The sequence below is a fragment of the Globicephala melas genome, chromosome 13 (assembly GCF_963455315.2).
Source record: "Globicephala melas chromosome 13, mGloMel1.2, whole genome shotgun sequence".
Classification (NCBI taxonomy): Eukaryota; Metazoa; Chordata; class Mammalia; order Artiodactyla; family Delphinidae; genus Globicephala; species Globicephala melas.
The window spans coordinates 24,032,878-24,104,966 of NC_083326.1; positions in this window are offsets into that span (position 1 = coordinate 24,032,878).

A 72,089-nucleotide genomic window follows, 5' to 3' on the forward strand; every position below is an offset into this window, starting at 1 on the left:
TTTTTGCTTCGTTTTGGCAGAAGAAATTCAGCCTTTGTATCACGCTCACAGTTTCTAGGACCACTTACAGAAATGGTTTGGCAAGATTATGCTCACACCGCCACCCTGTCTTCTCCCTGATATAGTTGTATAAACCACAATAAATGGACAGCCTTAGGAAGTACATCTTTCCCATGGAAAGACTGTCTCAATTTCACTTTAACCTTGTTTTCTGTCAACAGAGTTAACTCCTGGAGAGAGGCCAGTCCCCCAGTCACGACAGAAGAGCCACTTTATAACGTGACCCTAGGAACACAGCTCCATCTCTTGTAGTGGAGCATGTTAATACATTCGTTTTTGTGGTAATTTTTGCAGTAATTTTTTCAGCCATGAATAAAAATAACAAGAACAATACACATGGGCACTGCAAGGAAAAGCACACAGGTAGTATTATAGTGTCTGAAAATAGATGTTAACTATCATCATTATTACCACCACCATCATAGTCACAACAGGTAGAAGAACAATCGCTAATGCTGTTTTCTATAAAAAATTGTTTCTAGGGCTTCCCTGGTGGCGCAGTGGTTGGGAGTCCGCCTGCCGGTGCAGGGGACGCGGGTTCGTGCCCCGGTCTGGGAGGATCCCACGTGCCGCGGGGCGGCTGGGCCCGTGGGCCGTGGCCGCTGGGCCTGCGCGTCAGGAGCCTGTGCTCCGCAGTGGGAGAGGCCACAGCGGTGAGAGGCCCGCATACCGCAAAAAAAAAAAAGAAAGAAAAAAAAAAAAGTTTCTCCTTTCTTTTTCTTTCTTTTTTTTTTTGGTAAGCATTTTCCCAGTAAAACACTGATATTAAAGAGAGTGTAATACTACTAGTATTCTACTTTCACTTTATCAAGAATAAACTGTCTTCGGAGATCTGTTCACTAACCCGTTTTTGAACTTGTCTGTGGAACTGTCCTCAGAGGTCTACGATTTCCTCACTTAACCAGTTTGGGGCATAAGCAAGTTGTACATTGGAGTTGTCCGTATCCCTGTGAGAAAGGTAAACACCATAGTTACTTTCTTCATTTTAGAGTAAATGATTGTCATATACAAGGTTATCACTTTTTTTAATCCGTATAGCTTATGCATTATTTTGAGATAACGCTTTGAATTTTCTGCCCCAGAGAAAACACTTTAATACTTGATATCAGTATATGGAAGGGAAATATTTACCAAGCTATGCATTTTTGTTTTATATATCCCTCAGCACAAAGGAAGACTTCTATGAAGTTTTTCCATTAATGTGTTTAAGGAAAGTTGGAGTTCAGCAACCATTTTTCTTGCCTCTTTGATGCATAGATTCTCTAAGGCCCTTGCTTCTTAATGCAAAGTGTATTGATATACTGATTTAATATACTAACAGCGCTATTGAGATATACCTCTCCAATGCCATCAGGAGCAATGAACCAGATAAAAAACTTGCGATATTAAAATCAATTAAAATATTAAAAAATGTTAAATTGCATTGTTAGGATGCAATCAGTTTCTAGAGTTGGTTCCTGAGCAATTAAGGGAGAAAATTAGGCTGGGATTTCTCGTTTCTCTTGCTCTTTTAGCCAAAGGTGTGGTTTTGATAATATAAGTACTACCAATGTCTTCTATTGAAGGCATCTGTAAAATTTTCTGTAAAAATGATGGCTTTAACTTCCACATCTGGTTTAATCCTACTTAAGATTCTCAGGTTTTAACTTGTCTAAATCAGTCCCTATTGCTAATTCAGGATCTTAAAAAGGCACATTGACATTTCAGGGCACTGGATACAGTGTCACGTATTCGTACAAGAAGAAAAGAGAAATGCTATCTTCTAAATTATTGATAAATATTTTACAGGTGAAAGAGCTGTGGCATAGTGGGAACAGTTCCCTTTCACTTCTCTGTGCCTTGAAAAATATTTTAAAATATTAAGATTTCTCTGTATTATCTTTAAGATATTACTTATTAGTATAATAGCATTCTGCAAATCATATAATGGAGTAATAAATAAATCCTTTAGGGGTGCTTAACATTAGGTGGGCAGTGAAGGGAGATGAAATATGAAAAAAAATCCTACTTAAGGACAAACTCCATAAAAATGTTTACGAAACCGAAGAGGACCTGAAATTATGTACAAGTATGAAAATGTATGAAGGCATAAGAACTATAAAAGGGCAATTGTGTGTTTCTGTGGTCTGGAGCTGTTAGAAAAGGCTTCATAAGGAGTTTAGACCTCACTCAGGATTTCAGGGCTGTGTATGATCTAAAAGCGAGGAGGACATGTATGCAGAACATTACGTGTTGCCATTATTAACAGCAATGAATATATTACAAATAACTAGTTCAAGTTGCGTGCAGGGTGTGCCACCTATAGGAACAGTTCCTGGATAGTAAATTCCAGACATGGTGGTGAGGATCCTTGGCCATGGCCATCAGAGTTGATGCCTTTACATTCTCACTGTTGAAGTGATCAGCTGAAGTTGAGTTCCTCCTCTTGAGGGAAGGGCCAAAAGTCTAGATGGCTTTTGACCTTAAAATCCTCAGGCCACTCCCTATAAAAACACATAGAGAAGACATAGAGTGTTATTTAGTCTACATCTTGTACTGAACCAAGAAAGAATCATTAGCGTCGTTGCATATCGAAGATAGGAATTGACACTGCGGTAATTTACCAGCAGTTGATAAAGTCTTGGCTAAAAAGCTAGGGAGGTGGGAATATGGAAAACCTGTAAAATAAGGACCTTTTAGGAAAAAATAGATTCTGTTTAATTATTGACAGATCCATTGAGAGGCGAGAAAAGACTGATAAAGGATTTAGGAATTTCACATATGAGAGGAGGAAGGATACTGTCACTGATGAGCATAGGTAGGGTAGTTGTCAATGGGTATTGTCATGATGTAGAGATTTAGGAGTTTATATTAAGGAGTAAAGGGACTGGTGAGATAAATATTACAGTGTCCTAAAAGGAACTTACAATACGGAAGTATATCTTAAAATAGCATGAAGAAGAGAAAGTAGTATAATCACTACTATAAAGGTTATAGTCAGAAAGTCAGAACTGTCTAATGGATGTTTTATAAATAAATAGGGACATAGTAAGGACTGTTTTTGGAGAATTAAAAAGAATTAGATATTTGGAAAGTGTAGAAATGTTAGAAAAGAATGATTAATATGGATTATTATTGTTCCAAAACAATAGGAAGTGAGGAAGGAATTGTGAGAGGAAGAATTTTCAGAAGGCACATTGTTGGATGCAGGCAATAAATTAGGTCAAAAACACCACTATATTTGAAAACTTACGTCGTGGAAATACTCATTAGTTTATAAAGAAAATGGAAATTGGGTATGCTTTCCAAGATTATAAAAAAATATTTAAATGTCAACTAAGTACTTGAATACTTTAGATGTCAAGAGCACTGGCTCTTTTTTCTGTTTGTCTCCTATTTCTAACTGCCCACAACACACACACACACACACACACACAAACACACACGCATATACCCACACATACATACACATACACACACACAGATACACCCACACATACACACGCATACACCCTCACACACACATACACATGCACACACATACACACGCACACACACACATACACGCACATACACACACACACATACACACATACACACACACAATATACCTCTAAATAGATACAATTCAAAGGCTCAGGAAAACAATGAACTACTATCAGATTATGTAAAAACAGAATTAAAATTTAATGTGTACAGATTTACAGTGGCATTCAAAAATTGACCTATTTTATAGGGATGTAGATTAAGACATTAATATCTTTCACTTTTTCACAGATAAGCTATTCTAACTCTTCATCTTTAGGCTAATTATTTTTAATGTAATTTTCTTACAGTTTTCTTCATATGCCTTTCCAGAATTATTTCAGCCTGTCCCTTTGCAAAGTAAATTCACTTATATAGAAAGAGGTAAATTATAATGGGGCCTTGTATTTTTAAATAATCTCAGATAATGGAAGCACTTTTCTTGTTTTCATTTTGAATTTATTTCAGTCTTGTACTCATACCCTGTCTTGTATCAACTCTGACGTGCTTTTCATATATTCTAGGATTTTCCAAGGGCAACAAAACTGATTTAAAATATTTGAAGCATTACAGACAATAAATAAAATTTTTAAGTACTTTTGTTGAGCCAATTCTTGGAAAATTAAATGATATTTCTCCAGAAAGTCTTAAATTAGAAATGTTTTCAGTTATTAATCATCCTTATACTAGTCTAATAAATTTTAAGATGTATCTCTATAACAATAAAATGAAAGCAATATTGAAATCACTTTGCATGAAGAAAACTAATTGAGTCAATATTAAAAAATGTTTGTTTCCATATGGGAAGCAAATTTACCAACCTGAGGAAAAAAATCCACCCTTTCTTTCTAATCTCATAAAAAAATTTGCTCTTTAATTGCCTTCTATAAAATTCTCTATCTTCATCTACAGATGCATCTCTCTCTCTCAGTCTACATATATGTATGGTTATGAATATATATATATAATATACACATGTCTATACATGTGATATATATGTGTATATATGTGTACATATATACCTTTATTTCTCAAAAATTAGATGAATTTATTAAATAATTTTACTTTAGAAAACTAGTAAATAGAGACAAATATGTTAATTTCTGTTTCTTTTTTAAAACATGAAGAGACATGTCTGTAATTCAACATTCTGTAAAAGGCATTCTTATGGAAATATAAAAATATAGAAAATGTTAATTATAAAAGGAAAAGCAGTCTATGATATGGGCTGAAACAATATTGTCCATATAATATGGGAGATTCTAATTCATTTAGTGACTTACGATGTTTAATAATGATCAGGTAAAAAATTTAAAAAATGAATACTTTGCTATATTTCACAGCAAACAGAGGTCAAAATAGGTATATTATAGAAAACCTAATGCATTCTATATAAAGAACTATATTTTGTACTTATAGTGATGTCTAACACACAGATAGAAAGGTTTCCTGAACTCTCTTTCATAAGGTAGTCTCACAACAAAACAACAAGAATAAAAAACAGTAAACAGCTTTCTCTTATACCTTAAGATAACTTTTATTGTGTAATATTCTATTTTATTTTTATTTTTAAGTTTCTTTGATTTGGTGTCTACTTTTGAAGTAAATACAGACTTCTCAATTTATCACATTATAATTTATTTTAAAATCTCATGTCATGTTTTAAATGATATTGTAAGTTATTTGCAAATTATGTTCAAATGTTAAAATATAATTTATTTTCAAATATTTTTTCTTTGTTCTCTGTACAATTTTTTTAATATATTCTTAACAATTATCAATTGTTCACTTTTCAGGTTAAATTTAAAGCCGTTGTATTGAAATTTAGGTCAGGATTGAAAGATCTTTATAAATTGTTTTGGAGAGAATTTGTTTCTTTAAATACTGAGTCTTTCAGTGCATAAACTTCATTAAGAGCTTCTGTTTTTTAGTTTTATTCCTTTTTTTCTATTCCTCAGTAAATTTTTAGAGATTACTTCACTAATACTTGTGTATCTGTTACAAAGATGTAAGTAGTTACACTTTACTATTCAGATATGCAAAGAAAACATAGCTTATTTATTTTCTAGTGACAGTTTTATCCTTGCTCATAAGCTCCTACACCCTAACCTGACAGAGGTCTTAAGTTGTCCATTGTATTTTCTCTTTAAAATTGTCACTTTTGATGATGAATATATAATATTGTCACATATGCTTCATTTATATGAAATATCTATATGTATCCATATCTACTTTACATGCTTTAGGATAACTCCATCTTTCTAGTGTAAAAAATTTAGTCTTTTATATTATTTCTTTCTCCTCCTTTTTTGATCTGCTGTGGCTTCAGATTATGGGTGTCGTAGGACACCAATGGGACAATGATGTAGCCCGGAGTGAGAGACACAGTTCTGCTTGGTGTCTTCTGGGCTCTGGTTTCCACTATGTGGGTTTTGATCTAGTTTTTGGACTCTCATTGTGGGTCCACTGTTTCCTTTAGGCCTTTTCAGCCACCATGTATTGAATACTTCTTGAACCCATGGACAGTCGTTGCCTCCAATTACAAATACCTGCTACTGGCGCTCTTAAGCAGACCCTAGAATCTGTCCTGCCCATCAGGCCTTTCAGCAGCTCTGAGTCCTCTCACAGGACTCAGAGATTCCCGCATTTGATCAAATACGTTGACCTATGTACCTAAGTAACTCAACCAACTCCAAGTAGAATAAAGATTCACATCTAGATACCTCAAAGTAAAAATGTTCCCAGCCAGAGACAAAGAGAAACTATCGAAAGCAACGAAAGAAAAAATTACATGCCATGTAAAAGGGAACCTTCACTTTCGAAGGCAAAATAAAGACGTTCCAGGATAAATGAAACTGAGAAAAATCATTGCTGGCAGACCCTCCTTATGAAAAATAGTAAAAGAAGATCTTCAGGCTGAAAGCAAGGGAACCAGACAGTAATTTGCCTACATGTGAAAAAGCAAAGATCATCAGTAAAGGTAATTGTGTCCACATCACTAGGGTGGGAAAGGCCACACCATATTTTCATTTATCTTTATCCACATGCTCTCTATATTAATCTGTAAGACCTATTTGTGCAGGTGCAATGTCTTATTCATCTTTCTCATGTTCCCCCATTAGAGATATGACGTAGTATGAATATTTAAATTCTTCTTTAAGGGACAGAGGAGGAGAGGGAAGGGAAGGTGTAGAAAAGTGGCTGAGATATGCATACCCCAGCTTCTTCATTATCCTGCCCTGGTTCTTGAAAGTAAAGTAGCATCTATCTTGCATAAATTTCATTACTTACAACCTTGTGGCTTAACGTAAAAGTCAATTTACTCCCCTTATTTATCATTTATATTTCATACTGTGCAATTATTCTAAAACTCTTTAGCGAAGCCCATTTATATAAAACTATAAATAAATAAATAAATAAAACTGACTAAATCCCCTCGTTGACAGCATATTGCTCATTGATGCCAAAAAATATCTGTTACTTAGTCATTGAAATTGTCAGGAAACAATGACTAATTTTCTTCTCACTTAAAGTAAATACACTCTCATACAATATTGCTATGTTTATGAAAATGAAAATAGCAAGTAACTGCTCAAAAACTAAGGTTTTGTAACAAGTGATCAGCAGATTTAATTTTTTTGTAAAGCAGTAAACGATCTATTACAAAATCACTAATTTATATCTAGTTTATATATATGTATAGTTTATGAAATAAAACTTTCATAATCACTAATTTATATATGAAATAACACTTTCAAAATCACTAATTTATATATAATTTATACATATAGTTTACATAGTAAAGTTTTCAAAATGCCTATGACAATAGTTTATTAAGAAAATTTAGAGTTTAATTTAAACCTTCATAATTCCTTAGGCTTTTCATTAATTATTTAACCATTATACTCTAGTGGCTTAATAAAATTAACGCAGTTTCCAAATGTCTAACTTACTCTAGGATTTTTAGCACTTTTCTGATAAATATTGACTTCAAAATTACTGTATGTGGAGATATTTGCAAAGAACTTTACATTTTAAATCAATTTAAGGAGACTTCTATTGTAAGGTGGCAATGTTAAGCTAGGTCCCAGATTTTTCGCCCCTCACATTTAATGATGTAACCAGATAAAATGGTATCAAAAATATAGTATATCAATTCATCAAATGAAGACAAAGCACAATGCCACACTCAAAACTTTAAGATATAATGTGGAATCAACAGGAGAAATCAGTAGAGTTTAGTTTGGGGAATTATCAAATATTATTGGTGAAACGAGTGAGGTATACTGAAAAAGAAGAAGTTAAGCTCACAATGGGTTCTCATTCCCATACCAATGGAAGACCAAGGCTCAGAAGCCTACTTAAGGCAAGATGTTGATTCTATAATTAAGTCACAACACAGGGAAATTACACAAAATTCAATATTTTGTTCTTGTTTTATTTTTCCCAGCTGGAAGGAAAGCATGAAAGGGAAGAGCAGATAAACATAATCATCAAGAATTAATTATCTTTAGACTTAGAGATTAACTAGATGGCAGATAGATAATAAATAAGATAAAACACTCTGCAGGAGCTGAGTGTTTAAGAAACACTGTGTTTAAGAAAAAGTTAGGTATTGTCATGAATGCATAAAATATATGTAGATATACATATGACATACCAAGTATGTGTTAATTGGCTGTTTATGTTATTGGTGCGGCTGCTAGTCCACAGTAGGCTCTTGGTAGTTAAGTTTTGGGAGAATCAAAATTTACATGCAGTTTTTTGATTGCATGGGGTAATCAAAAAAACAACAACCTTCGTGTTGTTTAAAGGTCAACTGTAATGTAATGGTAGAAATTTTGCGGGAAACATGTTCATGTTAAATATGTAACCAATGAATAGGAAAAGATGGCGCACCTGTAAAAGTTCAACTACAAATATGAGAGCAAAACGGGTATAATGTACAGAAGATATCTTTCATTACAAAATAAAATAAAATTTCTCATATTGAATGATTTTCTCAATATAATAAATTACTAACAACACAATGTCAGTGAAAGAAGCATCAAAGACCAGGTGATAGACAACATATAATAAGGGGTATAATAAGGGAAACTTCTGATGATAATTCATTTTAAGAATAAAGAAATAAGACTACATATCAAATCAAGATTTTAGAAATATCAAGGAACCTAATAGACCAACTAAAAGATAAACTTTGATATTTATTATCAGATCATAACAAGGGATAGAAATATGAAAATTTAAAAGCTGACCGAAAAATTAATAGTTATTGTATTGTATAATACAATAAATATATGAAATAGAGAATTCCACCAAATTAAAGACAGTAGAATTGTTTTCTGTTGTAAAGTCCTGAATCAGCATATTGACACTGTTACAGAAAAATTTCAAGCAAATGGTTAAAACTTAGACAGTAGTTAACTTTATAGGTAATAAACTACAAAGATAAGGAGAACACAATTTCAAACATTATATGTATCTTAAAGATTCACTTAAAAGATATATTTTATCAGCTGTTTCTCTTATTATATTCCTTATTTCCCTATTTTCAAAAAAGATAAAAGAAGAGGAAAGAGAAAAAAAGCAAAAAGAAAATGACGGCAGTGTGGGAATACCAATCAGTGTGCTAGTCAGTGTGCAAAGAGCAATATTCTGTCTTCAAAGAATGAAGCAATAAATATCAAAATCCTAAGAAAAAGAAAGCATAAGTCCACTTGTAATACTTAGCCTGTTTCCTTTGTAAAACTAGTTCAAGTTTCTCCAAAAAATATTAGCAAATCAAATTCAACAGTATATAAAAAGAATAATGTACTGTAACCAAGTGGGATTTATCCTAGCTATGCAAGACCAGTTCAACATTTGAAAATCAGTTAATGTAATATATCATATCAACAGGGTGAAAAAGAAAAATCACATGATCATACCTTTAGGTGCAGAAAACTCATTTGGTGAAACCCAACACCCATTCACACACAAAAAATAAATAAATTTGACAACATTCCAACCCACATTCAAAATCACACTTCCTTAACTCAGTAAAAAACAACAGCTAATATCATACTTAATTGTGATAAATTCTACTAAGATCAGGAACAAGGCAAGTGTATCCCCTTTCACCCCTGCTTTCAGCATTGTACTAGAAGTCCTAGCTATTGCACTAAGAAAAGAAAAAGCAATAAAAGGCATAAAGATTGAGAAGGAAGAAATAAAATTGTCTCTGATAACATGACTGTCATGATGCTGTAACATGTAAATTTAAAAAAGAATTGGAAAAAAACCTCCAAGGACAAATAAGTGATCATAGCAAGGTCAGGGGATGCTACGTATGGCAGGACAATTACTAACTAGAATGTACCTTCCGTAACATAGATGATCAAGTGCTCTTTGAAAGCACTGAGGTGAAAATAAAGAGCATTAGATCATCTACATTATAGGTGGTACATTCTAATTAGTTCTTGTTCTGCCATAAGCAGATTCTTCTTTCTGGGACTCTGTCATTACCTTTAAAAGGGGAAGTGTGTCCCAGATCTTTTGTCATTAATTGTTGCCCCTCAGAGCCCCATTTTTGTGGTATTTGTTTTATATTGTTGGTTTCTTAAAAAATTAATAATAATAATTTATATTACCTTTATAAATATGATCTGGCCTGTCTGAACATTCCTAAACTAATTTTGTACCCTTTCCCCAAACCCACACAGCATACTCCATCCACTCTGAACTTATTCCCAGGACCACTTCAAACTTGTTTTCACCTTAGAGCACCTGTCCTGGCTTTTCTTTCTAACCAGAAAGAATCTTTCCTCAATGTCAACTTTTTGGTGGAGGCTTTTCCTCATCCTTCCATACTTAAAATTCACTTTCCCCCACATTGCTATATTCTGATATTTGGCATATCATTTCACTGTTATTTTCTACTTGTGTGTTTAATGTCTGTAGCTCTACACTCAAAACCAAACTCCTTGAAAGAGCAAGGAAGCTGTGTCTGCTTCTTTCAGTCACCTCTCTGACCCCAGAACAGAGAATGTGTGCCCTTCATCTGACTCAGCAAAAATTCACTCAGAGAATGGAAAAATGGATGGACACAGGGATGGACGAATAAATAAATGTTATCCCGGGTGACCCTATAATTTAACTTCCAAACAAGGACACTGTAGAGAATGAAACAGAGGCATTATTTAATAATTTCACCATGTCAAGAGATGTGAAAATGGGACTTTTATGGGCTAACCCAAGGGTTCTGGGAAAAGTAGTAAATATGGTCACGCTATTTGTCAGTTCTACAATCCTTGAACTCTGGATACAAAGATCACACGTTTTCATACAGTTTATAAGCCCTTAAATTCAATGTTAGGCATTTGATACAAATGAATACTTTTTAAAGGTCTGGGTCATATATATTCTGAGATAGTTTTTTAGTTTTCCTGATTTAATGCAAAAGCCCATTTCAAGACATCAGGGCTATCAGTTCAGGCATGACACATAGAAATTTCACAAACCAGGTGCCATGTTAGGTGTCCTACAAGCACACTGACTATTTGGGGGTTAAAACTTTGTACTTATTCTGAAGCCTTTCTGTCAGATAATTTCATAGCTCAGACAGTATCACAGAGTTCTAATTCTAATTTCATACTTTTAAAAGGAGTCCAGAGTTAATTTTGCTGCTATCATGACCTGAGTGGAAGATTGGGGACAAGTAATGAACACTCTCTTTGGAAGTTCTTCAACACCAAATTCAATACATAGCCTCAACTGCAATTGAGATTTAGTTAAAAAAAAAAAAGAAAAAGAAATTATAGCAGGCAATTTATCTACAGGGTAACTCAGACATCAAAAAGAAAAAGAGGGGGAAAAAAAGAAGAAAAGTAAAGTGACCTACAGACATTTGTATCTATAGAAGCTGGATTGACAGCATGTCCTTTGGGTAGTTGCTCATCACTGACAGACACACAGGCCAAAATTGGAAACACAATTGATATTGATAGATACTGGTCGTTGAAGGGAATCATGCTGTTTGCAATAAATGATGAAGAAATTAAGGGCACAGCCCTAAAAGTATTACCGCATCACCCTCTCTATTGCCATATCACATTTTACGGAGGAGTTATTCTCTAACTTCACATAGATCAGGACCTTTCACATGGGACTGAATGGAAATAGCAGATGATATTTTCCATTTAAAAGTCTCATAATGTGTGTAAATTTCAGAGGAGAAATATCACTCTGCAGATAGGGTGTTTATAAGCTAAAATGAAATTATAATGATGATAATAAGAAAATGCAGCCGGGGCTTCCCTGATGGCGCAGTGGTTGAGAGTCCGCCTGCCGATGCAGGGGACGCGGGTTCGTGCCCCGGTCCGGGAAGATCCCACATGCCACGGAGCGGCTGGGCCCGTGAGCCATGGCCGCTGAGCCTGCGCATCTGGAGCCTGTGCTCCGCAACGGGAGAGGCCACTACAGTGAGAGGCCCGTGTACCACACAGACACACACAAAAATAATAATGCAGCCATACTGAGTGATATGGGAGTTGATTTCAAGATATCCATACTTGGCCAGAGAGATGAACTTGCTCACAACGGCAGAGCAAAGGCAAGTTTCAGAGTCCATTCTCAAAAACAAGCAGTCTCTCCCCAGAGTCTGAGCTAGAGACCCTGAGAAGTTTACTAAAAATCAAGAGCCAGAAGCTGTTTGAGCCATGAGAAGAGATAAAATGATGAACAAACAAAACACACAAACAGAAATACAAAATTCCTGTACTCAAATAGAGGAAGGAGAAAATAAGCAACTCATTAAAATAGAGTGTGGCCTGTATTGTAAGTGCCGTGGAGGGAAAATAAAACAAAGACTGTGAACAAGATGGGAATAAGGTGTTATGTTCAGGGGACAAATGTAGGGTGAAGTGGTAGATATTTTAAAAAGAGTGATCAAGAATAATTGCGCTAAAAAGAGACTATGAGGGACTTCCCTGGTGGCACAGTGGTTAAGAATCCGCCTGCCAATGCAGGGGAAACGGGTTCAATCCCTGGTCCAGGAAGATCCCACATGCTGCGGAGCAACTAAGCCCGTGTGCCACAACTACTTAGCCTGCACTGTATAGTCCGTGAACCACAACTACTGAGCCCGCATGCTGCAACAACTGAAGCCCATGCACCTAGAGCCCGTGCTCTGCAACAAGAGAAGCCACTGCAATGAGAAGCCTGCGCACTGCAATGAAGAGTAGCCCCTGCTCGCGTCAACTAGAGGAAGCCCATGCGCAGCAATGAAGACCCAATGCAGCCCAAAATAAATAAATAGATAAATAAATAAATATATTAAAAAAAAAGACTATGAAACCAAAATCCTCACTTAAGGAAGTATAGAAATCAGCCAGACAGAGAGGGAGGGGAGAGCTTTCCAGGCATAGGAAACAAGTGGAAAAATCCATGTGGTAGGTAGGATGTGATGGGTATGAGCAACATGTTTTTCCACAACCGGAGAGGAAGGAAAGAATCCTCAGTTAAGCTTCCTACCAGAATTGACGTGTATTTTTCTTCAAATTTCATGGGCCAAAGAAAATTGCATGACCTTAGCTGATACTGGGAAGCTAAGAAGTGCAATTTCTGATTGAAGAGGAGTAAATGGGTAAAAACACCACATATAAAATATGTGAAAAGGATACAATGTCTAATAGACTTTACAAACTTGATATGCTTTTTAAAAAATATTTATTGAGATCTAATTGACAGCCAACAAAATGCACATATTTACATTGTACCGCTTGATAAGCTCTGAAACATGTACAAAACCAGTAAAGCCATCAGCACAGTCAAGGGCGAACACATCCATCATCCCCCAGATATTCCTAGTCCCTCTTATAAAGTCATCCGTGCCTCCACCCACCGTCCCTCCTGCTACAACCCAGGAACCAGTGGTCTGCTTTTATTTTATTTTATATTTTGTATTTTCTAGAGTTTTATATAAACAGAATGGTACAGTGTACACTCTTTCTTGTGAGGTTTTGACCTCTTCATTTTACACAATACAATTATTTGGGAGTTCACTCATATTATTATTTATCAGTTATTGATTCTTATCGCAGAGGCATATTACGTTGTATGGATACATCACGAATTGATTAGCCATTCATCTGCATGGACATATGGGTTGTTTCGAGTTTTTTGGCCATTACAAATAAATCTGCAGTAAACATTTACGTCTAAGTCTTTATATAGACATATGGTATCTTTTCTCTTTGATAAATATCTAGAAGGTGAATGGCTGGATGACATGTGAGATGTTCGCTTAACTTTTTACACAATTGCAAACTGTTTTCCAAAGTGGATGAGAAATCTTACTTTCTGTGAGCAGAGTAATAGAGTTTCGGTATCTTTATTTCTTTACCAATACTTCATATGATCAGTATTTTTACTTTTAGCCATTTCAGTAAGTTTGTATTCGCATTATATTGTTTTAATTTGATTTCTCTTATGACTAATGAGGTGAAACCCCAACTCATGTTCTTATCTGCCACATGACTGCTTATCTTCTTCATTAAAGCATCTATCTGAATCTTTTGTCTATATTTAATTGGATTTTTCTCTTCTGTGTTGATTTTTGAGGGATATACATTTTCCTCCAAGGTACAACATCTCTTTATATCTTTTTATACTCATAGAGTCTTTCAAGGAAGAGAAATTTTCAATTTTGGTAGAACTCAATGTATCATTTTGTTATTTATCATCATATCAATCTCTACCAAAGAAAAAGCTTACTGGATTTTTAATGCATTGAGAGTATAGATCAATGTGGTAAACATTTTATATTTTTATGGTGGTGAGTCTTCCAAAACTTATTAGTTCTTCAGTTTCTCTCAGCAGTCACAAAGTTTTCTTGAATAATTTGTGAGACTTATCTCTATTTTCATATTTTTGATGCTATGGTGAATGATAATTTTATTTCAACGTTTGGTTGATTGTTGCTAATGTACAGAAATACAAACTGTCCTATATTCACTGCAATCTTAATAGACTCACTTACTAGTTACAGTAGTTTTATTGAAAATTCCATCATATTTTTGATCTATATGAACAGGTTGTCAGTGAACAAAAATTTTCTTGTTAATCTAGATGTCTCTTTATTCTTATTTCTTTGCTTTTTGTTTGGCAATACGATGTAGAATAGCAGTGACAATTGTGGACATCCCAGTCTTAGTTTTAAGTGAACAACATTCTGTCTTTAACCATTAGGTATTATTTACCTGTAGGATTGTTGAAGATGCCCTTTCTCAGTTTGAGGAAGAGTCCTTCTATTCCTAATTTTCTTAAAGTTTTTAATAAGAATTCATATTAAATTCATTCCATTTATCGCAACTATTTTGACATTGAAATGGCATGCATGCCTATTTTAAACCACTGAGATTTTGGAATTGTCAATTATATTAGACTCATCCAGTCTATTTTGACTAATATATCAAGTGTTTTTTATATTTATGTTTCAGAAATATTGCTCATAAATATTTTGCTATAACAAGTCCAGTAAATATTCCCTTTCTGGGCCTATGGATTAAAAATCAGTTAATACAGGTCTGTGTATGACGTTAATTTAGAGTCTCTTTGACCAAATTGTTTCCGTTTTTGTATGGTTCTTCTGCTATGCCTGTCCATTATAATTACTCGTGAAGCCATTCTGTTAACAGAGGCTGTTTGTTCTCCTTGACTTTCCTAAACTGGCAACTTCAGTTTTGTGGAAGCTGCGGAAAAATATGAAAATAATAATAATAATGTTAGTACTGTAATAATTATAATAACAGCCATTATAACTAACCTGAAATGTGCTCACATAAAATGTCTGGTCTGTCTACTTGGGTTAAATCTGCTAATAAATAATTTCTACAGGATATTCATAAACAGAGTTAAGTTTTTCTCTGCAAGTAAGAAGTATTAATCATTAAAATATCATTCTATGGACTTTAAAACTATAAAAGTCAAATTTAAATGCACAAAAGTTATCAAATCTATCGATGACATAAGGTAGTAAAAATGAATTGTATTGATCCTACCAGTTTTCAAGGTTATGGATTATGCATCTTTAGAAAGAAAGAAGCACCAACTTTTTAAAAGGTACTCGTGATTCTATTAAAAAAGAAACAGCATTTTTGTGATGCTTTATTGGTGCCAGCTTATCATTCCCTAAGGCTCCTGGTTCTCCGGGGGAAAAAAATGATATGAAAAGATTGTTAGTTTGAGACCTTCTGAAAATTGCAGGTAAGGGTTAAAGAGTTCACTCTGCTATCAAATCAGATCCATCTTATATATGTGCAGATCAGGTGGCCAGACAGTGTGCTTTTCCCCTATTTCTTGCCTTTTATCACAAGCAAACAGACCTGAAGAAAGGCACCTACCACCTATTAGATATCTGTGAACAACCAGTCACATCTTGTTAACATAATGTAAAATATTTGGCCTTTTATTCAGAAGTGACACTATTTTAATAGCATCAAAATTTGCTCCAGACATGCTGCTCTTGCTGTAATAAGACGCTGTAAAAGACAACACTGTGAGTTAACTCTCTGTCTTTGGGAAATTGAGTGAAAAGCAGTTCACAGCTGCACTTCTCTACATAAAAAGAGCTCACATATAACCTCATTAAATAAGACAGCAAGTCTATGTGGCATCCAAAGCTATTAAGCAAACTAGATTGGTCCATAATAATAAGAAACATATTTCATATCTGTTGCACAGTACAGGGCTTTTAACAAGTAAGAGGCATAGCATGCTGGAAAAGGGTTGCTATTCCCCATCAGTATATCATTATCAATGCTAGTGCTGTCTCAGAAGAAGCACTTATCTCATACACTTTATTGCTTGATAGCTTGCTGATTGCTTTTACAAAACAATAAATTGATGGCCTGATTCAGTACTGACATTAGGTTATGTTCATTTTCAGTGATTGATGTCTTGAATTAGAACTCTTGTATTCGTCTCTGTTTAGGAATATGAAATTCTAAACAGGCTTGTCTGATGTCACAAATAAAGCAGTATAACTGATGCCAAATGAGCTATATTTATTCATTTAAATAACTAAATGGCTTTTCCCTTTAATAAAATTTTCATAATTTATATCTAAATGTCTCCATTTCCAATTAAATTGTCTAGCCAGATTAAAAATAAAACTTGTAAAAAAAGGTGTTAAATATTTAAAATTTGCAATTTCAAAGCAGATTAAGGAAAGACTACAAAATCAGAATAAATTTTTAATAATTAGATAAATATAATTTTACTAATTTTAAAATTTATAAGGCAGAATATATTTATTATTTTCCATTAACTGGGGTTATTGTTTGATTTTGTAATTTTAAAATAATACTGAAACTAGAAAGGTAAAAATGAATAAAACAATAGGAGGGCAGAGCTATTGTTTTTGTTTCCACTCTTTTTCAGAAAATTTACTTTGGCAGACTTGATAAAAATAACATTAGTATTAACCACATTCCCATAGAAGGCAGCAAGTTCAGTGCTAAGATTTTTAGTAGTTTAAGAAAATCAAATAACGAACGTGTTCTCAGGCCAGTATATCAAATGAGGAGCAATCTAATGTATAATTAAATAATCTCTCTAGACCAGTGGTTCTCAACTGGGCATGATTTTACCCCCAGGGAGCATTTAGAAAATGGAGACATATCTGATTGTAACAAATGGGGCATTGACATTTAGTGGGTGGCAGCTGGGGATGATGCGAAACATCTTAAGAGTGCAGAGGACATCCCCATACAGCAAAGAATTCTCAGACCCAGTATGCCCCGTGTGCTGGGGCTGAGAAAACTTGCTATAGGTGCTTCAAGGGAGCAAGGCCAGATTGTGGGCCTCCCTGCTTACCAGTCCCCTTGTCCTGTTAAATTCAAACAACTTAGCATTTCTCTAATGATTAGTGATGTTGAGCATCCTTACATGTGTTTGTTGGCAATCTGTATATCTTCTTTGGAGAAATGTCTATTTAGGTCTTCTGCCCATTTTTGGATTGGGTTGTTTGTTTTTTTGATATTGAGCTGCATGAGCTGTTTGTAAACTTTGGGGATTAATCCTTTGTCAGTTGCTTGATTTGCAAATATTTTCTCCCATTCTGAGGGTTGTCTTTTCGTCTTGTTTATGTTTTCTTTTGCTGTGCAAAAGCTTTTAAGTTTCATTAGGTCCCATTTGTTTATTTTTGTTTTTATTTCCATTTCTCTAGGAGGTGGATCAAAAAGAATCTTGCTATGATTTATGTCATAGAGTGTTCTGCCTGTGTTTTCCTCTAAGAGTTTGATAGTGTGTGGCCTTACATTTAGGTCTTTAATCCATTTTGAGTTTATTTTTGTGTATGGTGTTAGGGAGTGTTCTAATTTCATTCTTTTACATGTAGCTGACCATTTTTCCCAGCACCACTTATTGAAGAGTCTGTCTTTTCTCCATTGTATATTCTTGCCTCCTTTATCAAAGATAAGGTGACTATATGTGTGTGGGTTTATCTCTGGGCTTTCTATCCTGTTCCATTGATTTATGTTTCTGTTTTTGTGCCAGTACCATACTGTCTTGATTACTGTAGCTTTGTAGTACAGTCTGAAGTCCTGGAGCCTGATTCCTCCAGCCCCGTTTTTCTTTCTCAAGATTGCTTTGGCTATTGGGGGTCTTTTGTGTTTCCATACAAATTGTGAAATTTTTTGTCCTAGTTCTGTGAGAAATCCCATTGGTAGTTTGATAGGGATTGCACTGAATCTGTAGATTGCTTTGGGTAGTATAATCATTTTCACAATGTTGATTCTTCCAATCCAAGAACATGGCATATCTCTCCATCTGTTTGTATCATCTTTAATTTCTTTCATCAGTATCATATAGTTTTCTGCATACAGGTCTTTAGTCTCCTTAGGTAAGTTTATTCCTAGGCATTTTATTCTGTTTGTTGCAATGGTAAATGGGAGTGTTTCCTTAATTTCTCTTTCAGATTTTTCATCATTAGTGTATAGGAATGCAAGAGATTTCTGTGCATTAATATCACCTCACACCAGTCAGAATGGTCATCATCAAAAACTCTACAAACAATAAATGCTGGAGAGGGTGTGGAGAAAAGGGAACCCTCTTGTACTGTTGGTAGGAATGTAAATTGATACAGCCACTGTAGAGAACAGTATGGAGGTTCCTTAAAAAACTAAAAATAGAACTACCATATGACCCAGCAGTCCCACTACTGGGCATATATCCTGAGAAAACCATAATTCAAAAAGAGTCATGCACCACAATGTTCATTGCAGCTCTATTTACAATTGCCAGGACATGGAAACAACCTAAGTGTCCATCAACAGATGAATGGATAAAGAAGATGTGGCACATATACACAATGGAATATTACTCAGCCATAAAAGAAACGAAATCGAGTTATTTGTAGTGAGGTAGATGGACCTAGACTCTGTCATACAGAGTGAAGTAAGTCAGAAAGAGAAAAATGAATACCATATGCTAACACATATATATGGAATGTAAAAAAAAAAAAAATGGTCATGAAGAACCTAGGGTCAAGACGGGAATAAAGACGCAGATGTAGAGAATGGACTTGAGGACACGGGGAGGGGGAAGGGTAAGCTGAGACAACATGAGAGAGTGGCATGGACATATATACACTACCAAATGTAAAATAGATAGCTAGTGGGAAGCAGCCACATAGCACAGGCAGATCAGTTCAGTGCTTTGTGACCACCTAGAGGAGTGAGATAGGGAGGGTGGGAGGGAAACTCAAGAGATATGGGGATATATGTATATGTATAGCTGGTTCACTTTGTTATACAGCAGAAACTAACACACCATTGTAAAGCAATTATACTCCAATAAAGATGTCAAAAAAAAAAAAAAAAGCTTAGCAAATAGATACACGCTGTCTGTTTAACTGTGCCCTGTGCCTTTATATCTCATCCCTCTGCCCCCATTTGTGGAATAAGAATGTGGCCCATGACCACGGACATGGAACAGGCAGGAGGAACTGGGACAGGATGGTCTCAGTCACGTTAGGTGTAGCCAACTGAGTATTCTGAGCGGCAAAATGGAATCAGATAAATAAAAAATAGGTGGTTACTGGGAATAAATGAAGAGTTATGTTATGACAGTGCTAATTTGATGATTGGGGTTGGGCTTTGAGAACAAGAGAAAAGAACATGCTTTGAGAAAAGCACTTAAACCCATATTCATTATATGTGTTAACCTGCAACTAACTGGGCGAGCACTAATTTATAGTGACATCTTCCTTTACATTTTTGATTGTGTCATATATTTCTTTACACTAGGATGGGTATACCAATCCTCTGTGTGTGTGTCTGTTAAAGAGACAGAACGAGAGAGAATGGGACCAATCATATAAAGTTCTGTGTGCCATATTTGACTTTTATTATTTATGGAGGTATAAGTGGTAGAATATGAAGGTAGAACAAAACTAAAAATTGAACAATGTTTGTAATACAGCAGAGTAAAATAACATTTTATTTCAAATGAAGACTAAAAGTAGCAACTGTGATGACATGGGATTGAGATGAGGTCTTTATTGTATATACATGGCTGGGGATTTGGATTACATAATAAGACAAACAGTAAAATGGTGAAAAAAGTGCTCACCCAAGGCAAATGTGACAGAGCCAAAGCCACCTTTGAAATACCTAGTATTTTCTATTGGAGGTTCTGCTTATTTGTATGATTCCTAATTTCTAGTTTCATACGTATTTCATGTGCACACGCACACATTGCTGAAGAATAAATTCTGAAGAATAGAATTTCTGAGAAAAAGTAGGGCAATTAAATTGTTGATATAAAGCCACTAAAATACCTTAAAAGTCCACGGCAATATTCATTCTTACTCACAAGGTTGCGGTTACATTTAATACTGACACCAGTTCAGGTTGTTGATGAGTTGATCCATTAATCAAAATTCATTGATTATGCGACTGTTTTCTATTATTTTTTAATTTGCCAATTTATGTAGCTTTGAATATTAAGATGTTCTAGAAGTTTCCCATTTCTGTTCTAAATACTTGGGATTAAAAGATGAAAATACTTGACCAGTCTTCAAACAGCTTGTATTCGTCAGAGTTCTCCAGAGACACAGAACCAATAGGATATGTAGAAATATGTACAAGAGGAGATTTATTATCAGAATTGGTTCATGGTTTTTTTTTTTTTTTTTTTGGTACGCGGGCCTCTCACTGTTGTGGCCTCTCCCGTTGCGGAGCACAGGCTCCGGACGCGCAGGCTCAGCGGCCATGGCTCACGGGCCCAGCCGCTCCGCGGCGTGTGGGATCTTCCCGGACCGGGGCACGAACCCGTGTTCCCTGCATCGGCAGGTGGACTCCCAACCACTGTGCCACCAGGGAAACCCTTAAGTGGATTTTTAAAACTCAGATCAGTAATTTAATTTAAAACATTTCTGACTCCCTAGTGAACCCAGGCAGCTGAGAAAAATCAGTTCCAGTTTCTCTCTGGAGAAATCCATTTTAATTCAAAGAATTCTCACACCTCAAAGAAAAGTGAGAAACTCACTGTTGAAAAACTGACAAAATACACAAGAAGCCACCATTTGTAAATACCAGTAGAAACAACAGAAAACAGAATCATGCTCACAAAGCTTCCTAGATGAGCATTATTGGACACAAGAGAGACACTAACTATGATTGATTTGTTTCCATAAGTAAACTAAGTGAGTAAATACAGTCAAATAATGAGTTATCTAAAAATAAAATATTTAGAGCTAAAGGTAAAATATTTTGAGGTTTTAAAAAAATCAATCATCAAATTTAGAAATTCAGATGCACCTGAAAGTAGAATTGTTAGTTGGAAGATAAAACAAATAATAAGAATAAACACAATGCAGTTCTGAGAGGCAAAGAGTGGCAAAGCATGAATAGTTACAATAAACGCAGAGATTAAGAAAGATACATGTAGTGGATTTGAGAAGTTTTGAGTTCCAGAAAGAAAGAAGACAGAAAATGGGGAAAAGACAATATTTGAAGAATAGATGTCTAAAACGATTTTTAGAACTGACTTTAAAAATCTCAGATTGGGTTCCTGAGATGGAGATCACAAGTCAGTGAGCTGGCTCCTTTTTGGTCCTATTTTGAGTTTAACCCAAGAAAAATGGGGATGCAAGACAGGAAAGCAAAGGGGGCTGGTGCGGTGTGCCTTGAAGGGCGAGCTTACTCTGCAGGTACACTGGCTCCATCCTGCTGGGGACTTTGGGGGGATGGCTGAGATCAGGGCTTGGCAGACTTTTCTGCAGAGTCGGACGGTAAATATGTTCAACTTTGTGAATCACACTGCCTCCCTTGTGTGATCTGTTGTAGTGCAAAAGCAGCCAAAGACTGGATGTAAAGGATGCCCATGGCTTTGTCTTAGTATAATTTGACTTGTAGAACAAGCAGCAGGCTGGATGCTGACTCCCAGTGTAGAGCATCCTTAGCGTCCTCAACAATTTCTTAAAATACTGTTAAACTTCAACTGTCTAATTTATACAACGAAGCAAATATTAGTGCATAAATTAAATGATGGGTGTGAGGGCTTACCTGAGATATGATGTATTAAATAAATTAGCAAAATTTTAGCTATATTGTTAGGTGCTTAGCAAATATGTAAATTTTATGTTCATAAATAGAATTCTGTGGCAAATGCTTCAAGGATATCCTTAGATATCACACCACTTTGGAGAAAATGTTTTAATAAGTGTCTCAAGTATTGTTATAATGTTTGCAAGGCTTCTGAAGATTGAGACAGGGCTTTAAAAATGTTGCACGTTGTATTCAGCAAATTTATATCTGTTTTGCTTTACTTACTGGTCAGAAGGTTCCTCCAACATTTGGAGGAAATTGTTTTGGACCAAGAACTAGTGGAGACTTTTTAGTTCTTGATGATGAAGGTAACAGAAATTTCCCTCTGAGATGCTGCATGCTGTCGTGTTACCTGTGGTGCAGGCGGGACTGATTGGGCACTCCACAGGAGTTGATGGCCATTGAGATTACAGTAGTTTTCAGGAAAGAGTTCTTTAAGCTTTGCTACAAGTAATAAACACTACCAAGTATGACCATGTCAGTGATCCCAGAGGCAGAGGAGTATGAGGACACTGTGAGGGCTTTTATGTTTTTTCTTCTGCCCCTTGGAGTTTGCCTTTATTCTGAATGGACTTGTCAAGGGGAGGGGGCAGCTATCTTGTCAAGGGGAGGGGGCAGCTATCTTGCTTATCTGATTCCTCCAACATCTGGAAAAAAGTGTGTTTTTCATGAAATCTATTGTAGAGAAGAGCCAAGGAAGACGTATCTCAGTATGAATACATTGCGATCACGTGAAATACCTAAACATAAAATGTTTCCTAAAGAAAATAGCAGCAGAAGGGGATTATTAAATGTTTGCCATTTCTAGTTTGTACAGAAAATGTTATTTTCATTTTCTAAGGCAAAGTACATAAATGTTAAGGCTAAAGCCTTGTATAGAGAGAAATGTAAAATTTTGATTGTATGTTTTTTTGAGTCAAGTTTATCTTAAATTAAACTACTACATGGTGATTGATCATAAAACTCATAAATAGGTTTCCTTTGAACCTCGTAATTAAAATTAAATGGATATTTGGCAAAGTGTATTTTAAAATCGGTGCTTAGGTAACTTGTGATCATTAGTAGCAAAATCACTTCATTGACATTGTCTGTTATATGCACAGTAAAACAGATGCAATATTAATATAAATTATACAAATAAATGAGAAAAATATAAACTAAGTGGGTATAAAAATAGGGAGTGGAGTTATAGGCATACCAATATTAACAGAGAAGAAAATCAGAGGAAAGCAAGACACAGATGGAAGAGAAGCAGCCTCACAGCCTCCACTCACACCATCTCCCAGGCTAAGATGAGCCTGCCCCACACAGTGGATCAGTACTGCACACAGATCTAAGCATCTTCTCTAAGACAGCATTCCTCCAAGAATGCACAAGACAGGAATGACTGTTCACGTCTCTGAATTCCATTGCTTTCTACCTTCCTTGCGTCACATATCACAGTCTATCCTATAGTTACTTTTGTACATTTTTCTATCATCTCCCCTAGATTGCTGTCTTTAGGAGGGGTAGCCTTTGAATTTTTCATCATTTTATTCCCTTGGTCCTTAGCAAAGCACTTTAACCACAGTGTATTCTTAAGCAGCACTGGTTGAATAAGCGGATGAAAGAATTGAATAGATGGGAGGATTTACACTTGAAATATGTTAAATGTTTGAAGAAGCTGGAAAGCTTCAAGTCTTTGAAATTAAAATGGTTTGAAACGTCTTTCCCATTCTTTATTCCTCACAGAGATCCAATACTTAATTCCATATGTCGTGGAACCTATGAATCAGGTTTCTGAACATTAACAAAAATTAATGTTAATAAACAGGGAAGTAATATGTCTCAACTTGTGTTCAGGGTATATGTTTAAATCCAGTATTTTATAAACAGATAAGACAATACATAGTAAGTTGAAGGAAGTTTAAAATAGACCAGTAGTCTTTGAACCTATCTGTTTAGTGAGATCCATGAGACTATTACCATTATCTTAATGCATTTTTATTTTATTTATTTATTTATTATTTTTTTGCGGTATGTGGGCCTCTCACCGCTGTGGCCCCTCCCGCTGCGGAGCACAGGCTCCGGACACGCAGGCCCAGCAGCCATGGCCCACGGGCCCAGCCGCTCCGCGGCACGTGGGATCTTCCCCGACTGGGGCACGAACCCATGTCCCCTGCATTGGCAGGTGGACTCCCAACCACTGCGCCACCGGGGAAGCCCTCGTAATGCATTTTTTAAAGATTTAATCGCTGTTCTATTTTAATAAATAAGCATAACACACGTGTACATAGGCTTTAAACAAGCATCTCTAACAGTCAAGAAAAAACACTATCACATAATTGCATTGTATTATTATGTATAAAATATGGAGCACACCAGTTCATGGAAGTTTGTGCTACAAGTGTATTGAGAACAGGTACAAACGTTTTGGTCTTAAAAAGCCAGTTTCAAATATGCATGACAGTGAAAAGTTAACCTGCTGGAACTGATTTTAGAAAGAGGGTTGAGTTGTCTCATAAAATACAAAGGTTTGTCCTTTTATGGACCTTTCTATCAGATATCTTTAAATTTTAACCTTATCTTTCTGAGCATATATTTAGAAAACATCACAAGCTGTTCCTTCCAATTACAGTTGTCAAACTATTAGCAAAGAAAATACAATATAAGGCAATGGCCTTCCACTTTTCTCTTAGGGAATGACAATTATTTACTCAATTGGTGAGTAAATAATTAAATTCATCCATTTTGAAATTCATCCATTTGAAAATTCATCCATTTTGAAATTCATGAATGGGTGTTTCATGAAATTAAGATCTGTTTGGAATAGCTCAAAACTAATATGAATAGAAAATTTCATTTTGTCTTACACAATACAGAATGTTGTAATCAGAGAAAGGGCATTTTGTTTGTCTGATGTCACTCCTCCAGTATGTGCAAATATTATGTTAATAGTATGAGCTTTAGTCTTAAAGGTAATTAATAAGTAAAATTTAATATCAAAATTGTCATGAGAATAAATGCAAAAAGGCACAAGATTTTCAACATACAAATTGTTAGAGAGAACATGCTTACCTAAAATGAAAAATAGATAGGATTTAGATGTACCTCTAATGAGGTTCATATTTTAATGTCCTCAATGGAAAAAAAATTTAAAGGAAAGAGAAATCAGAGAAAATGTGACAAAAATAGAGATAACCAAAGAATGTGACCAAAAACATGGAAATCACCATATATTTTATAAGACTGATAGTGTTTCTCACTATGGTACCCCAAATGAGAACATGTTAATATCAATAAGTGCACTAGGAATTCCATAAGCATTTGAACACCTGCAATTTTATTATGTTTAAATGTTTTTCCAATTGTCTGTTAACTTTCTACACACAGTCTTCCCACAACCTCACGTTCAATCTCTTGAGTTTTAACCTGTTAGCACGCATCTGACCATTCAAGTATTCTGTTAAGGTTAAAAGACAAGTTACTTTTGAGTTTACTATTTCATTTTCCATATTCAGGAGCTTTTCCTTCAGGTTAGCTTCCAACTACATGCATCTGAGTTAAGGCTTTCCATGCTCTAATTCATTGTGGAGCAGGGTAGTTGCCAAAGGTGGACATGGCAATTTTGGATTGATGGTTTTTTATTCGGTGAAAACTGCTCTAGATTCATTTAGTCTCTGTATTTTGGATTGTTTAATACAATGAGTGGATGATAATTGAAACATATTTTGAGTACTTTTCTTCCACAGTTAGGAAGAATGCTAAGCTTATTTCACAAGCCCCTTTATCTCCCTTGTCATAACCTGCCTTCTACCCAACACACACACCACATCAGAGGTAAATACATTGTTAACTATCTACCTACGGGACTTCTTTATCTTTTCTCATTTCCCTTTTACTTTTGGGTACTTTGCAAAATGTATCAACAGAAATGAAATAAAAAGTGGTTTGAGGTTATTTATAACATTGCAATTAGAAAAAAAAAAATGAGGTTCAAAAGTCCCAAGCTCATCTAGGGATAAGAAATGATTTCAATAAATTCCCTACAAAGTGAAAAGTTCTCCAGTCAGTATAATGTGTCCCACTTCTCCCAAACCCATTCTTCTCCCTCTGATCAGCATATAAAACAATTAGTTACTCATGTCACATGGAACAGAAATGCCCTGTTTCTATTTCACCATGCTGAAATACCAGACAAAATGAGATTCTGGAGTGAAACAACAGGAACAACTAAGCGAATTCGGTTCAGTTATGCCTCTGCTCTCCATCCCCTAACTAACCACAAGTGACTAAATAAAGCAGCCACCTCTGCCCTCTAAGAATGGATAAGGAAATAATACGCTATCAGTCTCCTTGAAAGCATTACCACTATAAAACCTATGTATCGACCCATTCTCAGCCTTCCCTTTGGCATAACGATCTGTTCATAAAAATCTGCGTAAATATTCCCTTCCATACATATTTTTTAAAATCCTGTCTCCCTTTAGCCCATCTGTATACATACTCACAAACATTAAATGAGCCTGAGTCTCAACAGGCATACAAGAAATGAAAATTTTAATATAACAAGATGCCTTCATGTAAATGTTAAAAGAAAGCAGTTTCTGTTACAAATGTTTTGCATTTCCTCAAAATGCATTTATCAAAATGCATGCATCTGTTAAAAGATGACTGATGAATTGTTTTGCAGTTGCATAGCTCAAAGCATTTTCTTTTATCCAAGTAAGACATTACCCAAAGGGCACTAGGTTTAGCTATATAAAAAACAGTGCTTTGAGTCTCTTGCCAGGTAGCGGCAAATACTGCCTTCCTAACTTATGAGCTTTAGTGCACCAGCTATGGTAACTGTCATTCACCCATAGATTCTTTCTTCAACCCCTGCCTCCACACATTTACCTCAAGGCTTATGATGAAAGGCTGCACTAAGTAAACCTGAAAAATCCCCCCTAAGCTGGCAAGAAACTCAAAGCAACTAAAAGATGATTCATTACTCAGAGTATCATTTTTATTTGCAAGAGACTGGAGAGTCATGGCTGAAACTAAAGGCTGTGGGAGTGAAAGTAAAAGAAGAAAGGAAGAGGAGGAAGAAGCAGGTTATTTGAGTTAGTGACTTAATTATTTTTTTCTTTCTTTTACAGTCTTCTTAAGGGTAAATTGTTTATTGTGTCTCAGTGTGGTAAAAGTTCTCACTTTATTGTTTGCAGTTTGATGCATGAAAGATTTTTAAGCCTCACGCCTCCCTCTTCCTTTGTGCCCTACGTCTGGACAGGCACAAGAGATCCTGAATGCTGGGTCCTCTGACTTCAGTGACAGATTCAAACTGCAAACCTCTTTCCCTGGGAGGGACCTCTTATCCCAGCCCCATCCTCTCATCACAGTAAAAATCCCAAACTTGTTCTCCTCCTCTTCTCTTCCAAGCTATTTTCAGACAAGCTTGGGGGACCTGCCCTGTTTTCCCCAGAAGCCTCACTATGTGAGTAACGAAAGTTTTTATACTCTTGGTCTATGTGTGGCTTCATCAATCTGGGCATCTTAACCAAATTTTGAGTGGGAGCCCTGCTTCCTCAGGTTGTCCGTAAGATTTAGTCAGATCATTTAAAATTCACGATATTACTTTTATCTAAATTGTATAGAATACAAATTTAAGGATGACATTCGAATTCTAAATCAATAAATTCTTTTCTGGTACATTCTCTGGAGTCTAAAAACTAATTACAAAATGTTGCAGAGAATGCTATATTAATTTTGTACATAAACTGAAGCCACACTATTCCAAGAGAATAGATGTGGCCTTATCAGCTGGAAGCTACTCACCATTACATACGAGCAGTGATTTTGAACTAGGAAGTCAGAAATAGACCAGACTTAACAAAGTTTGCAAAGCAGCCTTAAATCACCCCAGTCCATGATTGGATTAAGGTGATCCATAACTAGCCTAATCCCTGACAGAAACAAACAAAAAATCTGGTTTGCAGGAGAACATTTTTCATAGCCTAAACTATGCCTATATTCTTTCATACAATCAAAGAAAACTACCAGTAACATTGTATGACAAGATGAGATGACTAAAGATTAAATTATTTTAAAAAAGCAGTCCATAGACACAGTCACTGGAGATTCCAGCTACTAGTTATTAGATATAGATTTAAAATAAAACATGGTAAATATGTTCAGGAAACTAGAGAATGGTGTCTAATATTTCAGGTAGATTTAGGAATAAAAGTCCAATGGAAGTGCTCAAACTGAAAAATACAGTACGTGAAATTAAAAACTCTATAAATAGGTTTAACAGAATCTTAGACATAGCTGAAGAGAAGGTTAGTGGACTTGAAAACATATCTATAGAAATTTTCCAGAAAAAAGACAAGAGAGGGAGTGAGAAATATAGAACATGCAGCAAGAATCAACGTGTAACAAATACATAGTTATACTCTTAGAAGAATAAGACAGAATGGAGAAGAAACAGTATTTGAAGGGTTAGTTCCTGGAATTTTCTTGAGCAAATGAAAGACTTTAATCCATGGATTCAAAAGTGTTATAGGCTTCCTCAGGATAAATATAAATAAAAATTACACATAGGCACTTTCTAGTAAATCTTCTCAAAATTATTGACCAAGAAAAAACTGTAAAGAACCAGGGGAAAAAGAAACACATTATCTTCAAATGAGAGACAGTAAGGATGAAAGATAAAGCTATACCTAGAACTGTAGAAGCTATCATACAGCGTGATGACATTTTCAAGATGTTGAAAGTAAATCAGTGTCAAACTAAAATTCAGCAAATCTATCTTTCAAAAATGAAAGCATAATAAGTTAATATTCAGAGAAACAAACATAAAGTGTATTTCTCACAAACAAGCCATAGTAAGAGGAATGTAAAATGGGCTTGTTAAGGCACAATGAAAATCATCTGTATGACTGTAAGGAAATGCATATAGTAAAGAGACACATCAAAAAGGATAAAAATATTAGGAACTCTAAATAAATGTCATGTGTAAATAATAAGAAGAATGCACTGAAAAACTTTGCATAGCAATAGGATGAAAATAAATAAAAACAGTAGAAAAAAATTGGAGGGTGACAAATAGCATTGACATGCCTTAAGATCCCTGCCTTGTTGATGAAGTAGTAAAAAAATACTAAGTTGTAACAATTTTTAATATGTTAAAATAGCATTCATGCCTTAAGATCCCTGCCTTGTTGATGAAGTAGTAAAAAAATACTAAGTTGTAACAATTTTTAATATGTTAAAATAGCATTCATTATGGGCATGCCTTAAGATCCCTGCCTTGTTGATGAAGTAGTAAAAAAATACTAAGTTGTAACAATTTTTAATATGTTAAAATAGCATTCATTATGGGCAAAGTGGAGCAAACTTACTTCATTCTATTCTCTTCTGTGAATTACACCTCAAAACCCAAGACAAAACACATAAGACATCTATCAAAAGATTCTGAAAGGTAAAAGAAAAATGCCAGACCAGTTAAAACCCTCAGTATTCGAGATGTAAACCAGTGGTGAATTGCCTGTTTTGTTTTACCTCTTATATGATATATTCCCTCCTGAGTATAGAGCTTTCCACAGCTCTTTTGAAATCACAATATCCATTCAGTCTTAAAATGGTCTAGACAACTAGGTATTTTAGTCATTTAGAGCCCGACTGCTTTGCATACTCCACAAGACCTCACCCGGCATCCACCGGCCACGGATAAGACAGAGCCTTGGGGGTGTAAGACCATAAGCTGCTATGGCCCCCTAAACACAGACACCCACCATGCTACTGAGCAACATCTCCCTGACATGTAAGCCCCCTCTTTGACCCCCTCTTCTCCAAGGAGATCCCTTGCTCCCCTCCACTTCTGGAGGTGGCCCCTGGGCCATTTTGTCTCATACTGAAGAGACTCAGACTGTGAGAGCTTCTTCTCTTGTGCAACAATAGCCAGGTGCAGCCCAGTAAAACCCTTTGTGTGTTGCTGCCTCTTGTGGTCATAACTTTTTCACTGATCAGCTCCAGAATTCCTTGAACCCTGCACAAGTGGTTGTACTGCTTTGAATGTTCACTGTAGCCATAAGTTCTAGAAGCTTCACATTCATTCAGAATCCTTGCTCTTGTCTTTTCTTTTGATTTTGGGCTCTTCTAAATGATCTGTTGAACAACTGTTGATGGGGAGGTAAGGTGTGGAACTATGGGATCATTCTATAATTTCCTAAATAGCCTTTTAGGAGGCCTGCATCTTAGGAGTGTGACCTTTACCTGCATTTCTCTGTCATGTAGTGTTTTATCTCTGGCCCTGTTTCCCTCTCTGTCTGTTGCATTCCCAACCTACAGCCACTCGAATTTCTTACCCTTGTTGATGATCCCCCCCCCACTTAGGTGAAAAAGGAAAATTAAAGGGCGCTGGAGTCATACTCTGGTAATGCCTTTTCCTTGTGAAATAGGCTTTTTTTGTGGAGGAGGCTCTGTGCGTATTTCACAGTGATGATTCCTCCACTCTGCCTGTCATGGCGTGAGGGGTCTTTCTTGGATCTTGACTGAGAATGTGTTGGAGCTGCTGAAGGCCAAGCCCGTGAACGTGCGAGGGCCCCTCCAGACTGTGGTCTCAGGAGTTCCTCCCTCTCACGCCAGTCCACACAGCCTCTAGCAGTTCATCAGAATCGCCACCAGAGAGTCCCTTCCATTTGTCTCCGGCAGCTTCTGCTCCAGGGAGCACATTTTGGCTGTGACTCTCCAGATGTGGGCAGTTTGCCCTACAAACTCAGTTCTCCTGATGGGTCCAAGAAAAGTCATTGATTTTCAGTGCATCTGGCTTTTTCTTACGGTGATTACAGGAATGATGACTCTGAACCTTTTTACGCGTGGAGCTCCGGGAATCTGACTTTTAAAGCTGCTTTTCAGCTTAAAACCAACGTTGTAATCTCTGTTTTCCCCGCATTCTTTTGTCTTCTCTTTTCTCAGGGGCAGTGATCCTCAAATTTAAGGTTTATGTATAATGGAGTAAAGTATATGTAGATTGATGAATAAAAAGATAATGAAAAATTACAAAAAGATACCATATGATACATTGAAATAATTTAATTCTGCTGTCTAATGGTGTCACTCTCAGGAACTATCTGATTAATAGGAGGTATATAGGAATAAATACTGTTGTGCAATACTGTTTGATGAGTACTTTGCTGTTAATGATATGGTGATAGAGGAGCTTCAGGCCTTAGTCTGAAGAGAAGTCAGGAAAGACTGTCTGGAAAAGATAATACTATAATACAGTCTGGGGTTGCCATGGAAAGACAGAAGGAAACGTTTGCAGACAGAGATTGCAAAGTATACCAATGGCCAAAGACTTGAGGTATATAATATAAGCTTAAGGAATATATATATATATATATATATATATATATATATATATATATTCCCTAATATTTAAAAAAGTGTCAGCAGAGGGGTGATCATTTTAAGTCCTGGGTACACATAAAATTATTCCATGGGTATAGAATCCTTTTGTTCAAATAATAGATTTTGGTATAAGAGGATGAGAACACAGCTCATCAATATACACTGTTTAGCAAAGTTGTTCAGTAGAGCTTGCACTCTGTTTTTTGAAACTCTGTTTTTTGAAACTGCCCCAAAATGGGCAGAAGACCTAAATAGACATTCCTCCAAAGAAGATATACAGATGGCCAAGAATCACATGAAAAGCTGCTCAACATCACTAATCATTAGAGAAATGCAAATCAAAACTACAGTGAGGTATCACCTCACGCCAGTTAGAATGGGCATCATTAGAAAATCTACAAACAACAAATGCTGGAGAGGGTGTGGAGAAAACGGAACCCTCTTTCACTCTAGGTGGGAATGTAAATTGATACAGCCACTATGGAGAATAGTATGGAGGTTCCTTAAAAAACTAAAAATAGAATTACCATATGATCCAGCAATCCCACTACTGGGCACATACCCAGAGAAAACCATAATTGAAAAAGACACATGCACCCCAGTGTTCATTGCAGCACTGTTTACAATAGCCAGGTCATGGAAGCAACCTAAATGCCCAGCGACAGACGAATGGATAAAGATGTGGTAATATTACTCAGCCATAAAAAGGAACGAAATTGGGTCATTTGTTGAGACGTGGATGGATCTAGAGACTGTCATACAGAGTGAAGTAAATCAAAAAGAGAAAAACAAATATTGTATATTAAAGCATATGTGTGGAACCTAGAAAAATGGTACAGATGAACCAGTTTGCAGGGCAGAAATTGAGCCGCAGATGTGGAGAACAAATGTATGGACACCAAGGAGGGAAAGCGGTGGGGGTGTGTGGGTAGTGGTGTGATGAATTGGGCAGTTGGGATTGACATGTATACACTGATGTGTATAAAATTGATGAGTAATAATAACCTGCTGTATAAAAAATGAATAAGATAAAATTCAAAAATTCAAAAAAAAATAAAAGGAAAAAAGAGACTGTTTAAACGGTATAAACAGATTCCCTAAATAAATGAAATTGAAATAGATTTCCATGGGGTGATGGATAGAATGGGATGAAGGAAAATAATCCAGTTGTGGAAACTGAGAAAGAAAGAGAGAAAACAAGAACATAGGCATGTGATAAAGGTTAGACAGATGGAAATCTTCTGAGGCAGCATTGGAAAGTATCATTTTATCTCTAGCAACGGTTTTGTCTTAATGTCTATTTAATGTGGTGTTTGCATAGACACTCCAGCTCTTTTCTGGTTGCTGTTTCCATAGTATATCTTTTGTCCCCATCATTTAACTTTCAAACTGTTTTTGTCTTTGAGTTTAAAGATTGTGTTTGTTTGCTGTAGTGATTTGGCTGGAATAATTCAGTGCAGCCTCTGATGTCCTGCTCAGGTTATACCCCAGGACGCCCTGGCTTAGGATGCTTTAGGAGTCAGCTGTGGATTGTGCTTAAGCTCCCTGAAGCAGTGAGGTTTCTACCTGTAACCTTAGATCTGTGTGTGTCCTGGAGGCTACTTTCTCAATTCAGCGAGTTGATGAGTTTACCCCTCACTCATTCAGAGAGGGGAGAACCAGAAGTTCTTTCCTCAGAGGACACAGCATTGGGAAGATGCACAATCGTCATGACCTTCAGGGTGACTGTGATTTTAGCTGCACCCTCTGAATGCCTTTACTCTGGTCTCCCCAATAGTCCTCTGAGTTGTCTGAGTCTATTGGCATCACATACAGCTGTGTTGTTGTTGTCACACATGTGTAATGATATTCTTTTTAGGTAGAGAAAAACTGAGAGAGTATATGACCAACTTATCCATCTCGAGGGAAAAAACACAGCCAAAGTACTCTCAAATATTTATACATAATCTATAAAAGATCAATATAGATAAATACTTTTGGAAATTTTTAAGATATAATAACTAATTTTGAGCAATAGAATGTAAGTGTCAAATGAAATGAATTTGGGTCACAAATTATGGCACATATATAAGACAACATAACATGTATCAATTTCAAATTATTATAAAATAATATTCAGTTGATAATATGCATGATATATTTTTAGGTGTAAAGCACACTTCAAAACTGTGGTGGTTTAAACTAAATATTAGATGTATAGATATGTTCTTTGTCAGACTTAGGTATTTTCTTTATTTTTCACATTGTCTCTAAATACCAGATCTATTAATTTAAAAGAGACTACGCAAAGATATGAATCAACTATACTCTGTTAAATACCTTATATGTGAGGACATTTTCAGAAGAGAAACCGAACAAGCTATTTAATTTTACTTTCAAGTATTTAAAGTGCTTTGTAAGATGAAGATGCTTTCACATTTACATATTTTAGTTCCTATTTATTGCAATTCATCACTTTACCTGCCAGAATACACAGATGTCCTTACATTACATTGTGCTACTTTACATTTTATTTTTTCCAAGTTGTATTGAATCACAAATCAAAAAGTTTGCAACATAGTTTTGATTCGTTTAAGACTTAGTAGAATCTGTTTCCTGTTTTATGTTTGACGATAATTTAGCATAATATAAACTGGTGTGACATTAAACAACATTCCTGAACAGAATTCAATTCCATTAACAAGCTCCATTAGGGAAATATAACTGCCTACAAATCAACGATTTTGTGTCAGTTTCATTAAATACTGCTTGGGCATAATTGGTGTGATACCGTACCTTACCTGACAGTGCTTGAATTGTTTGGCTAGAAAAGGCAGCGCATAATGTTGGATAAAGCATAACCTAAATGTAATTTTAAATTGCTCGTATCAGAGTCTGCCACCCTAAGACGAAAAAAAAGTCATTTGCTTTATGAAATTCATGACTGACATTTTAATTTTCAGTGAATTAGAATTGAAATAGAATTCAATTCAATTAGAATTGAAATAGAATTTCAATCTATTAAATGGATAATTCAAGGAAAATCTGTAATTTCAAAAATACAAAGATTTATTGTTTAATATGTACTATTTGCATTGATGATAGAATGCTTGCTATACTTACCCAATATTATGATTGTGTGGATTAAGTAAACATAATTCATGATATGAGCTCAAGTCACTGGATGTCCTGCGGCATCCACCAATGTTTTTCAAAAGAAGATATTGATCTTTGGAGGAGAGCATAGATTTGCTCTAGAACCCTCGAGATGTGCGCAGGGTTCCTCTATGATGCTCTATGGGCAAATCCTAACATGACAGGAGCAGCAAAGCAGCAGTGTGGTTTAAAGAGCCCCAGCTTGAACATCACAAGGTTTAGGGCTGAGAGACAGCAACTTAATAATTGCCACATATCATGTCATCCATTTGTAAGCTCACACTCATTTCAGATGCATCAAATGTGAAACAAAATAAAGGTATTGATTTACTTATTTACAAATGTGCTTGCTTATTTATTCAAATACTTATTTTAACATTTTAAAGTACAATTAGCATACAATAAACAGCATAAATTTAAAGTGCAAACCTTCAAAAGTTTGACATTTGTATACACCTGCAACACCATCACAAAATCAAAACAATGAGTATATCCATCATTCTCAAAAGTATTTCACCCTCCCTAGACCCCCAATCCCCAGGTCACCATTGTTCAGCTTCTTGTCTGATACAATACACTGTATTTCCTAGTATTTTATAAAAACGGCATCATGCAGTATGGAATCTATTCGCCTGTCTTCTTTCTCTAACTATATTTACTTTCATTCATATTGTAGTCTATATAAATACTTCACTCTTTTCATTGCTATGTAGTATTGGATGTATGGATGCAATACAGCATATGACCCATTCACATACTGATGACTTTTGAGTGGCATTAGGTTTGACTGGTGCATGAATTGCTTTTATCCTTTTGGGAAAATAGCTAGACATGTAACCCCTCAGTGTTACACTTCATTTGCTTTCAGGCAAATATTTTAATAACTTTGCTGTAAACTTCCTCTTTGACCTATGGGTTATTTAAAAGTGTGTAATGTAATTTCCATATATTTGGAACTTTTCCAGTTATCTTACCATTTTTGATTTTAAGTTAAATTCTGTTATGCTCTGAGAACAGAACTTGCATGCTTTCCATTCTTTTAAATTTGTCTCTTTTTTTTCCTAATGGCGAAAGATATGTTCTATCTTGGCGCATGTTCTAAGGGTACTTGAAAAGAATGAGTGTTCCCTGTTGTTGGGTGGCTCCTTACAAGTGACAAACATAGCAAGTTCCCTGATAGTGTTTTCAGGTCCTTACACACTTATACATTTGAGGCCTCATTGCTCTATCAGCTGTTGAGACTAGCATATTGTGACCTGTGACTATAATTGTGGATTTGTCTCTTTTTCCTTTCAGTTCTACTAGTATTTCTTTTATGAGCTTCAAATCTCTGTTGTCAGATGCTTAGTTGGGATTGTTATGTCTTCTTTGAGAATGTCCAGCTCTCTCATTATGAAATATCTGTTTTCATCACTAATAATATTGCTCGTTCTAAAGTCTATTTTGTCAAATATTCATGTGGCTACTCCAGCTTTCTTGTGGTTGGTGTTTGTGTGTTAGTCCTTTATCTCTCCGTTTACTTTCATCTATCTCTATATTTGAAGCATGTTTCTTATAGATATCATTTTTTTTTTTTTTTTGGCTGTGTTGGGTCTTCATTGCTGTGCGGGGGCTTTCTCTAGTTGCGGTGAGAGGGGGCTACTCTTCATTTCAGTGTGTGGGCTTGTCATTGTGGTGGATTCTCTCGTGGAGCACGGTCTCTAGGTGCGCAGGCTTCAGTAGCTGCAGCACGCAGGCTCGGTCGTTGTGGCTCATGGGCTTAGTTGCTCCACGGCATGTGGGATCTTCCTGGACCAGGGACTGAACCTGTGTCCCCTGCATTGGCAGGTGGATTCTTAACTACTGCACCACCAGGGAAGTCCCTGGATATCATATTAAAATCTACCAATTCGATAGTTGTTTTATTCTTTTCCATTTGTTCTCTTTCTGATTTCTCTTGGTTAACTCTACAACTTGTTCTTGTTTGTTGTTAAGAGAATATCTTTCCTGTGTCTCTTGCATTTCTGCCTATTTCCTGAACAAAGACTGACAGCTTTTGTTCCATGCCATTCTTTCAAACGTGTTCTGTATGGCAAATATAGACATGGAAGATAGTTATAAAGGTCCCTCTCTCTAGGACACTATCCAGGAAAATAAAACATATCATCTCCCTCTATTAGCAAGTGTGGACAGTTTTGATGGCAGCCCTCCTCTAACAGATTGGGGTTCCTTATACTCTGGGTTCTTGTCCTTAACACACGTGAGCACGTGTTAAATGACAGTTGACACATTGCTCTGCACATTGCTCTGCGGGAATTGAGGCTTGAAGGATCTGTGCTATGGACCGAATGTTTGTGTCCCCCCGAACTCCACATATTGAAACCTTAATCCTCAGTGTGCTGGTATTTGGAGATGGGGCCTTTGGGAGGTAATTAGGTCCTGAGAGTGGAACACTTATAATAGGATTAATGTCCTTATAAAAAGAGATACCAGAGGGCTAGTGCCCTGCCCTCTCCTCTCCTCCCCTCCCCTTTCCTTCCCTCCCCGTCTCCTTCCTTCCCTCCCTCCCTCTTTCCTTTCTTTCTTTCTTCCTTCCTTCCTTCCTTCTCTTCCTCTTTCTCTCTCCTCCCTGTCTCTCTCTCTCCAACTTTCTCTGTCTCTCTTTGCCGTGTGAAGATTAAGTGTTTGTCTGTGAGCCAGGAAGGTGATCCTCACCAGACACCTGATACGCCAGTGCTTTCCTCTTTTTTTATTATTCCCTCCCTTGCAGCGAACTTTAAATCTTGCTTGGTTGATTATAATCAGGATTAAACTGAACTTTCTGCCTTTGTTGTTTTGCACTTGTACAATTGAACTCCACTGAAAAAATGTGACAACTATGTTGACTAACTGCACTTAATTGTCATGAATCTAAAATATGCCTTAAGGGTAGCATGGATCTCTTAAGGACCAACTTAACTGACCACCTCTAAGACAATCTAGCGAAACACTGAAATGATAAAATTAATGTCTAAAACCAGAAAAAGGTATGCGTAGGAGAATGACAAGTATTTCAAGTGGCAGCACTTCTCACTGTCATGTGTAGCTTTAGGAGATGACATGAGTGAAATTGGAAACTGCGCTGGTTCCTCAGGAGGTGGCTGCAGGGACTCGGGAAGGTGGTTAGGACCCTAGGTGTCCTGAAGGTATGTCCAATCATGGGTCAGATCGAGTCAGAAAATGAACATGGTAAATTCACATATTGCCCAAGGGTTGAATTCTCCTTCCAAACTTACTGTAAAATGTGAACTCTAGACTCCTTTTCTACTTGGAAAATAAAATCCCTCATACACAGACATTCAGTGCTATACAGACGGGTTAATAGTTAGCCAAGCAAAGATTTGAATATCTCAATATTGGTAGCAAGATCATGTTTGGATCATAATCTTTAGGTAAAGAATCAATCACTATTCATTCATTCACTCAATCATTCACCATATAGTTATTGAACCTCTACCACCCTTTTAAATATTAAGGGTGGGGAGAGATTCCTACCTTATTCCTAAACGAGAAAGAAGCCTACAAGCATAAATTCTGTTTCTTATTTAAAACTTTGTGACAATACAGCTGTCTACTTCTTTGTTAAAAGCTAATTTTGCATAAGAGTGACACAAAAATGGGTTTTGGTATACGTGCCATTTATCAACCTATGAACAGCCTTTAACAGCAAATGAAAGCCCTTTATTTGGGTGCACACATCGCCAAAAATCTTACAGACTATTATAAGATTTATGACAGCTTTCACAGCATTCTTTTTTCTGGCATCCACTTCAGTGCATTAACTTTGAAAAGAAACCGTTTGGCTTGAATTGTGAATATGACTTCAAACAATAAAAGCAAAGGGATCCATATTGCAGCTCCTCTCTTATATATGAATACACAAATATTTGCATATTGAACCCTACTTGGTGCTTTTAGGGAGCTGCAGGTACACTTGAAGTTCAAGTAAAACGCAGAGAGGTCTGCCTGGCGAATTTAGGTGTTAGTAAATTGTGAAGTATTGGTTAACACAGTGTCAGAAAATGGAAACAAAGAACCTGCTTTTGTATCTTTATTACCCTAAAAAAACCCCACATGACTTCTAAATCTGGTAAGAACGATTTTGCAGAGTGCAGACTTAATTACGTAGGTAGCCATGACTAGAAGCTCAATGTATAATTTCAAGGAGTTGATTAACACAGATATTCCAAAAATGTTTAAAACATTATATGAATGTGAGTGCAGCATAAAGAAATACCTGTGGAATAGAGCTAAACACCCTGAAATGTAGTTCAGATCCTGTAATAACATTGCACCAGGCATATATTTTAAGCTCTCTGGCTCAAGCATAAGCATCTAAAAATAGAAAATTATCCACTTTTCTTTGACTATTTCACAGTGTTGTTCTATCATTAATTCAAAAATTGTGTAAAGAGGATAAAAGGAAAACGGAATTCTTGGTCTACTACTTGTAATATATGAGTCCTTGTCAGAGCCTGTTTTGAAATTATGAAATTGTTAGCATGTTTAGAATAAATGATTTGTACTAATTACCATTCAATATTATAGTGATCATTTACAACACTAAAATATCACTATTAACCTTTATAATAATTCTGTGAGGTAGGTACTGTTTCTCCTCATTTTACAGATGAGGAAACCAAGTCTAGGGTGAAATAAATTAATCAGGGTCACAATAGCTTATTCATTCTTATAAATTCTGGCATTGGGAATAAAATGCTGATCTGATGTCCAAAACCACGGGTTTAAACACCATGATATGCTGTAACTCCTAAATTAAACTTTTAAGATGATAAACATCTTGAGTTGAATTGGAGAAAAGGAAAGTTTTCACCTTGTTCAGGCTAATCGTTAAGATAGATTGAGGGTATTTTAAATGGAGAGCATGAATCAAGTACTTTGGAGGGTGATTTAAAAGTAGCATAGGCCCTGTTTGCACATTACTAGCATCTAGTTAATCTTATTTAGAAAATTAAGTCACTTAAGCCTGATTCAACAGAATATGCTTCTATCTGAGTTTTTGCCACCATTGAACTTATCATTTGATAGAACAAGTGTAGGCTTGCCTTCTATCATTATAAACTCCATGGAGAGGTTAGCCTCTCACATTATCTCCTTTGTCATGGTCTTGTACTATTTCTGCAACATAGAAATTGTTGTCCAACAATCATTAAAATAAACTAAATTGCTACCATGCCTGAAAAATGTTTCTGTACATAAAGATGTAAACTAATGAAATCATGGTTTACCTCATATTTGGTTGTAATTTTAAGAACATATTATTTCTTTAAGATATAAATCACTGAAATATAGTCATATATAACTATACTCTAGATTTTATCTACCACTGTCACATTAAATGGTTACATGGTTGATAATGAACGTCAATTTTATTTTGAGTTTTCCTATCAAATGTATTTTACTACATTGGAGCTAGTACTTTAGCAAGTAAGAAGTTAAATTGGAATTACGATAATGCTCTGAAATCATATATAAATATTGTATGAAAATTCTGGGATTTTCAGACTAAATTCAGTTAAGAAGGAAAGTCTAGAAAATGACTTTTTATAATCCCAAACCTAACTTTTGTAATTCAATTCAATTCAGTTGTATGAAATTGGGAGTTTTAAATACAAATGGATCACTAACATGAGAAAAAATTGGGGGGGGGGTGCTCTGATTTGACGTTAAACAGTAATTCATCTCCCCAAATCTGTACTAATATAAAGGTATAAGCATGGTGATATAGTCTTTTAACTTTGGTGTTGTCATATTGTCAGCACAAACTTATTTTGACCTGTAGCTCTGGACTGAATACAAGGACATCAGTAATGAAGTTCATCTGTATATCACGTTCCTGCAGGACGGGCATGGAGGTTTTCACACACTGTACACAATACAGAAATCAAATGTACCCATGGAAGATGGAAAACCTAACATTCCTCATGAAATCTATGAAGCATGAGCCATTTCCTTGGAAGTGCCTAAAATCAGTAGATTAAAATCTGAGATTAAAAGAAGCAGAGTATATAATTTCAGTAAATATAATGTATTTTTCTAATGTGCTTTTTCTACTATAATATTCTCCCTGCCTCCTTCCTCATTGCTGAGGCCCACTGAGCAATAACTTTTATGCTGTATTTTGAAATGAAATAATGAGTGGTGTTTTACTAATTAAAAACACTAATCAATTTATAATAACATGATTTAATAAAAGAAACCAGGACCCAGAATCCCTGGAGAAAGAGCCAGTTATACGAGTAGAGTAGCAAATATGCGAGATGAACCTAGAGACTTTTGTAGTGGCGGAATGAAGGGAATGCTCAGAACAGGAAAATGAATCAAATCAAACGTACAAAAACAATGAGGGGATATGTCAAAGGGACACAGGACCTAATTGAAAGGGCTCCCAATGATCAAAGCTAGAACAATTTGCGAAACAAAATAAATAAAATAGTTTTGGATTGTAACTTAAAGTATGACATAAATATACATGAGTGCTGCTGACATAAAAGAATGATCGAATGAATAAATAAATCAGTGGGAGAGAGAGAGAAATCTGTATAGAAGGATCCCAAATAATTTATGCAGATGCTCCACCGTCAAGGAGATGGAGCATAACTCAAAATATCACCCTCTCTAAGTATGAGCCGTGCATGGTGACTTCCTTAAAAAGAGCAGTGTACGTAAAAGGGAGAAAAGAGCAACTTTCGACTTTCGAGTAGAGAACCCTGATGAAGAGCATGCCAGCCAGCTAAAGAAGGGTAATGGCAGTCACGATAATTCATGTTGATAGGACACATTTTGATAAGAAGAGATGAATAATGGCACTTTACCTCTGTGCTCTTTCTCCCCAAATCCTATATCTACCATCAAATAATGAGAAAATCATCAGGCAAATCCCAGTTGAGGGTCATGCCACAGACTACTTCACCAGTTCTCCTCAAAACTGTCAATGAAGTTCATCAAAAACAAGGAAACTTTGTAAAGCTGTTGAAACAAGAGGGGCCTGAGGAGACATGACAACTAAACATAACGTGGTGTCCTGGATGAGATCCTGGAGTAGAAAAAGCATAATAGGGTAAAAAAAAAAGAATTCAGGAAATCTGAATACAGCATGGACCTTAGGTGATAATAATGAATCAATGTCAGTTTATTAGCTGTGACAGATGTACTTCACTACTGTAAAATGTTAATAATAAGGGAAATTGGGTGTGGGGTGTATGGGAACTCTCTGTATTAGCTTTACAGTTTTTCTGTAAATCTAAGAATGTTCTAAAACAAAAGTTTGTTAAAAAACTTAGTCATCCCAGGAAAATTTTTTATAAAGATATATGAGATTATTCTAAAATTTATATGTGTTTGCAAAGTAACTAGAACAGATAAAACAATGTCAAATAAAAAAAGAATTAAGTGGGAGGAATTAGTCTACCTGATTTCAAGATTTATTACATAGCCAGAGTAATCAAAGAATTTCCAGAAGGGATACACACATAGATCAATGTAGCAGAACAGAGAGCTCAGAAATAGAACCACAAAAATATGTCCAGTTGATATTTGACAAAGTTGCAAAAGCAATTTAATAGAAGAAAGATAGCCTTTTCAACAAATGGTACTGGAAAATTGGATATCCAAAGCCAAAATAATAAACTTCAACCTAAGTCGTACAACTTGTACAAAGATGAACACAAATGGATCATGGATTGAAATATAAAATATAAAACTAGAAAACTTTTAGAAAAAAAAGAAAATCTTGGAAACTAGGGCTAGGCAAAAATTTTTAGATTTGACGTGGAACCATGGTTCATAAAAGAAACAATTGATATCTTGGACGTCATTACAATTTTTTAAAAAATTGCTCAACAAGACCTTAAGAAGATGAAAATACAAGCTACAGGAGAAGATGTTTGAATCCACATAGCCAACAAAAAACTAGTGTCTAGAAAATATAAAGAACTCTCAAATTCAACGGTAGAAAAAGCAAACAATCAAATTAAAAAATGAGCAAAAGACATAACACATTTCACCAGATAGAATACACAAATGGCAAATAAACACATGAAAAGATGTTGAGTATCATTAGCCGCTATTCCTGTTTTCTCGCCACATCGATTTGTTGTGAAAGAAGACACACTTAATGCAAGTGATGGAGGTATGTATTTCTAAAATGATGACAAGTGACATCCTGTCATGTACTCATCAAGCTGAAATCTTTAAGATGTTTAATAATGTTAGCAATATTTTAATGTATTGATTTACCTTTTCAGAACAAGGTATATAACAATATCATGTATGAATTAATGTTAATATTCTGATGAGCAGGAAACCAAGAAGATAAATATGTTTCTGAATGAACATATATAATCAGATTGTCCAATGTGATACAAATCTGGGTATTCAGTGTTAAGCTCAATGACATAAGCAATTATAGACTGTCCTTCCAAAGTCCAAAGCCTAAGGCAGAAAATTAATAAAACTATAGGTGTATTTATCTTTACGCCTTAGCTTTATATTGGCATATCTTGTCTCTTCTGTGCATCCTTTCTATTAACTTCCTCTTTATCTGAACGACATAGATTTTCGCTTTTCCTTGCCTTGACTTTTTTATTTAGCATGAGAAACCTATTAAGAACAATGTACTTATTTCTAGGGAATTGGCTCTCAGAACACAGCTTCATTAAGTAGTACTTAAAATTTTTAAAATAAGACTCTAAATATATTCACTTTGTGATATATTGATAATAGACTAGATAATGTTTGTTCATGTCCACCAGAGACTATCTTGAAATTTGTAACTTGGACCTCATTATGTCCCCCTATTCCCTGTGTGTAGCATCATAATTGATTATCTGTGGGTCAGTAACCCACGATGGAGCATTTGTTTCCTGCCTATCTCAATTGTAGTGCTATAGTGGAGATGAAAATAGTTATTCATCTTAGAATTAAAATGCAATTATAGTCCTAATGATGAACATATTTGCTTAACTATGGACATTTTTCTTAGTTCAAGATTGCTAAAAATTTTTACTAAGTACCACAACTCCTATCCCATCAGGTGAAAGAACCAATAAATTGTCTCAGATTGGAGGGTGTGACTTTTAACTAAAACCTTAAAGGTTGCTATGTTTCTTTGGAATGAAGCACTCAGAGATGATAGCAGTTTTATTTTAATGTTTTCTAATTTGCATAACCATAATCTTGACCTGCATTTGTGCAATATACATGAGGTGAAGTTTGCAGTTATAAAAGGGAAAAAAGGAGAAAAGAGAGTAGAGGGAGAGGGTAGAGGAAATGAAAGGTTTTCAGATTGATCATATTTAAAACAAAAATAACTGCTATTAAGTCACTGAGAATCTTGGGAGAAGGACCGATAAAATTACTTAATATCATGAAATCACTCTTGCCTGTGCTAACAAAATGCTGGATTTAAGAGGAGCATCACATTAAAAGGAAGATGTTCCTAAACAAAAAGGCTAGTGATTTGAGTGTGAAAGAGGCATAGGGGAAATCACATACAATGGACATTTATTTGGGTTAGCAGGTGTAAAAGTTACTCCAGGGAACAGAGTGCCAACGTGCAGAAATGTCTCAGACTCTGAGCGCTTGTAATTATGCAGTCTTTCCCTTAGGGCTTACGTGTTTATTTGTCTGTTGGTGGTTGCCTGAACATTTTAAATTAAAAGTTTGATGAAAAGAAAGTTCCTGCCTTAAAACCACACTTTGCAATCCTAAAAAGGACTCCAGAGAACAATGTTAAGGTTTTATAAAGGTATTTTTAAAAATCGGTTTTATTTTTATTGTGCATTTCACTTTGCTCTTTACTGTGCTCTGGTTAGGAGAAAATTAATTTAGAAAATAAAAGTAAGTGGCCCCCAAAGTCTTCCAAATTGTTTTCATTGTACTTTCTACAAATTAAATCTGCTAAGCTTGACTGTGGTGGAGATTTAATGGTGTTTAAAGATTAGTTAGGAGTGGAAGGATGCATTAACTTTTTCCCTCTGTAAAAAAGTAGTGTATCAATTGTTTTAAGAATATTTTCTATTCATTAAGAGATTTTCTTCATATAAATAGTTTTTATGAACAGAGAAAAGCAGGATTAAATAGAATATAAAGTTCTTTGCTAAAAAAAGCTAAAGAGCAAGATGCATTATTCCTTTATTTTGTACACATTTTAATAAATGTGTAAAAATGGTATAGGTGGTATAGAAATGGTATATAATGGTATAGAAAAATATATGGAAAAGAAAAATGCAACTTACATAAAAAAACATGAAAAGAAATTCCATAAAAATGGGGGATACCGATGTTTGTAAAAAAGCATTGGTAATCTGGCATTTTCATTTTCAGCCTTGTCTGACATTTATTCCATCTCTCTGGCTGCAAATACCCAAATATTTCTAAATATCCACTTATTGTTTTTTATGTACATCACTGAATAGATAGCTGTAATTTTAATGTCAGAATAATAGAGATAATTATACATGTTAATTCACCACCTTGAAACAAATGAAAGAAGAAGGAATTTTCCATAATTCCTTTAAGCTCTAGAACAATAAGGATTCAATAAATTGAGAGAGAAAAAATATATATATTATTAAGAATAGAGGATGACATAAAAGGAAGATTACAAATTTAAAGAAATAAAGCAAGTTCAAAAACAACTTTATTACCTTAAAAAATTTTAATAGGAAACGTAAAAAGAGAGGAAGTCTTAAATTAGCCACAGAGAATGCAGAGCAGTAAAACAAAGCAGGGAAAGCAATCTGGGAGAAGTTATCATAATCCAGATAAAACTTACTTGAGATAAGGATAAATATTCCATTTTAAAATGTCAGCAATATAGAGAGGGAACCTCCTCAATCTGATTTTAAAAAATCCAGAGAAGGAAGAACCTGCAGCTAATATTATATTTAATGGTAATAGTTTGAATATTTTCCTCCTAAAAAGAGTAACAAGTTAAAGATATCAGCTCTCATCACTTCTGTCAGCACTATACTGGAAGAAATTAACCATCAAACATGGCAGGGAAATTTAAAAATTAAACAAAAAGCCTACCTATTGAAAAAGAAAAAAATTAAACACCATCCTTGATTGCAAATGACATGTTGGTCTAGGTAGAAAATGGCCAATAATCAATAATGAAGTTGGCTGATACACAAATTTAATAACATTTCAGGATATAACATCCACATAAAAAAATTATATTTCCATGTAGCAGTAATGAACCACTGGCAATTGAAATATACAAAAGAGACTATCATTTACAATTAGATCAAAAACATGAGATACATAGGAATAATTCTTCAAAATATGTCAAATAGATGTACCTTAATTTTTAAAAAGTATAAAGAAGACCTAAATTAATGGAGAGATATACCTCGTACAAGAATTGAAAATTGTTGGTTCCCACCCTCCTAGGGAGCTTCCCCGGGTGAAATCTGAAACCAGCCCTTGAACAGGGAGGACAGGGAAGGATGGAAGAAAGAGGCAGACCACTCCAGATGGCAGGTGGTAGGTTTAACAAGCAAGGGAACTTACAAACCAGAATCTGAAAAGTTTATGCGGAGGCCTTAACTGGGCTCAATCATATACACAGTCTAGATGGTCTCAACACATCACTCTCAGTGCAGCATCCTTGGGGCTGCTTCTGGGACCAGGGGAGACAAGCAGAGCACACATTCCAAGGACGAGGAGGAGGTGGGAAGCCTCTAATTGCCAGAGTCACATCTTCTCGATGACCTCCTCCAAAACTCCACCCCGGTGACAGGCTCTTACAATTTTACACCCCCTCTCCCTTCTACAGTGTGCCCTGAGTGGTCCACGAGGAGTTTCACCAGCATGAAGTGGCTCATTGCGTGGCCCTCTGGCCCTCACTGGGGGCAGATGCCTCAGCAACAGAATAGGCACATGCAAAAGAAAACACACGTCTAGACAATGAGTCTTAAAATTAGTGACCACATTTTCCATCAACAGCCTCATGATCTAAACCATTGATTTATTAAGTCCCCGAGGCTGGGGGCCAGATCACTCAGGGCCTTCACTTGTGGTGATACATTAGCAGACACATCAGGTGGGAACACACAATATTCTGTTTGGATAATGGCACAGGTGCCTCCTTTTGAGGCAGTAATGATGTCCAAGGCTATTCTATTTGGAGGACGGCACTTCTCATTAGAGACATTTTGTGTTCAGTAAGGACAGGCTTTTTTGGTTATCATTCAGGGCTTGCTGGGTGAAGTTAGTACAGGCTGTAGGGTCCTTCAGTCCAAGGGAGGGAACAAAGAAGGCAGACAAAAGATCATACCAGTGGGAAACAAACAGGACATGTCCACCTGGCCTTTGGGAGAGGGAGGTTGGCAGCTTTAGGAGCTTGACCTGGTTGTTCATGCCATACATGTTGGCTGGGGACTGCAGCACCATCAGTTGTGAGGACACAGACTGGGGGTGAGATATGCCAGACCAGAACCCCCTACCTTCTCGCCTCTTTCCAGGTGTGTGTTCCATTCCAGGTATAATGCGTTTTGGCAGGTCCGTCTTGCAGCAGGACAGTGTTACCCCAGTGGAGACTGAGTAGTCCCGTCACCCAGGGGTAGGAACTAGTTCACCCATCCTCGTGGGACATCCCATTACAAATTCCCAAGCATGACGGGGCTTGGTGTTCTCAGCAGCACGGCATCTTGATCCAGGGTAAGGGTGACTTTCCTACCCTCATGGTGTTGGGTGTCTTAGCAGGGGTTCCAGGCTGGCATATGGAAAACAGGCCCTCCTGGTCAGTCATTCAACTGTATTAAAGCCTGAAATAGTACTTTAGTCCACGTGGCCAAGGTGGTTTTACCTGTTAGTAATTTAATTGGCTGTTTAATATTCCATTTTTCCATTCTACCAAACCTGCTGCTTGTGGATTAAAAGGGAGATGGACCCTCCACTCAGTGTCATGGTTTCTTGCCAAGTCTTACACATGATGAGCTTTGAAACGTGACCTCCAATCACTGTCTATCCAAATAGGGTATCTGTACATGGTTCTCAGTCTCTCTAATCCCCTAACGGGAGCAACCTGGTTTGCATGGCAACAGGAGAAAGCTTGGGTTAAGCCAGATACGATGTCCACACAAACCAAGTATATTTAGAACCCTCACTCAGAGGGAGGGGTCCAATATCATGAATTTGCCAATCCCTCATCCTTTGGGAACTTCAGTGGATGGCCTGGACTACTTTGGCAGTTGCCTTGGGCTTTTAGAACACACAGGACATGCTGTTACTGCCTTAACTGAGCCACTGTATTCTGAGGACAATCTGGCATCCTTGGCAATATACCACCCCACCTGGGTTCTGTGGTGGCTGCTCTTTCTGTTCATTCCATCTGCTCTATCTGCTGAAGGGTCAGTTTCTTGGGCTTGTATGCAAGCTAGGGCATCAGTTTCCTGATTGCCAGGGGGTGTTGGTTCCTTAGGAATTGGGACATGGGAACAGTGAGGACTACCTCAGGCTATTGTAGGTGAACCCAAGTGTCCCTCCACACATTCTGACCCCATAAGGGCCCACTCATGACTCATCCACTCCTCAGCATTCCCTTTTCTAAGCCCAGTTGTCAGAGCACAGTGTTGACAGCCCCGGTTCCTGCGTGATCGCCAGCCAAACCTCTCTGTTCTGCCCATTGGCTGTTGCAGATTATCCTTCCTGAGATGCTCCATCTGGAGGAGCACTGTGTATACTGCGGGAGCCGTTGCTCTGTGGGGGTACATCAGGTTCCCTTCTAGCTGGGACCAGCATCCTAGGGACACTGTCCTCTTCTGTTGTCTCTGCCACAGTGTCTGACCCATACATCCCAGAGTCACAGACAAATCTAGCACAAATGGCAGCCCTGCTTGGGACACACCCAGAGCTTTGATCTACTTCCCTGGTATCTTTGCCTTTTCCACAGCACTCCCTTCTCTGATCCCCAGGCCCACATGTTCCTTTTCCTTACCAGGCAAAATGAGGGATAGAAGCTCTGTTCCAAGAGGAGGAAGAAGTCCCCCAAACCCTAAAACCCTACACAGGCTTGCATCTTCTTTACATTGTTAGGAGTTGGTTAGGCTTCCACTTTAGCAAACACAGCTTCTGCGACAAAATGTGTCTTATTCAACCAAGTGACTTCCAGAAGCCTAGGGTCATCTCTGGGCCTTGAATTTTCAGTGGGTTCACTGCCTGTCTTCTCCCTCACAGATGTTCCACCAAGCCTGCAGAGCGTCCTGCAGCAGAGGCAAGTCTTCACTTGTTAGCAATAGATCATCAATGTGATGGGCCCATTTTACTGATGTGGGAAGGAGGGTGTAGATGGGTCTCGGTCGGGCCACCATCCTCATGACATATTGAAGGGCCATGCAGGTGGCCTTGGGGGAGCACTTGGAAGGTCTGTCGTTGCCTCTCTGATGTGAAGGCAAATTGATCTTGTGACTCAGAGGCAGTGGTGGGCTGAGAAAGGCATCTGCTAAGTGCGGTCCAGCATGGCACACTCCTAGGATCGTGGCCAAGGTATCCGGGATGGTGGTGATGCTGGGCACAGTCGTGTGGACGGGGGCACCACCTGGCTCAGTTCTCAGTGGTTCATGGTCATCATCTTCCAGGAGCATCTGGCTTTTTTACCAGCCATACAAGCTGTAGAAAGCACTACTGGCAGGGTGTACAATACCAGCTAAGGATAGTTCTTAGATGGTTACTCCTATTTCCTTATGCTCCCCAGGAAGTTTTTGTTATCTGGTAGTTACCACTCATTTCGAGGGTGACAGGCTTACTGGTTCCCAGATGGCATTCAGTACTGGTTCTTCAGCACTGGTTTGATTACTGTAACCTGGAGGAAGTTAGAGTTTGACCTTGCAGAATATCAATACCCAATATGTTCTCTGGTATTGGAGAGATAAAAGCCTCATCATCTTGGCAGAGATAACAGCCAATCTTCAGTGTTCTCCATGACCTCCCCTAACAAAGACTTAAACTTCTTAAAAGAAAAAAGAAAAAACAAAACCCAAAGTTAGCAGAAGGAAAGAAATCATAAACATCAGAGCAGAGATAAATGAAATAAAACAAAGAAAACAATAGCAAAGATCAAGAAAACTAAAATCTGGTTCTTTGAGAAAATAAACAAAATTGGTAAACCATTAGCCAGACTCATGAAGAAAAAGAGGGAGAGGACACAAATCAATAAAATTAGAAATGAAAGAGGAGAAGTTACAACAGACACAGCAGAAATACAAAGCATCCTAAGAGACTACTACAGCAACTCTATGCCAATAATGGACAACCTGGAGGAAATAGACAAATTCTTAGAAAGGTATAAACTTCGAAGACTGAACCAGGAAGGAATAGAAAATATGAACAGACCAATCACAAGTAATGAAATTGAAACCATGATGAAAACTCTTCCAACAAACAAAAGTCCTGGACCAGATGGCTCCACAGGTGAATTCTATCAAACATTTAGAGAAGGGCTAACACCCATCCTTCTCAAACTCTTGCAAAAAATTGCAGAGGAAGGAACACTCCCAAACTCATTCTATGAAGCCACCATCACACTGATACCAAAACCAAAGATACTACAAAAAAAAAAAATTACAGACCAATATCTCTGATGACTATATATGCAAAAATCCTTAACAAAATACAAACACACAGAATCCAACAATATATTAAAAGGATCATACACCATGATAAAGTGGTATTTATCCCAGGGAGGCAAGGATTCTTCAATATATGCAAATCAATCAATGTGATACACCATATTAACAAATTGAAGTATAAAAACCATATGCTCATCTCAGTAGATGCAGAAAAAGCTTTTGACAAAACTCACTACCCATTTATGATAAAAACTCTCCAGAAAGTGGGCATAGAGGGAACCTACCTCAACATAATAAAGGCCATATATGACAAACCCACAGCAGACATCATTCTCAATGGTGAAAAACTGAAAGCATTTCCTCTAAGATCAGGAACAAGACAAGGATGTCCATTCTCACCACTATTATTTAACATAGTTTTTGAAGTCCTAGCCACGGCAATCAGAGAAGAAAAAGAAATAAAAGGAATACAAATTGGAAAAGAAGAAGTAAAACTGTCACTGTTTGCAGATGACATGATACTATACATAGAGAATCCTAAAAATGCCACCAGAAAACTACTAGAGCTAATCAATGAATCTGGTAAAGTTGCAGGATACAAAATTAATGCACAGAAATCTCTTGCATTCCGATACATTAATGATGAAAAATCTGAAAGAGAAATTAAGAAAACACTCCCATTTACCACTGCAACAAAAAGAATAAAATATCTAGGAATAAACCTACCTAGGGAGACAAAACACCTATATGCAGAAAACTATAAGACACCGATGAAAGAAATTAAAGATGATACCAACAAATAGAGAGATATACCATGCTCTTGGATTGGAAGAATCAACATTGTGAAAGTGACCATACTACCCAAAGGAATCTACAGATTCAATGCAATCCCTATCAAATTACCAATGGCATTTTTTACAGAACTAGAACAAAAAATCTTAAAATTTGTATGGAGACAGAAAAGACCTGAATAACCAAAGCTGTCTTGAGGGAAAAAAACAGAGCTGGAGGAATCAGACTCCCTTACTTCAGACTATACTACAAAGCTACAGTAATCAAGACAATATGGTACTGGCACAAAAAGAGAAACATAGATCAATGGAACAAGATAGAAAGCCCAGAGATAAACCCAAGCACCTGTGGTCAACTAATCTATGACAAAGGAGGCAAGGATATACAATGGAGGAAAGACAGTCTCTTCAATAAGTGGTGCTGGGAAAACTGGACAGCTACATGTAAAAGAATGAAATTAGAACACTCCCTAACACCATACTCAAAAATAAACACAAAATGGATTTGAGACCTAAATGTAAGACCAGATACTATAAAACTCTTAGAGGAAAACATAGGAAGAACACTCTTTGACATAAATCACAGCAAGATCTTTTTGATCCACCTCCTAGAGTAGTGGAAATAAAAACAAAAATAAACAAATGGGACCTAGTGAAACTTCAAAGCTTTGCACAGCAAAGGAAACCATAAACAAGACGAAAAGACAACCCTCAGAATGGGAGAAAATATTTGCAAATGGAACAACGGACAAAGGATTAATCTCCAAAATATATAAACAGCTCATGCAGCTCAATATTAAAGAAACAAACAACTGAATCCAAAAATGGACACAAAACCTAAATAGACATTTCTCCAAAGAAGACATACAGATGGCCAAGAAGCACGTGAAAAGCTGCTCAACACCACTAAGTATTAGAGAAATGCAAATCAAAACTACAATGAGGTATCACCTCACACCAGTTAGAATGGGCATCATCAGAAAATGTACAAACAACAAATACTAGAGAGGGTGTGGAGAAAAGGGAACCCTCTTGCCCTGTTGGTGGGAATGTAAATTGATACAGCTACTATGGAGGACAGTATGGAGGTTCCTTAGAAAACTAAAAGTAGAATTACCATATGATCCAGCAATCCCACTGCAAGGCATATACCCAGAGAAAACCATAATTCAAAAAGACACATGCACCCCAATGTTCATTGCAGCACTATTTACAATATCCAGGTCATGGAAGCAACCTGAATGCCCATCAACAGACGAATGGATAAAGAAGTTGTGGTCCCTATAAACAATGGAATACTACTCAGCCATAAAAAGGAATGAAATTGGGTCATTCGTTGAGACGTGGATGCATCTAGAGACTGTCATACAGAGTAAAGTAAGTCAGAAAGAGAAAAATAAATATCGTATATTAACACATGTATGTGGAACCTAGAAAATGGTACAGATGAACCGGTTTGCAGGGCAGAAATTGAGACACTGATGTAGAGAACAAAAGTATGGACACCAAGGGCTGAAAGCCGCGGGGGGTTGGGTATGGTGGTGTGCTGAATTGGGAGATTGGGATTGACATGTATACCATGATGTGTATAAAATTGATGACTAATAAGAACCTGCTGTATTAAAAAATAAATAAAATTAAATTAAAAAATTAAAAAAAAACATAGGAGAAAATTTTTGAGATCTTAGGTTAGGCAAAGATTTTATAGAACGTTTATAAAAAGCAGAACCCCTAAAAAATGAGTAATTGAATTTAACTCCCTGCTCGTTGAAAGACACTGAAAATAAAATAAAAAGACAAACCACAGACCTGAAAGATAATGTTTGTAAACATGTATCTGATGGGAGAGTGTATCAATAATACAGAAAGAACTGAAACATACTCATTACAATATTTGAACAGATGCATTACCAAAAAGAAATGATTTGCAGAGCAAACACATAGAAAGGTGCTTTCCATCAGTATTCATCAGAAAAATTCACATTAAACTCACCGTGAGATACTACTACACAGCTACTAGGAGAGCTAAAATTAAGCAACAACAACAAGAAAAATTGGCAACACCAAATGCTTGACTGTGCAGAGCTGGATCCCTTCTACATTGTGGATGGGGTGCAATGGCACAGTCTCTTTGAATAGTCTTAGATATTTATCCAACAGAAATGTAAAAACTATGCACACAGAGATTTGAACATGAATGTTTGTAACAGCTTCATTCATTATAGCCACATACTGGAAACAACCCAACTGTCCCCCAGTTTATAAAGAGATATACAAATTGGGACATATTGATCTAAAGAAATACGGGCTGAGCAATAAAATGGAGTGAACTACTGATGAATAACAGGATTAATTTCAGAAGTGTTTTGGTATGTGAAAAAAGCCAGGTCGTTTATAAAAGTTTCTAAAAAGGCAAGACTGTAAATACAGAGATCAGTAGCTGCCAGAGCCTGGGGGTGAGGGATTGACTGTAAGGAAGCAGGAGTTAATTGTTTTTTTAAATTAATTCCTATTGGAGTGCAGTTGATGTACAATGTTGTGTTAGCTTCTTCTGTACAGCAGAGTGCATCAGCTATACATATACATAGATCCACTCTTTTTTGAAGTTAATTTTTGAAGTTATAGAAAGGTTTTCTATCTCAACTGGGGTGGTGATTATCCTTTATAATTGTCACAGCTCAGCAAGCTTCACACTAAAGATGGGCGAATTGTACTGTTTGTGAATCGAATTTCATTAAAACTGACTTAAAATTTCATCATAGCAAAATGTATAACCATACTTTTAGAGACATTCAGGAAATTATCAAATGCATTTTCTTGAGCTAGGAAAAGTGTTTCAAATTGTTTCACTAATTTTCTTCTCTTTATTCTTAGAAATTTTCCATTTCCATTATCCTCTCCTTTTATATAACTTAGGTTTGGGTCTTTTCATTGACCAGAAAATAAAAATAATCTGCTCCGTGTTAGGCTTCTGTGGGTCTCCGTACCTGCAAGAACCCAGCCAGCGCCTTCAGTCTTCTCACCACTGGAGGCCACGTTTGATACCTGTTTCCCACCTCAGCGGGTGTGAGCTGAGGGTCCACAGTGGAGGGCTGCCAAGTCCTAACAGCGACTTTCCGCAAAGGTAGCCTTTGAGGTCTGTAGTTGCCATGGCTACTGGCACGACCAAATTTGAATACACCACTGCTTTAAAACAGTCAAAGAATTTTAAAATAGGGTTGATCTATTAAATTGAGACATGGATTATAAGCCATCTTGACATAAGAGAAGGTGACATTTTCTCCATGATACAAATTTTAGAGATAGAATAAATAAGTTTAAACATACTACAGCTTTTTTTTTTTAGTAGTCTATCATGTACTTGAGGAGAAAATGAGAAAACCTGGACCAGTAATAAAGCACTGACATTGATTGGCTCATGGAAACCCAAAGGGTCAAAATGGTCACCCCATTAAAGTGGGGTCTAAAGGGGTCAGGGGCATCTTGACCCAACTGTGGCTCACAGTGATCATGTCTCCAGTACCCACATGTATATTTGGGGCTGATAGATTTAGCAGTTGCAATAACCTCATTTTGGTTTCCAGTCCTGTGGGTAAGACCCATCAGTGTAAGGAAGCCCTGAAATTGCACCCAAGTCAAGGTAGTAAATGAAAACCAACTATTACATCCTAAGTGAGAGTGGAAAGTAGTGTCCCCGTTAAAATGGTGGGGTGCAGAAGTGGTGGTCGCCATCACCCCTCTGTGTAATTCACCAGTCTGATCTCTGCAAAAACCAGAGGAAGCCCAGAGAATGACTACAGAAGGTTGTACCTTCCAGAAGCCACTGGCCTCACTGAATATTGGATGGACTGTTAAAGGCAAACTTACATGGCACGGCAATACTCTGAATACATGTGGTTCTGCCCTTCAGGGCGCCATATTTGTAATATGTCAAAGATTTCTCTATGGTGATTTTTTTTTTTTTTTTTTTTTGCCGTACGCGGGCCTCTCACTGTTGTGGCCTCTCCCGTTGCGGAGCACAGGCTCCGGACGCGCAGGCTCAGCGGCCATGGCTCACGGGCCCAGACGCTCCGCGGCATGTGGGATCTTCCAGGACTGGGGCACGAACCCGTGTTCCTTGCATCGGCAGGCGGACTCTCAACCACTGCGCCACCAGGGAAGCCCCTCTATGGTGATTTTTGCTCAATAAAAAAAAACATGGGTTTGGGAATCAAGGAGTGGACACATAAGTGGCTTTGCTCTCCATGAATCCCAGTGTCCCACGGAAGGATTTAGCGTTTCCCATCCCCACTTCTCTGGGCTCTAGGAAACTGAAGTTTCCATTGCTCCAAGGAGACACGCTCTTGGTGGAGGACATAGCAAGAGCCCCATTGGTCCACAAGGTAAAGCTACTGCCAGGGAACTTCCGGTTTCGTGAGTGCAGGGGCCATGAGGCAAGGAGGAGTGCCCGCATTGGCGGTAGTTATTGACGCGGGCAGAAGGAGCGATTGGGGCTGCCGTCTCGCCATGCACGCAGGGCGGAACACATCCAGAGATGAGGCGGGCGCCTGGTGTTCCCGTCCCCTAACAGTAACAGGGCACGTGGAGTAATGGGCAGACATAGACTATTGAAAGTGCAGACAGTTAGTTCCGCTAATAGCTGAGGGTAAGGGAAAATTCTATATGAATAGTGGAGGAGGGAGAGGATGAAGACCCGTTGTGGCCTCAAGGTCAACTCCCATGATGGTGACTGTGATGTTTTCCTTGAACCACCCTGTTGTAAGTTCTCCCCCCACGTGGAGCGGCTGCCTGAACCCGTGTGTGGAAACACATCTGCTTGGTGCAGGGCGAGGGGGGCGGAGTGGTGGCCATGACAACGCAGCGCCCAGATCTCCTGCTTTAGGGAGCGTGATTGAGAGAGAACCCCAGGTACTGTGTTTGGAGCCCACCACGAGTTCGCATCACAGCTCTGCTCCCAGCGGGCTCCTCCAGCCAGTGCCTCGGGACAGCTGGGCTTCTCAGGCCTGCTCCCTCCCGCCGTCCAAGGGGCTCCTCTGAGGAGCAAGGTGGGCTCGAACACGCCGCCCTGGGACGGTCAGAACTCTCCTACATCTGCTCTGCTGCAGGTGTGAGAAAGCAGCTGCCCTTCTTCACAGGGCTCAGACGCCCCTGTGGCCTGAGGACTTTCCTTGGTATCTCCATCCTCTTCTCTTTTTCTGCTTTTTCCTCCCACATGTTCACCACAAAAATCTCTCTTGCGCATCTTATCACGTCTTGGTGTCTGCGTCTTGAAGAACCTGAAACAGGGCAATAATTACGAGCTTCAAGCTGGTTTCTGTTATTTTATTGTGTTACTTGTGAATGACCAGTGTTATTCCAATGTGGGAGCATATTTTCAGCCCCTAGTCAATGTAGAAACTGACTGATGCCTCCAAATTTCCTGTCACCAAGGAGCCTAAATGCTCAAGGGAACAAAGGCTCCACGGGCTTTCAGTTAGAGAAAAGTGATTACCAGCTGCAGCGCATGTCTGCTGAACATGTTTTAGGGCACATTTTAATTCATTCCCCAATTTCATATAACCCTTTGCTCAGCGCCCCCGTGGAATTTGGAGAAGAGCAGATCAGCATATTCTCTCAGAAGCAAACTTTCGAGAAAGTCTGTATGAGAATATTTAATATTTCCTGAAGCTCAGAAAATTCTCGATGAGTTAGAATACTGTTTTGGGGACTTCCTTTGGAATTAAAATTTGAAAACTAACACAAACATCTATATTTCATGTTTTCCTTTGGGCCACTATAATTATGTGCCATTATATTTTTGGTAGAGCTTTTGAAAGGCTATATTTAAAGGAGTCAATAATACAAATTAATGATCCTTCAGAAAACAGAGGATTATGTGATATTTCTGGATACTTCGAGTGAGCATAATTTTGTTCATGATGCTTTTTAACTGTATCACTTATATAGGAAATGTCTAGATCCTTTGAAATATTATATTCAAATCATGAGCATCCTCTCTCCTTTTTTCTCTTTTGAACCTCAAGTCATATAAATACACCAGAAAAGAAAAACGAAACCAAATTTGTTGAGATAATAGTCATAACCTTTTATACCTTTTTGCTACAGCTTATCATTTTTGGGGGTGTATTGAGTCGATACAGAAATCAAAATGCATGGGTCTTATTCTCAGGAGCTTTGGTTATACGCATCTAGGATCTTCCTGTCTGCACTTTTATGGCTTTAAGCCACTGACTTTAATGTGATACATAACATTCAGTTTTGTAGGCTGCTGAAGTCACACTCATCTACGAACCCCCGGCAGAGAAGAAACTTTATTATGTGCACAAAGTGATCATTACTGACAGACCAGAGAAGAGACTTATTACGATGTGTGTAACGTGGTTAGCCTGCACAGAAATTTTGCACGTTTGTAGATGAACTTTGGGGTAGAAAATACCCATTAGACCATCACCATCTACCCTATAACATTACTAGTTTTAAGTACTTTTGTTTAGAATTTTAGTCAGTCATTCTAGTTTTAAAGTAAATCTAGCGTAAGTGACAAAAATATATAAGCACAATTTTTAGTAGCTCCTCTTTCCTCAGCCAGCTAGGTTAAATTGCACTTTTCAGCCTTGTCCATTGTCCTGAAAGATATGCTGGGTGATAATTAAAACCACACATACCAAAGGATGGAAGAAAAGACTAGAACAATTTAATAAGGGTAAAGTTGGGGAATTGCATTTCAGCTTAATGATATCACATACTCCACATCTCCTTTAAGGACTGTTTGATGTCCCTAATTAACTGGTCATTAGTGACATCAATCCCCCTGCTGGCTTTAATCAAGGTTCAAACTTAAAGCACAGGGAGCGCTAACTATTCTCCAAGGCACATAAATTAGCTCAGAACATCTCTCTTCAGGTAGAGTCTGTGAAAGCCACTTAACAGTCCATTTTCTTGCTACACCCAAGAGAACAAGTGAAGGAGTGTTCTGGTGTCAAGGTGTGCACTTCAGCACCTAGTAATTACCAAGGGATTTTTATAGCAGCCAAATTAAGTCAATTAAATGTAATATAGACAATTCATTTTTACATATTGAGAAATTAAAGTATATCCTGGAGGGGGAAATAACAGATGAAAAATCACTGATTAGATTTTGAAAGAAAATACTAGTCTACGTTACATTTCAACATCTCTTAATATGTGACAAGGAAAATAATAGTTGTATCATCAATGATTGGGGTGTTCAGGTGGATTAATTAGAACATAGATGGGCTCTATTACATGCTTCCCATCACAGTATCTTACATAGTTTTCACAGTTTTGAGCCTTTTACTGCTTCTTTATATTCTCCACTATAGAGTGTGCATTACAGGAAATGATTGAAATTATGTATCTGCAAATTCCAAAGCACTAACTATGTGTACCTCTAAAATTGTTAAATTTTCACACAGTCTCCAGACATGAGAGCTCCCACTATCCCTGGTTTTCCAGGTTTAACCATTGGCAGATCCCCTGTACTTTTTACTCAACATTTCACTAACTGATCATTCCTGCAAAATTCACTGAAGTGATAGATGCTGTTTTACATCCATTTCTAGCTGTCAAGAACTATGAAGGGTTTCAGATTTTACCTTACTGCATGCTAACAAGTAAGATTGCAGTGGTATTATGGATGTTGGGAAAAGACACAAGACCCCTGGGTTGCAGATCAAAGACTATATACTACTCAAGGCAAAAGCAGTTGTCAAAGGATAGGGTGGCCACATCCATTCCTGCATCCCAATTACCGCTGTGTAGTACAGGTGGCCTAAGATGGAGTCCGGTGTTGGGTTGCATTTTAGGAGAGTACCACCTGAGCCTTATTAGTGGCCTGTAATATATTCAAACATGCCCTTTTCCCGAGAGGAGCGGTCACCTCAGCCCTCAAGTTTGCTCACTGGAAACACAGCTTAGAGAAGTGGTCTAAAAAGAGAGAAGTCACATCCTTGCAGTCTTGGCATCCCAGCAGGACATGGAGGAGTGCAAGGGACCCACAGAAGAATGTGTTCCAACACTAGCTTCCATGACATCCTGGCACCAGCCTTGTCATTACCAAGTTCATCATTTGTTTCCTTTCCTCCAGGACCTCAAGATGCCATGTATCCTGTACAATATAGCCATATTAATTGTCCAAAGGCTTTTATATAATTTTGTCACTCTCTCATTTAATACCCTTCAGTACTACATACTTAGACTGCTGATTGTGGGTGTGTGTGTAAAATTCTAGCATGCAAAACTATTCTCCCCATTAAAACACAATAGCCACAAAATCATGTAAATTCAACAATCCCTTGCAAATTTCATTAATTCAGATGACAATTTAGATTTATTAGGGAGAGGTACATGGTTTTTGAGGCACTAAACACAGGTAATATATATTTACTATGTAACAGAATTACATATACATTTTAATATTTGAAATTTTCAAAATATAAGAGAAGTACCCCAAATCTAAATTTTCTTACTATGTCTGACATAATTCAAGGTATATAATTAAACTACAAATTTATATCTTGCATATTATCCTGAAAAGTGTTTAGAAGTTTAATAGTCCTTACTGGGAAATCTTATTTGAATATCTAATTTGTAGATTTATATCACCAGAACGCAATTTAAAAATTGAAAGGCCCATATCAGTCTCTTTCTAACCCAACATTTCCACTCTAATTTTCTTATGTTTCTTTATTTATCCAAGAATTTAATATATTTTGGGTATTATATCAAAGACCAAAAGCTAAAACTGATTCTGTTCTAGCTAGGCACAGGAATCTGTCTACATTTTCCACGTGGTTGCATACACGTTTTAGTTTTAATAACTTTGTCTTTAAAAAGAAAGGGATATTATGAAGGGTGGTTTTTATTTATTGTCCTGCCTTTAAGTACTGTCCGTATTTCCAAAAACTACTTTGTGAGCATCTGCGGATAGAGTATTAGTGAATCAGGAAGCTTGATATTTATCAAAACGTTCTCTACTCTCTACGCTGCTCAACCTTATTCTCCATTCATTTAATTGCTTCTCTTTGGATACTCCTGGGTGCACATGATATGTTATTTATTCCACCTGAAAGAGTGCCATTTTTTTTTCAAAAATGATGAAGCTATATTAAAATCCCTCTTGACTCTTAATATACCTCAATCTGACATGCGACTGAACTTTTCCATCCTTGATACCTTGCTACGTTCCTAGTTTTAATACTACTACTCTTTGACTTCTAAATTATTTTTGAAGAACATTTTATATAACTTTTCAATTGCATTGTATATTACCTTAAACTTTGGAAGTGTAAATTAACCTCCCTGAGGGGGTAAACCTCACAACTGACCCTGTACCCTTCCCTTGTCTTTGCCCAGCACATCCACCCAAATGGGGAGCTTCCTCTCCAGAGTACTTGGAGAATCAGCCTTTGTGTGGTATAAAAGCCTAGGACTGCCTCCTAAAGAGAATTAGAAAATATGTATCTGTCTTGAGATCACAGAGAGGCATGTGAATTTTTGTTGCTGATTTTATATTAAATAGTTGAACAACACTTTCTCATCTTATTTAGGGTATATCAGCATTTCATTAATGTTGAATCTTTATATTCTGCACCTACAAGCTTAAAAGCAGTATTTTTCTGTAAAAATAAAATATTGCAGGTAACTTATAAAACTATTTATTTAAAGCGTATCTTCTGTATTTGTCAAGCAGTACAGGGAAGTGAAGATTTAGGACTTGATTTAAAGCAGAGTTATAAAGCCTCTGGGCCCCTTGGTAATACGAAAGCTAGTCAGCAGTCAGCCTGTGCAGCACGAATCAGCAACACCTCGGGGGACAGGGCTTGGGCAAGGTCGGGGTGCATACTGATCCAGGTGCCATGAAATGAATTTAACACCCAGGCAATCCTATGAGCTTGACTTTTTGGGGGCGCCATTTCTGCGGCATGCACACTCACATACAACATGCAGTCACACTGGTGGGCATCGTGACACTCAGAGCTAATTGATATTCCAATGTCCATTCTCACCTGTACTGTCCCAGATCTTATAGGACAACACTGATGCCCAGTTAGAGACCACAATTCCTAGCTTCCTTTAAGGTTAGATGTGACCATATCACTAGTTTTGTCCATTGGGATATGAGCAGAAAGCTTGCCTTGGACTTGATCATTCCCACCTTCTGTTGATTGGGGGTGCACAGGACCGGAGCAGACCCCTTGAACCCAGAGAAGGGCATCAAATGGGTTAGTGTCAGAGCCCCCATCAACCTGGAATACGACGTCCTGTGGAATAAAACACAGACCGTTACAGTGGTGGAAAAAAAGCTCTGTTTTGTTTGAGCCGCTGTATTTTGAGCTCATTTTGTTGCAACAACTAATACTATATCATATGAATAGAAGCCAGATACCATATTAGATTTGGTTGATATTGTCATATTTTATTCTTGCCTGCCGAGTGCTGAGCTATCACACACATCTTTGTCGGTACCGGGTGTCACAGTCTGTGTGTGGGAGGAGCTGAGCCAGTCCTATCTATCTATATTGCTTCCAATTTTACAGAAACTTGGTTATATCTACATCCCACCTGCTTTCATTGTAGTTTCCTTTTCCATTTGACCAACTCCCAGATTTTTTCTCCTTGACTTTTGTCCCTCTTGTCCAAAGTTACATCCCAATTGACAAAACCGCCTAGACTCTAAGTGTTCTTCCTTTCACATGTTTTCCTTACTATTGCTGATATCACTCTACATATTCAATTTTATCATGCAATTTTATTATATTTTCAGTAAACATGCTTAATTTGTTACCTTCTTCCCAAAGTGTTTCTACTAACTTGTTTCATTTTTTAAAAATGGCATCCCTCTAATATCATATTGCTCCTTTGGAATCTCTTGAATTAAAAGTGTTACTTTGTCTAGTCATAAAATAATGGTTTGGGATTTTCTCTTCTGAAGGAGAGAATAAATTTAGAGGTGGAGGCAATTGAGAGAACAATCATTTATATTGGATTTGATTTTAGCCACAATTATGCCAATGGTGAAAATGCACGTACTGGGTTATGATGTGCATTAATAGAATAAGCTGGTACAAATTCCTTCTTGATTCAGAATACTTATTACTTACCAGGCCCAACTCTTTTCATTGAAACAAATTTGTAATAAAAATAATATTATATTTAATCAAAATACCTAAACTGACTCAAGCAGACAGATAAGCCATTAGTCTCAAAGCCATTTTGAAACAAATGCAAACTTTTAGAAGACAGACCCATATCTTCGTTATAATCTTGCCCTGGAGCGTGCATCTACCTAGCACACAGAGTTCCACAATTTTTTAGAAAATTTAATGGAATATCCTCTTCTTTCCTGATACGGCCTGGGGCCACCCATCATAGTCTTGAATTAGAACAGCTCATAATCATCTCTCCATTTGTTATCTACCAACATCTATTGTTTTAAATGCTGTGACATATACATATAGATTGTCTAGAAATCAGTAGCAGATGGTAGCATGCCAGAAGCATAAATCAAGCCAAAGAAAGTAGGAGTAAATAAAAGAATAAAGGCTGGGTTTCAGGCAGTAAAGACAGCCATTTACTGGGATCGATGCCATATCCAATGGAGGGTAAAATGAGAGGATTTTCTTAATTATTGACAGAAACACAGAAGTGGTGGAAATTCAGAGAAGAGAGGAATATGATGGAGTTCGAGAAAGTACACAGGTGGCGAAGAGCTTAGCTGATAAGGGTCTTTTCGGACTGCTACAGCTCTCCTGGTTTTGATTACATTGCCTACCTTACTCAATACCTTTCCAATAGTCAATGATGTTAATACATGCCGTTGTCCTAGGGTAACGTGATGTTTGATTCCTTCCTTGTAGCAGCATCTCCTCCAGCATTAAACTTCCCCTTGATTTTCAGGCATCCCCTCTCCCTCTCTTCACCACCCACCACCCCGTGACACTCACACAACACACCACACACTGGCCCCACTATGAGAAGCGAGTGTATTCTACTGGGGTCATTGGAGAACCCTCAGTACGGATGCATCACATGGCCTTTCTCCTTCAGGATTTTAGGAATAAAATTGCACAGGGACCTTGTATTTTTGAGGTCTCTTGTCCTTGCAAAGTTCCTGCCAAACCTCCAATGTCAATTTTCTCACTTAATAAAATTGATATTAGAATGTCCATTTGCTCACACTTTAATATATTTCTCACTGGGTCACAACTTACACGAGGAGGCAACATGATCTTTTTTGGATTAAGATCTAGGATACCTCAAAACTCTCCAGCTTCAAATTTACTTTTATCTTCTAATTTAAGAATCTTTATTCTCATTTGTCTTAAGTCAGTCACAGATAGAGCCCTAGGATTGTCGGTATTTATTTAGCAAATAAATACCGCCAGCATTTGTTCTGAGTGCTTTACATGTATTAACTCACAAAATCATATGATGTTGATTCTACTACTTCCATCCCTGGTTTACAAATGAGGATACCAAGGAGCAGAGATAATCTGTGATTTTCCAAAGATCCCACTGTTCACAAGTAACAAAGCTGGAAATAGAAGCTAGGCAGCCTGTGACAAAGGGTTCAGTACTGCATTAACCACTCTACCAACTCTGGATCCAAGTGTTGCCATATTAACATTTTGCTTTGGAAACTGCAGCTATTTTATTTATCATTTCCTCTTGCTACAGACACAATTATTCTTTTCTGATATCAAGATCTTTAATCCCTTTGCTCAGCTCTGTTCTCTAAGGATATTAGTTCCAATTACAGAAGACCTTCCAAAACAAGACTGGACAGTTCACCTTGTTATTTCCTCATGCCCACGTTTCCAGTTTCTGTCATAAGGGCTACTAAACATAAAATTCCAAGAAGAGGGAAAAGAGGAAAACACCGGTCATGGGAATTCTATTCTGCTTTCTTCTTGGGTGACGTATGTTGCCTGTGTGGAGAAAACACCACACAGAAAGAAGGCATTCTGCAGACAGACACCCTAGGGTCCCTGGGTTTTTGGAAGGCAGAAAGGATGAGATTATTTCACGAGGCAACTCAGCGTTGTAGACATATGGAAGAATGCAAACAAGTTCAAGAGTGGTTCAGCTGAAATCAGACTGTTGTTCCCATATGTGAATTCATGCGTGCTGTATATTTTTCTGAAAATGGTTGGAGATAGAGCACCGATGCATGGGCACCCTTAATCCCCATAGAAGTAAAAGTAACTTTGGAAATATCCGAAGGTAGTTTGTCACCTGTTATAAGTAAGGGTAGCTATATGATTCATTGTGCAAATTGAGACACTGCTGAGAATGAAAGGAGATGGTATTAATATCACACCAGGACAGCAGTACGCCTGGTGCCGACCCAGGCAAACCAGAACAAATGATCCATATTTATAAGATTTGGAATTTTTGTCTATTTCTAAGATTTATTTTTTCCTTTATATTTAATATTTATAAACAGAACTAGGGTCTGAATTAACATTCTCCTTCTGTGGTCATTTTTTTGTGGAACGTGATATAGTTCCAATTAGTGGGTTTAAACCTTATTTTATATCTGGATGGTTTCATTTGACTTTTTTAAGTTCTATGTGTTTGTCCCTTTAATAATATATAAAGACATTATTATATTCAACATTTGTTCATTTTCATTTTAATAAGCTTACTTTCACATTCTCATCTTGTTCCCTGTTTTAAAAAATTGGCCTTTGTGTCTTTCATTTTTAAAAACAAATCTCTTGTATTGGTACAGACATACAGAAAGTGGCATAAATTCTGAATGTTTACCTCAGTGGATTTTCACAGTAAACACACCCATAAAATCACAAGGCAGATCAAGAAATAGACCCTTAACAGCATCTCACAGAGCCCCTGCATGCTTCCTTCTAGGGTTTTCCAGCACAGTTACCATTGTCTATCTTCTATCAATATTGAATGCTCTGTCCATTTGTGAGCTGTACATAAGTAGAATCTTAACACGTTCCCAAGTTTTCTTTCATTCAACATTATGTTTGCATGACTTTTTCATGCTGAATTGTGTGGCCGTAATTGGTTCATTTTCATAGCTGTACTGTATTTCTTAGTATAAAAACAAATCACCATTTATTTTATCACTCTTTTGATGACAATTTATAATGTTTCTACTGTTTTGCCGTACATGTCTTCCATTTTTTCCAAGGATGGATTTGCAGTGTTTCTTAATCTGGTCATTTCAGGAGAAGACAATGTTTAATATTATAAAACAAGAGCATTTACAATCTTTTCACATCTTATTACATTTCTCAGTGGTGCACAGAGTGTACACTTCCATTTGTATAAGGTTCAAAATTAGCAAAACTAATCTTTACTGCATAAAATTAAGATAATGGTTACTTCTGAGGTATAGGGAAAGGGAGGAGAGCTTTTGGGATATTAGCAATTATGTCTTGATATGAGTTTCAGTGGCAGAGGAGTTTACAGTTTGTGAAAATTTATTATGATTTGTGTAATTTTCTACGTGTATACTATACTTAACATAAGATCTAAAAACTAATTATTGAGTGGGTCAGATTATAATCGCTATGTACAAATCATAGGGCAGTTACCTTTTTATTTCACTGGATGTTTTTCTTACTGGATGCATAAAAGTAGATCTTTTCAACACCTCTTTGGAAAATAATTTGGAAGGGAAGTTGGAAATAAGTGTGTCATATCAACTCAAGATTCTATGGAATCTTACACTTAACAGCTGTGAACAAATATTTGGTAATTCTCCAACCCATTCTTAGGTACTCTGATTTGTGGATTTAACTAATATAATTTTTCTTTTTCTCTAGTAAGAACAATGTTAATAATATTTTTAAGCAAATAAAATAATCCTATTAGAAGAAAAAGCAAAGATGAAAACTATTAGAATTGGGTTAGCTCTCAACTGTGATACATGAGTAGATAAGCAACTCTGACTTGTAAGCAGCTTCTGAGCTGCTTGAAAGTAGCAGAGAATTATAGGACTAAAGATAGCTAAGACATTTATCATGTTGCTTATAAACCATCGGCTAGAGCACTATTTGTGTTATCATTTAGAGACGGCAATTTGTATGCATCCATTGTTCATCAACATAAATATTTTATGCATAACATTTTATTAGTTGGTTATGTATTTTAGTCCTTGATTCTCTTGAGGAGTGTAATGTTATATAACTTTGCTCATTAGCGTTTGCTCTGCCTGTGTCCTGAGGCCACTCACAACAGCTGTTTGACTATTACAGCTACAAGTCAGTGCCCTGAGTCCTTTAGCTTGAATGTGTATAAACATATACGGGAATGTATATGTTATGGACTGAATGTTTGTGTCACCCCCAAATTTATGTGTTGAAGACCTAAGCCCCCCAGTGTGATGGTATCAGGAGATGGGGCCTTTGGGAGGTGACTAGGTTGAGATGAGGTCCTGAGGGTGGGGCCCCATGATGGGATTGCCGTCCTCCTAAGAAGAGGAAGAGACCAGAGTTCTCTCTCTCTTTCCACGTGCACACAAAGAAAAGCACCTGTGAGGACAAAGAGATGGCGGCTATCTCTGAGACAGGAGGAGGACCTTCACCAAGAACGTAAACTTTGCACCTTGATCTTGGACTTCCCAACCTCCAAAACTGTTAGAAATAACTGTCTATTGTTTAAGCCATCCGGTCTATGACATCTTATAACAAACTGGCTAAGACAACATCTGAATCTTTCAAAAGCCAAAAAGGAGCACCTTGATCAATGAGACTTTTAACATTTTTATTATTTAAAAAAACTTTTAAAAACTTTTATTGAAGTATAGTTGATTTACAATGTGGTATTAATTTTTGCTGTACAGCAAAGTTACTCTTTTCCATTCTGGTTTATCACAGGATATTGAATATAGTTCCCTGTGCTGTACAGTAGGACCTTGTTGTTTATGCATCCTATATATAATGCATTAGTCACACTGGGTGACTAGTAACCAGCTCTAGAGCATTGTTTTTCACGTAAACTTGAAAGCGTAAACATGTTATAGTCATAGGCTTCTGTTTCTGCAAAGAACATCTCACTGGGTGGTTCCTTTATTGGTTTACTTTTTTCCCTCTTATTTAACTACTAAGAGAGAAAACATTTCTCATAAGGACACAGAATGAATAGTTGGAGGACCCAGCATTTTGGCTCCCTGAATTTTGTCCACCTGTTTTCAACCTGGCCTGCATGTGTTTGTGTTGTTCTGGGAAGTTATAAGAAAGTATTGTCCACTAAACGGTGGAAATTGTAGGGGTATAGATATGTTTTTTATTCTCCACCTGATGCTCATGTTTTATTTCTCATTCCTGCCCCAAATGATTTAAGATTGTGTTTTCCTTATTTGATGAAAACAATGGAAAGGCTTGGCTCCCATGTAGGATTGCTTAATAGATGACATTGAATCGCTAGCCTAACTAAACAAAACTGTGTTTTAAACCTACTCTTCTCTTACTATTTGTAGTCATCTAACTGCACTCACTTTGCTTAGCCCTTTGATAATCTATCTTGAATTGTTTACCGTTTAAACATCATCATTATGTTAGTTAACAGGATTGAAGAAATGTCAGGAAAGTCTTAATATTTTCCAATAAAGTCTGAGTAGACATTTTGGGCTGAGTTAGTTTGGTCCTCATAAATTAGGCCTCTTGAAAGATAATATTTCAGCCAAAAATGTATATTTTTCTGTCAGAGAAATAAGAAAAGAAAAGATGAGTGCCCCTAATGGCAGGTTTATTATGAATGCTCTAATATCTGTCAACTCTGAAGAATGAGGTAGCAGGAGTGTGTTTTAAACCCACAACTCTCTTGAGTCTAAAAGTATTCAATAACTTACTCAGCTTGAACAATTTATTATTTTGCAACCCGCTCTATAAGATGACAAGATTAAATTATTCAGTCAATATTGCAGTGCTGGCTTTTGTCACGAATATATTTAATTTAATAAAACGCACTGAATGACCCATTTATCATATAGTTACTGTTTTACACATTGAGTTTGTTGACTCCATCTCTCTTTCAGTGGCATTAAGAACATTAATTAATTCATGACTATGATATGTCATCCACAGTAAATGCCCCTAGAGTTCTGGCAGGTTAAAAACTGGCCAAATATACATCTCCTAATGACATTTATCTTTGTACTTAAGGGTATTACATGTGATGATATAGGGATTCTCCAATAGAAAGTGTCTATAGAACAATTATGTCATGATTTCTTTTTCAGTGTGGGTTACGAGTTGCTATGGGTTTATACCACATTTCAAGGTCTGTTACATGCACAACACTGAATCCAGGGAAAATTTCCTTCCAAATTTTAACTTACAATATCCAATACAGAAATATATATGTTTAGAATATCAGAATGCATTAGAATTTGGAAATATATTAGATTTAGAGTATTTTTCAGGAGCTCTCTGCATTTTGGAAAAATAAAATTTGACTTTCTGAATATATCTTGTATTATTTAAATTAGTGTGTGATCCCTTCAGATTTTTTTTTCTTGCATTCCAGGTATTGTTTAATCCCAGTGCTCTTAAAACTGATCCCTCTGTAATTTTCCAAATTCTTGTAAGTTTTATATGGAAATAACCATTTAATTTTCAGACAGTAGCTGACTAGCCAAGTATTCAGTTAGGGGCTAGGAAGAAAAAAATATTAATAGTTTGATGTTTTCTAAATCTATGTTCTCTAATATTTTGAGTATAGCTAATTATTTTAACTTTTCTACCAATCACAGCTTCTCACTGCACAAATATCTTGGCAGAAGTATCTTTCAGTTAAGTGCTGATAGCCAGTATTCTAATTAAATTTTGGTAAAAATATAAAATAATTGAAGTCATTTGGCTATTCCAAATTGCTTGTCACAAGATATGTAATTACTCTAAATGAGGTCAAAGTTTTGCATATCTAAGTGAATATTTTTAATATTCCATCTTTCAGAGAAGTTTTTATTTCACTTGTCTGTGAATAGTGAATAAGGCCTTTGTTGCTGTTTTATTAAATATTTCTCAAGCCTGACTTTTTAGCGTAAGAGGCTCAAGGCCCACACCCCAGTGGTCGTAGGCACGTGCAATTTTAAGATGCATCCTAGATGGTTCCCGCCCAGGTGGTTTGCAGACACTATGAGAAACAAGTTTCAAAACCAACATATCATCTCTGGAGTATTTGTATTTTCATCACTTTCTGAACCAGTTGTCCTCAAAAAATGTAGCTAGTCTATTTTCTTCACAAATAACTTGTTAGAGAACTAACTATAAGGCTAAGTTTGTTGTATCCTGCACACCCAGCTTCACCTCTTTGCATTGGCACACTAGACCCCTTGGAAATATATTCCCAAGTGCATCTTCTATGCTTGCAAAGATATGAAAGGTAAAATATTTCCCTAAATATTTTTTCTCATATTCATTTGGTCAAGTTTAGTGCAGCTTCCTGAAGTTTGATGTAAAAATGTCATTAAAAGCATAATTAAAGAAAATATAAACATGGAAAACAATAAGACACAGAAGTATAAACAAAAATAAGGGGAAATACTGTTTTGTTTTGAGAATGAGGGAAAGCAAAAGGCACAAAAATAAGTGTATGGTCTTTGTGAAGACATGGGGCAGTAGTAACACTAAGGCAAGGACAAATTATTAGGGGGCGAAGATTTTCTGCTCCGGGGTTCCAGTTATGTAATACTCCCGATGATAACAAATAATACCAACTGGGATTTTGGAAGCAGCCCAATGACAGGCACTAATGGCTAACTGTCTTGAAGCCTAGAAAAAAGTCATTTTTGAACTCAGTTGATCGTATTTTATTTTGCTTTCATATTTTTCCATGTTAACTACAATCTTCTGGGTTAGGAAATTGTTTAGTGTAATAAAATGGGATGATTTGGGGACTATAAAGATTGGAAGTTATTTTTAAAGTGGGTTTTCGACTTTAAAGGCACATTTCCATTATTTCTCATTGAATACACAAAAGCAAGAATATTTTTCTCCTGTTATCAAATGGCATACAAACATCTTAGAATCCTCATTCTTTTTGGATTTTGTAGAAGGAAATCAATAAAAAGATAGATAAAAAGTCAAAGAAGCCTGCCATCAAGATGAAGCATTTCCGTCTTTTAGTGAATATCTAAGTTGTGGCATGAAATGGATCATAAAAGTTTTGGTGTATTATTTATATGGAGACAGCTTTCCTGTCTCATAAACTCTTACTCTGCTTTGAGTGCCTTGGGAAACAAAGAAGCAGAGAGGGGGAGCTAAGAGGTATTGAGTGCTTATCGATCAAGACAAACTTTCTGAAGTCCATTCTCTGGCCACACTGCAGGGTTGCACCTCTCTGATCTGGTTGGTTTGGAGGGTGACTCCCGTGGCCGTGACCTGGCCTCCCAATGTAGACTCATTGGCGCGTTTTATGTTACCTAACGAAGCTGCAGGTATTGATCCTGTACCTAGAAACATACTCCAGCGTGTGTGATGAAGGAGCACTGAGGTTTAGCCATCCTGTGCCTGCTCAGTGCATTAACCATTGGGTTCAATGCTTTTACAGTGAACACTAAATCATTGCAGAACTGGTTTTGTCATTCCAAGTCAGCGTGTCAGAAGCTAGGACCACTGTCTGTTAGTGAAGTGGGATGGTAATGTTGGCAAATGTCCTATTTTTATCTGTCATCTTATATTCTTTTTTTTTTTTTAAAGAAGATGTTGGGGGTAGGAGTTTATTAATTAATTTATTTTTGGCTGTGTTGGGTCTTCGTTTCTGTGCGAGGGCTTTCTCTAGTTGTGGCAAGCGGGGGCCACTCTTCATCACGGTGCGCAGGCCTCTCACTATCGTGGCCTCTCTTGTTGCGGAGCACAGGCTCCAGACGCGCAGGCTCAGTAGTTGTGGCTCACAGGCCTAGTTGCTCTGCGGCATGTGGGATCCTCCCAGACCAGGGCTCGAACCCGTGTCCCCTGCATTAGCAGGCAGATTCTCAACCACTGCGCCACCAGGGAAGCCCTGTCATCTTATATTCTTATGTATGTGTTACGTCAGCACTGGTAAACCACACTCATCCTTCTTTTTGTGTCTTTCCTATCACAGAGCTTGTAAATTTAAAAACACAAAACCAAAAACAAAATAGGTGCTTGACTGGAAAGTCTGAGCATCTTGATAAAACAATAGTATTTTAGACATGAATGATTAGTCAAAATCTTCAATACCTTATGTGAAAGTTGCTGAAACTTCAGTTATTTTTTAATAGGATTAATTTAAATATTGATGATGCCTCTTAATGAAACATTAGCAAGTACCCTACTATATGTCTTGTAAAACCAATGAAATATCTAATATTAAAAATTATTTTAGGATAGATAGATAGAGTGGGATGTTATAAGATCCCCTAGAATTATACAAAGACAATTACTGTTACAAGTACATAGTTTGTTGGTTGATATTGCAAGTCACAACTTCTCTCTTTTAAAAAGAAAAAAACAAAGCCTGAAAAAGTAAACAAAACGTTTTAATTTCTACTCATTTGAATCAAAGGCAGGTATGTTTGTCCTTTTAAGTGTATTTTCACTTTCAGTCCAGTAAATTCACAGCTTTTATTCAATGATAAAACTAAACTCCAGAGCTGCAGTTAACTGTTAACTCCTGAGCAGTTTATTGTCAAATTACTTTCAGGGACTACTTACTGAATGCTAAGTGGTCAGTCTGACCTTGCCGGGGATAGAGAGAGAGGCCATGTGACATTCATGAAACTTATTACTTCCTGTCTGCCACGTGCAGGAGTGGAGTCAGGGTGGGGAAAGGTGTGAGGAGAGAGCTGCTAGACTTTAGTCTTTCCCCTTTATACAATTCATATTTATGAATGAGTGTGTTAGAAAATTCAGAAAGTTGCACAATTTTTAAAGAATGCCTTGCATTTTAAGAATGCATTTTAAGAATGCCTTAACATTGATACAAAGTTATACAGACAACTTGGAAAGAAATATCATCTTGCCCTCGAAAACTCAGGCTTCATTAAAATAAATTCACAG